At 44.6% G+C, this 71,600-nt stretch overlaps 2 protein-coding genes across 3 annotated transcripts; one reads left to right on the top strand and one right to left on the bottom strand.

Annotated features, from left to right (window-relative positions):
- Positions 1-47,031: 47,031 nt before the first annotated feature.
- Rgr (retinal G protein coupled receptor) lies at positions 47,032-59,403 on the bottom strand. Of its 2 annotated transcripts, none has more exons than XM_028883022.2 (7): positions 59,308-59,403; positions 57,366-57,522; positions 56,338-56,459; positions 53,034-53,187; positions 51,367-51,484; positions 48,278-48,391; positions 47,032-47,804 (listed from the first exon to the last, which is right to left on the bottom strand). In XM_028883022.2, exons 1-7 carry the CDS (start codon positions 59,384-59,386, stop codon positions 47,682-47,684), a joined length of 867 nt encoding a protein of 288 aa, XP_028738855.2. In that variant the 5' UTR covers positions 59,387-59,403; the 3' UTR covers positions 47,032-47,681. The 2 variants fall into 2 exon arrangements, with proteins under 2 accessions (XP_028738855.2, XP_037064592.1); XM_037208697.1 differs by having other exon boundaries at positions 48,308-48,391.
- A 3,222-nt stretch (positions 59,404-62,625) lies between these two features.
- Lrit1 (leucine rich repeat, Ig-like and transmembrane domains 1) lies at positions 62,626-70,798 on the top strand. The gene is made up of 4 exons (XM_028883019.1): positions 62,626-62,837; positions 64,802-65,268; positions 67,097-67,402; positions 68,965-70,798. Exons 1-4 carry the CDS (start codon positions 62,716-62,718, stop codon positions 69,936-69,938), a joined length of 1,869 nt encoding a protein of 622 aa, XP_028738852.1. The 5' UTR covers positions 62,626-62,715; the 3' UTR covers positions 69,939-70,798.
- The last annotated feature ends 802 nt before the right edge of the window (positions 70,799-71,600 follow it).

Here is a 71,600-nt window from a genome sequence, read left to right as displayed (position 1 = left end):
GTAGAACCTGAACTAATAAAAGTTATAAAAGCAGAGTATAGATTTATGGTTGCCCAGGGCTTTAGGGATGAGGAAATGGAGAGGTGATGGCAAAGGATAAAAGTTTAAATTGTGCTAAATAAGTAAGGCTAAAAAGCTATGTGGTACAGTGTCTAGAGCTAACAGTACTGTGTCGAATACTTACATTTTATTTGGAAAGGTGACTCTCACTATAAATATTCCTTACACACGCACAGATAACACTAAAAGTCACAGGAGAAAGCTTCTAGAAGCAGAGGATATGTTTGTAGTCTTGATGGTGGTTTCATGGGTGTATATTTACTTCCAAATTCGTTTGGGTATTCACATTAAACATGTAGTTTGTTTCATACCTGTCATTCATCAATAAAGTGATTTAAGAAAGAATTCTATTGAGTTGATTGAGCAAGGATCCCCTTAGCCTCACACTTCCCCTTGGGAATTGTTCCTCCACTGACCCAACCCTGTTCCTTGGTACTAAGTCCCCACTTGTTTGTCTATTCTGCCTCTCTCCTTAACTAAAGCCCTTTCCACTAAAGTCTTTCTTACATCTTAAACAAGGGTTAGGAATAAAACTTATAAGCACCTGCTAGTTGAGGAGCTGATACAATGTAACACCCATAGGGATGATTCTGGTTTCAGTGGTTAAACTGTTACAGGAAAATAATCACAGAGATCTCTCAGCTGGTTTATTTTCAACTGAGACTGGGCTGGGGAACCCTGTGGGAGAAAGCCTGAAAGAGAATTTCACTGCCCAGGCACACCTCTTGACATTCTTCTTCCCCGAGGAAGATCAGAGCTTTATCCAGCCCCATGTGAAAAGGTAGAAGAGACCCAAAGGAGGAAAGATATGACTTATTTTCAGTAGATTTAAATGTGCATTATGTTTAAATTCACATTATACAGGATACAAACTACAGCAAGGCTTAATATCGTTAGACCTTAAAGATAACAAGAATACTGCATACCAAACTAATGAGATAGTCGAAGGCTACATGATACAAACTTCAAATTGCTGGTATTTTATGTCTGTCAGTCTTTATGGCATTTTGTTGGTTTTTTTCTCCGATATAAGATTTTTATTGATTATTTGGGAGTTTCACATAGTGCACCCTGATCACAGTCACTTCCACAATCCTCCCAGGTCCACCTCCCACTCCCTTGTGACCTCCCCCAAAGAAAAGAACAAAAGTGAAAGAAAGAAAAAAGTCCAATCTATGTTGCCCATAGACTCACTGGAGCATGGTCAGTGGCCAGCCTCTTAAAGGAAACTGAGTCCTTCCCTCTCCCCACCCCTGCCAGAAGCCATCAACTATGAAGAGCTACACTTCAGGATCCCTGTAACAAATCTTTTCATTTTTCTTTATTAAGAAATTTTTTACTCACTCCACATACTATCCACAGATACCCCCTCCTCCTTCCTCCCATCCCCAGCCCTCTTTCCCAAGCCACCCCGCATCCCCACATCCCCCAAATCAAGGTCTCCCATGGGGAGTCAGCAGAGCCCAGCACACTGAGCCTAGGCAGGTCCAAGCCCCTTCCCACTGCACCAAGGCTGTGCAAGGCGTCACACCACAGGCACCGGATTCCCAGAAGCCTGCCCATAGACCAGGGACAGATCCCGATCCCCCTGTCTGGGTGCCCCCCCCAAACAGTTCGAGCCAAACAATCCCTGTAACAATTTTTAAGACTTCTTTTTAATGGCTTCCTGTTTCTTTGAGGGGGGAGTGTCACAGAAGCCTTCTACGCCTCTCATTCTCAACTGTGAGTCTGCAGTCACGGATACCACTGCAAAGGTAGCTTCCTTGCCCTTTACAGTCAGCAGCAGCACAGATCATGGACTTTCACGTGGTTTCTGGTGGCAGTACAGACCACGGACATCTACATGGCCTTCGGTGACAAAATGGACCACTGACATCCTGCAGGAGCACAGACCATGGACATTCATACATCCTCCCATGGCAGCATGGACCATGGACCTCAACGTGCTCTCCAGTGGCTGCACAGACCATGGACAACCAACAAAGCCATCCAGTGGCAACATGAGACATGGACACCAGTATGACTTCAGGCAGCAGCACAGGTCACGGGCATCTGTAAGGACTTCAGTGGTAACATGGACAGCAACGTGGCCTCTAGCTGGAGCCCAGGCCATTGCCATCCACGCGGCCTCCAGCTGCAGCAGGAACCTTGGTTGCTTTTTGTTTGTTGGTTTGTTCTTTGAGATAAGGTCTTATGTAGTCTACGCTGGCTTCAATCTTGCTATGCAGAGAAGGATGGCCTTGAACTTCTGCTCCTCCTGCCTCTTCCCATCTCTGCAAGTGCTGGGATTACAGGCACATGTCACCATACCTTGCTGGGGATCTAACCAAGAGTTTCATGCATTGCAGACAAGCACTCTACCAAGGAGTTACATTCCAAACCTGAAGACATTTTATTGTACAGTGAAGAGGGGAAAGGTGGTGCTAGTATAAATGAATACACAAGCTGGGAGGAGTTCAGAGGGACCTCACAATTAAAGTACCAGCACATACAGTATGAGCCCACATATATCCATTCACACTCTTCAGCTTGAATGTGAAATAAATCAATAAAACATTCCATTTAAGATGCTAGCAAAAAGTGTGATGGAATATATTTGTAACTCCATGACTGTAGAGGCTGAGGCAGAAAGCTTTTGAGGTTGAGGCCCACACGCCAAAAAACAAAAACAAATAAAACATCATAAAGATGAAAAAAAAGTCTGAAAAAGAAAATAATCTAAAAGTGATGAACATATTGGCAGGAGGCCAGAACACGCCAGAGTAGGTCCACTCTGGAAAAAGAATTATTTTGAGATAATCTGTGGAAAGCAGAGTCTGTGACACCTTTTGTAAGGGCAATTCAATTCATAAAGGAACTTGGCATTTGTAACAATGTCGCCTCGGTACCAGAAAAAGGAGAGCCCTAAGTCTCAAGAGAACCTCATCCCTGGAGGAGAACCACCTCTTCATGAGGCTCTTCTCCTGGTCACCATTTCCAAATGTGTCTCATTCACATTGTTCTTCTTTTGTATCCACCAATGAAGGAAGTTCAAGTTCAAGCCATTTCTTTTAGTTACTCATCCTGTAGTAACACTCTGGAGTGTTGGGGTAGTTTGAATGTAATTGACATGGCCGCCATAAGTTCATGGGGAGTGGCACTATTAGGAAGTGCAACACAAATCTTAAAAGGTCTCATTAATAAAAAAAAACAAAGCGAAACCCGGAGCCAGATATTGGGGTGAAAGCTGAAAGATCAGAGGGATAAAACAAGCCAGCCACAATTTCTTACCACTAGGAAATCCTCAGCCCAAGAGAGAGATACTTCCTGTATGCTCACGCATTATACACCTTTCTGTGCCCTGGCATCTTACTTCCTCTCTCCACCCAGCTACATCACTTCCTCTTTCTGCCCAGCTCTATCACTTCCTGTATGTCTGTACAGACCTCCAGACCTCTATGGTTAACTAGTGCTAGGATTAAAAGCGTGTGCCACACCACTCCTAGATCTGTTACGAGTGTGGCTTTGAACTCACAGAGATCCAGATTAATCTCTGCCTCCTGAATGCTAGGATTAAAGGCATGTGCTGTTACTACCTGACCTCTATATTTAATATAGTGGCTGGCTTTTTCCTCTGATCCTCAGGCAAGCTTTATTTATTAAAACACAAATAAAATATCTCCACAAGAAGTGTGGCCTTGGTGGAGTAGGTGTGGCATTATTGGAGGAACTGTGTCACAGTTCACTTCCTATTGCCTTCGGAACAAGATGTAGACCCCTCAGCTCCCTCCAGCACCACACTACCATATCCCACCATGATGATAACAGACTAAACCTCTGAAACTGTAAACTAGCCCCCAATTAAATGTTTTCCTTTTTAAGAGTTTCCGTGGTCATAGTGTCTCTTCACAGCAATAGAATCCCTAACCAAGACAAGTGTATATGAGGCATATTTGTCAATAAACTTCTGTTTAATAACCTGTTATTTGTTTCAAAGAGCCCACATGAAACCTAGAAGTATAGAAGATTTTTTTTCTCCAGGACTGGATGGATGCTCAAATTTGGTTTTTCAGCATACACGTGGCAGTTCACAACCATGTGTAACTCTGGGGTAGCTGATGCCCTTTTCTAGCCTCTGTGGGCACTGGACACACATGTGGTGCACAGACAAGACATTCATACAAATAAAATAAATATAAAACTTTAAAAAACATATTATCCTTTCCCTACATATTGAAAATAACCAAATTATTGAACCTGAAATCAGAAAAGAGTAGAATTAATAAAGCACAAACAGACAAACATAATAAAAATGAAATGAAAAAAACACAATTACTATGTGTTGCTGATATCATTTGTAAAACATTACACTATATATTTTAACAACATACTTTTAATATTCCTAAATTATGGTCTTCAGCAGACACTTGGCAAAGATAGCCAAATATCCACTAGAAAATGGAAACATTAAGAATGGAGAGCCGGGCGGTAGTGGCGCACGCCTTTAATCCCAGCACTCGGGAGGCAGAGCCAGGCGGATCTCTGTGAGTTCGAGGCCAGCCTGGGCTACCAAGTGAGTTCCAGGAAAGGCGCAAAGCTACACAGAGAAACCCTGTCTCGAAAAACCAAAAAAAAAAAAAAAAAAAGAGAGAGAATGGAGAAGTGGGACTGGATAGCTGGCTCAGCAGTTAAGAGCCCTGGCAGCTCTTTCAGAGGACCGGGGCCTAGTTCCCAGCATCCACATGGTAGCCTACAAACATCTGTAACTCCAGTCCCAGGGCACCCAATGCCTGCCCTCTTCTGGTTGCATTGGGCATAAGGCACACATATGGTGCACATACATATATGCAGGCAAAACACTCATGAACAAAATAATAAAGAGACAACCACATGTGGAATACAGAGAGCCTTTCTGGTCTGGGAGGAAGAGAAGAGAGGAGAGCAGCAGTGCCTAGGATGTGCGATGTCAGAACCTTTGTGTTATGCTCTCTCCTCAGCTGGTGTTTAGTGTTAAAATGGAAAAAGACAATGGAGACAAATACTCCTTCAAATCTGAAGCCTGGAGGATGGGACCTTGTGTTCTCTTCTCTGGGGCTTTGGAAGGTCTGTGCCTGGATGCAGAATGGGATGGTTACCTTTTCACAAGGAGGTAGACTACAGGAGCACTCTTCCCACACATTGTAGTCCCACTCTGTGGAACTTGGGGCCCTAGAAGGTTTCAGAAGCTCCAGTGATGCCTACAGTAACCAGTGAGCCAGTCACAGTATCTCATGGTGAGAACAAAGTGACCCCAAGGCCAAGCTGCAGCAGATACTCAAGTGTGGCCTTTGAACCTCCTCACCTACATTTTGTAGGAAGTGCAAAGTTTCAGCTCCCCTTTATCTCAGGGTGTGGCCTGGAGGCTCTTCTGACATAGCCTTGGAGTTGAGTTCATGCTTGCTGGAGTCTGAAGAACACTGGTGCAGGCACCCTGGTGAGGAGGCTGACTACAGCCAGGACAGAGAGCTCCTAGGAGATGTTGGGGCATTCTCTGCTTCATGCTGGCCAGATGTGACAGGTTACACAGCTGGGGCCTGTCTAAGGACCTGCCTACCTCCACTCCCGCATACATTTGTATTCCCACCCACCCAGACCCCAGCTTCAGAACTAGGAGACAGAATATGGACAGAATATTTTTCTCAGATAAAATACTTAGCCAGAAGAGGTCTGAACTTTCAAATAGCAGATCTAAATTTTTCTCATTGTTTCATTATGATAGAGACTTTCAAGTGACCATTACAGAGGAATCTGAAAGCTGTGTTCTTTAGTTCTCCAGTAGAAAGCATAGTTCTTAGACCTACCTTACACAAAATTTAGAATAAAAAGATGTTGAGTTTCTGGGGTTTTTTTTGTTTGTTTTGTTTTGTTTTGAGACAAGATATCAATTGTAGCCAGGTTGGCCTTGAACCCCTGAGGATCCTCCTGCCTCAGCCTCCCAAATGCAGGGATAAAATGCTGTGTTTTGCTTTTGTTTTTTAATTTAAAGATAAGTCTTCATTTTAATTATGTGCATGCATGGGTGTCTACATGTGGGTATGTCTATGTGAGTTAGAGCCTGTGGGATACCCTGGAGCCAGAGTTACCAGCAGTTGTAAGCAACCTGACATGGGTGCTGGGAACCAAACTTGTGTCCTCTGTGTAGTAAGAACTCTTAACTGCTGAGCCATCTCTCTGTCATTGAAATGTTGGGGCGGGGGGTATTTGTTAATTTCAGTACTAGGCCTTGAATTCAGTTTTTGTGCATGTTAGGGGAAGTGTTCTACTGCTGAGCTGAAACCCCAGCCCTCAAATTGCTTTGTGGATCAGCAAGATGGCTTAATGAGTGTGGGCACCTGCTGACAAACCTGACGACCTGAGTTCAGTCCTTAGGTTTCACATGCTGGAGAGAAAGAAAGAGAACTGACTCCTGCAGGTTATACTCTGATCTCTACAAGCCTGCTGAGGGACACACACATACACACACACACACACACACACACACACACACACACACACACACACACACACACGAGGGAGAGAGAGAGAGAAAGAGAGAGAGAGAGCAAGCAAATAAATAAATAAATAAATACTAAAATTGCTAACAAAGAAGGATATAAGCATAAAAGAGAACAGTAAATAGGCAATAAAAAATCTTAATTATTTTCCTGACAAATGTTAATAGATTATTAACTGATCAAAAGAAAATTAGATTATCCCAAAATTCATTTTTGTAGAGTTTCTGTTTTTATGCTTATGTTTATATGTATAATTGTGTGTGTGTGAAAAAGATTTTAAATACATATTCCAGATATATTTATCTTTGTATAAACATTTAAACTATTTTTCTTTTATTTTCTATGCATTATTATCTAATGAAAATGAATTATCTATGTGTGATGGCTTGAATAAGAATAGCCCCCACAGGTTCATATGTTTGAATGTTTTATATATCCGAAGTAGTACCATTCTTCCATCAGATAGTGGCACTGCTTGAGAAGGATTAGCAGGTGTGGTCTTGATGAAGTGAGTGTAGCCTCATTGGAGGAAGTATGTCACTGGGGGTGGGAATTGAGGTTTCAAAAGCCCAATCCAGGCCAAGTGTCTCTCTCTTCCTGCGGTCTGAGGATCTGGATGTAGAACTCTCAGCTACTTCTCCAGTGCCATTGTGCCACCATGTTTCCTGCTGTGATGATGATGGACTAAACCTCTGAACCTGTAAACTAGCCCCAATTCAATGCTTTTTTTCTAAGAGCTGTCATGGTCACAGTGCTCTTTTGCAGCGATGGAACAGTGACTGAAACACTATATAATTAAATGCAGGTTTTGATGCTAAAAATTGAACCCACATGCTGGAGATGTGCTCTGTCCCTGAGATATGCCTGTATGGTGTATAATTAAATTCTGGAAAATTATACACAATATTACCCAGTTTATAAACATGAATTTTTGAAAAAGGAAGTCCTATATTTAAAGGAAGGATGGGTTAATTTAAAAGAAAAAGCAGTAGTAACTAGGATTTACTGAGTGCTTACTAAGTGTAAGACCTTGTTCTAAGCACTTTGCATGTATTCATTTCCTTAGGTGGCACAGGTACTTCAGTTGTCTCATTTTCAGAGTTAGAAACTGCAGCTGTGCACCTCAGTGTCAAAGGTGGACCGTGGCAGGGCCAGGACTCCAGCCCAGAAGAGAGGACTAGTGCTGCACTCTGAACCAACATAGTATCTGCATGTAGGTTTGCCACTAATGTCACAGTCACATGAGACCAGGTGTCATGAAGAGCAAATTTTCAAGATATATATTGTGTAGAAAATGTCCATAGGATGGTATTATCTGGAAAGGTCATAGACCATGTACAGAACTGTGTGGCTCCTTGTCTTCCCCAGTCAGAACCAGCTTCCTCAAACATACGGCAGTAGAGAAAGGCTAGGTTTTTTAAAATTCAAGAAAACTGTAGTGTGTATGTGCATGTGGCATATATGTGTGAGTATATGCAGCCATGCTGACACATGGAGACCACAGAAGGATGGTCACGTTCTATCACTCTCTGTCATATGCCCTTGAGATAGATTCTTTCACTTAGCCTGGAGCAGGATTGGTGGCCAGCAAAACCTGTCAATCCCTCTGTTTCCTCCAACAGTACTGGGGTTGTAGGTGTGTGATTAGGACTGTACCTGACTTTCTGTAGGTTCTGGGGATCTGAACTCAGTTCTCCATGTTTGTGCAACAAATTCACTAATTGGTGAGCCTTCTCTCAAGCTGCTTTGAGGATTCTGATCAATGTCTCAGAAAAGTTGCTCATTATCAAACATCTTCCATGGCCAAGACTTCCTAGACCATTGGCTATGTCAAGTAACCAGGGTCTGGGCTGCTTCTCACCCTCCAATGCAGCACATGAGTAGTAGGCAGCTCAGGAGCCCTTATCTTTCAACCTCCTGTAACCCCAGGGCACGATGTCTCTAAAACAGCCATCTAGCAAGGCCCACTTCTATTTTTTAAATGGCTGGGGTGGTTATGCTTCATTGATTATAAAAATTTTAGTGATGGATCTATATATACACAATGAAGAGAAACAGGAGAACATATAGTGAGATGATAAAGCATATCATGTGCCACCTCTGAGCACACCTCATCTCTCCCAAGCTGTCACTTGTAGTTGATGAGCTCTACATATTATCACTTCACAGTCACTGTGATGTAGACATGATTTGTTTCTACCAAAGCTGGCACTGAAACTGAACTGCCAGTGGAATGGTGTTGAGAAATGATGGGCCCTTCAGAAAGTTACTAAGTCACAGGGCAAAGGTCAGTGGACACGAGTGAGTTCTTGTACTTGTGGGTCTAGGTCAGTTGTTTTGAGAATGACTGGCCGCAGAGTGAGGGCATTTGACCTCTTAGGATTTGACCCTCATACATGCCTGCTTGCTCTTCCTCTCTCCTCTATGAGTTGAATCATTATTATCTGATTTGGGGCTTTCCAGCCAGCAGGAACAGGAGCCAAAATAAATTATTTTCCTTCATAAATTGCCCACTCTTAGGTATTTTGTTATGGCAACAGAAAATGGACAAACTCCCTATGGCTGATGATCTGGTTCTTACATCACCCTTCTTTCCCTTTGCCTTTTCCCATTATAGCTCCATTACTGTTGTTTAAAATCAATCAATAGAGGCTATCTTATTATGTCTACATCAACAATGTTCTTTGTAGAGCTAGGGATTTGCTGTGACTTTCACCCTCTGCTTCTACAGCTCTGTGTCTCTCTCCTAGAGTGAGTTATGTTTTTTCTCTTCTTTCATTAAACAGAGCCCACAAAAGCAGTCTTTCTAGCACCCAGTTTGGAATTAACCACCTTTTCTCCCTTCCAGTGGCATTTATCTTCCTATTCTGACTTGGGTCTGCTACCCAGGGGCTTTGGTTAAGTCAAAGAAGGAGGGCTTGCCTTGTAGAAGACTATCCCAGCCCCCAATCCCCAGTAACAAAGACCACAGTGCAACAGGGGGCTGGAAGGGCTTTGATGGTTAGATGGAAATTAGCACTGGGTCAAACTCCGTGTGTGTGTGTGTGTGTGTGTGTGTGTGTGTGTGTGTGTGTGTGTCCATACCCATGCATGTGTATGCATGCATGTGTAGGCCAGAATTCAACCTCAGGTATTGTTCTTCAGCTACTATCTACATCTCCCTGGGTTTTTGAAACAGTGTCATTCTCTAGCCAGCAAGCTTCAAAGATATTCATCATATTTCCACTCACAACACAGGGATTTCAAGTGCATACTCACCACACGACGTTTTTACTTGACGTTGATTCTGGAGTTCAAACTCAAGTCCCCATGCTTCCATGGCAATCATTTTGCTGACTGAGCTATCTCCCAGCCCCTGGGTAAGATTTTCTTTTCGATATTCCCACCTATATGAGCCTCAATTCTTCTTCCTTGGTTATATACGTCAAAACTTACATCTCCCCAAAACAGGCAATAACACTAATTGTCAGGTCCAGAGCCCCAAGTCTCAGGAAGCAAATAGCTCTTTCCTCGATGGCCATGCAATTAGTCTCTACCTCCCTTTTTCCTGGAGTCGGTTTCTGCATTGCTGAGCTGTGTTGTGTTTGCTTTGTTTCCTGAGGCTCTTAATAAAGCAGCCACTTCATGCTTCCATGGAGGCTCCCTTGGTTACCCTGGAGGGGCTACAAAGCGACCCTTAGAAAAAGGCTTCATTTCATTCTTAGCCAAGAGCCTTTGTTCCCATAAGAACTTAGAAAGGAAAGGATGATAGGAACAATTCTTCCTATTGAAAGGATGTGGTATGTCTCCAAGTTTTCATGTATTAGAGAAAAAAGAAATCAGAAAGAAATTTTCAGTATGTTAGCAGTTATATTTCTGGACATGGATGTAAAAATGATAATTTTATTAGTTTTCATTCTTCTCTTTATTTGATTATTTTTGGAACCTTGTCTCCTATGAGATACTTTTTAAAAGATGTCTTAAAGTACTTAAACATATGGGACAAAAAAGGCCACCCTGAAGTGGAATCAGATATCTCTAAACACATCTGGCCATGGGGATGAGAGGACAGAGGGTCCTTTTGCAAGAATAAGTATCCTAGGACTGTCACAGCTGCATTCTCAGCTCCTACCCTCACATCTGGTATGTAACAAGCACTGGGAATGTGTCCTTAAATATATTTGGTAGTGAATGAATGAGTGGGCAGGAATTCCTGAGAACTGAGTCTGATCCAATCAGGAACTTAGTTATCAGGGAGATGCCAGACCAGGCATCTTTCAGCTTTGACTTTCAGCACAACATTCAACGTTTGAGTCCTGGGAGAACAGGATGTTGTAAGAAAAAACGGAAAGAACTGTCGACCTAACAACAAACAACTTTGCTTTAGAAATGCACAGGGAAAGTGTATCAAAGAAAGAAGGGAAACAGCCATTCTTCTGCTTCTTTGTGGACCAGCCGCACTCCTTGGCAAGGGTGTGGGTACAGGAAACAGAAGTCAAAGCTTCCCCTGGCTTGGCCAAGCACCAGCACAGCCAGCACTCCACTTAATCCTCACTTCATGGGCTAAGGTTACTACCAGTCATCTAGGCAGAAGATGCTCTCTTAAAAATGGCCCGGTGGGAGGGGAGGACTGTTGGCCATTTCTCTCTATGTCATATCCCTGTCCAGTCCAAAGCTTGTCCCTGAGGTTCAGAAACATGCTGGGAGATAGAAGTTCCTGTTCCAGTTATCCTTGAGAGTCAGATTTAAGAACCTCTCAAAATTAATTCTGCAATATCTGCAGTGGCATTATCAAGAAAGTTTGCCACTTTCCAGCTTCTCTGGAAATGCCTAAATCTTTGCTGTTCATCAGTCAGAGACCCAGGCATGCAGGCTTTGTAGTCAGTGAACCTCTGGATACAGCTTCTTTAGGTGAGGCATGCTCTACTTCATTTTTCACCTCTGTATTATAAATTAGTACTGGGAGGGGACTTCGAGGGTCCTGATCAAAGGAAGCCACATAGGCATCTCTTAGTTTCTTTTTTTTTTTTTTTCAAATGTACATACTTTTCTCAGACCCTTTGAGAGTTAATTTTATGTGCCAGCATGCCCAAGATGTGTTAGCCAGTTGTATGGCCAAACACTAGATATTTCTGGGAAGCTATTTTGTAGATATGGTTAATATCTACTTAAAATGGAGCAAAGAATCCTCCAGGAGGTGGGTGGGCCAGATCCAGATCTGATCACTTGAAGGCCTTAAGAGCTACCACTGAGGATTTTTAGAACAGAATGCATTCTGTTTCAAAACTTTAACAGAAATTCAATCTTGGGGCTGGGAAGATGGCTCATTGGGTACAGCTCTTGCCTTGCAGGCATTAGGATTCATAGCACATATAAATACCAGGTGGGTATGGGAGCCTACCCATAACTGCAAGGGTGGAGATGGGTGCTCATTGTCTGAGTACTGAGAGACATTTGGTGAACTCTGGGTTCAGTTGAGAGCCCCTGATTCAATGAATAAAAAGGGAAGCAATGGAGAAAGATCCTTGGCACCAGCCAGCCTCAGGCCTCCATATACATTTAAAGATATGTGTATGTATGACACACACATAGATACATGAAAAAAAGGGAGGAAGAAAAAGAAATTGAGACTGAGTTTCTGGCTTGCTAGCCTGCCTGGAAGGTTTTCAGAATCTTGTCTGACTTTTCAAAATTAGTACAAATTGACCTGCCCTGTATATGACAGACTTGCTAGCACCCCTACTCTTTCCTACTACACCACATACATACACAAACACACACACACCACATACATATACACCATATACATACATACTACACACTTACTATATACATGCATACCACATATATACATACTACAACCATTCTATATTCACATGCATACACACATATGTATAAACATACACATCACACATATACAAAGTACACACACTGTACACATGCCCCTATGCACACACTGCAAATATACACATACACATACCACACACACTACACATATACATCATACACACACACACACACATACACACACACACACACACACACACACACACTGTTGACTGTTTTCTCTAGGTAACCCTGATGCTACTAACACTGACCACCTTCTGGATCAAGCTTCAGTCACTGCACACACACACACCACATAAACCCTGTTGCTTCTCTGGAGAGCTCTGACTGGTCACTAATAGTGACCACCTTTTCCTCCTGGATCAAGCTTCAGTCTAGCTCTTATAAAACCCTCCTCCCAATGAGGCCTCTTGCTGAACCTGCTAAGCTCAATTATAGAGAAAGTTCTGTGGAGCTAGTTTCTTGACACCCTTCCCACCATATGATCAGGGTTCTCTGCCTGCCTCTAACCAATTCTTAGCAGCTTACTGTTTCACCTTCATCACAGTGGCTGGGCTTTAAACTGCTAGTGGCCTAGCCTCGAAGGCCATAGCCTGGGGGAATTCTACCCCAAACAATGGCTCTGTTACTGCTGCTAAAGGTAGTTCTAACTAAATCTCTATTATTCTAATAAAAGTGGAGATTCAAAGACTAGAGTTAGAGTAACAACTGGCTAACTTTCTCTCTTTGTCAGCAACTCCCAAAGCCACTCCCTTCCACATACCCCCAACTGAAAAAAACAACAAACAAAACAAAACAAACAAAGAAACAAACAAACAAAAAACCACGCTAAGCTCCTCCCTGCTACTTCCTGTCAGTTAGTTGCTAACCTTGCCTCTCTGAGCCTGGGTTAATTTTATTTAACTAAGGCAAATGCAACACATCTTTACATAGTTAACAAATGCAGCACAAACAAATGTAACACATCTCTACATCATTAACAAAGGCAGCAGAAACAAATGTAACACACTTTCACATAGTTAAAGTAATATTCCACAGCAGAAACAAATGTAACACATCTTTGCCCAGCTAAAATAATGTTCCACAGCAGCAGCTCCCTGTCTGTTTCCTGGGTATAGGTCTCCACTTCTCTCTCCCTGCCTTAGTCTAGCTGTGATGCTGTAACAGGATATCATCAGCTGGGAGGCTTATCTGGGTGGCATGGAAATATCTCTGAGAAGCCCAAGAACAAGATAACAGTGTCCAAGAAGGACCACATTTCTGGTTCATGGACAGCCCTGTCTAGGTGTGTGGAAGGGGTAAAGAAGCTCACAGGCCTCTTGAATCTCCCAGAAATATATTGTAACGAGGACTCTGTCATGTGACCTAATCACTTACCACAAGCTCAGCTCTTAATATTACATTTTGAGAATTAGGTTTCAACATGTGAAAGCAGGGAGGATAACATTCACACTGTATCCTTCCTTACTACAGTAGTCTAGAATAAAGTTTGTCTTGTGATTCATTTTATTTATTTTGAGGTAAGGTGTCATGTATCCCAAGCTGGCCTCAAGTTCCTGTGTAGCTGAAGATGACCTTGAACTTATAAATTGCCTGTTTCTTCTCAGTGCTGGGATCACGGATGTGTGCCACCATGTCTGGTTTATATTGTGCTAAGAATTGCACCCAGGGATTCATACAGGCTAGGCAATCACTCTGCCAACTGATTTACATTCCCAATTTCCTGTCCTGCCATTTTTAATAGGTATCCAAAATTCATTATCTTTAGCCATACACACCCTAAATTTTAAAGCAATATTTATAAGTATTTAATAAGTTCACAGCTGCTGTTTCCCACGTTCATACAGTAATTAGAAGCATTGAGCTGGAAGCCAGCACACAGGTTTGCCTCGGTTATGGGAGGGAAGTGGCTGCATTTGTGTTTCGCTGAAAGTGAGGAAGAGAAACAGGCACCATTAATGGAAGAAATACTTCTGTGTTCCTTTGGCCTGAGTAGAGAGGCCAAGGAGCAGGCAGCAGTTTGAGGTGGGGCCCAGGGGAGGAGGCACAGGATAGTTTCATTATTGCAAGCTTATTTGGGAGTAGGATGTCCTTGGCAAGTTCATCTGCAAGACCCACAGGGACCCCTGCACTGCCAAATGATGGGGTAGGTTTGCGAAGCCAGATTAAGTCATTAGGGAGCCAGAGCATCTCTTGAAGAAGCAGCTGGCTCTCTACAGGAAGCGACAAGTGCTCATCTGGGTGAGGGAGTCACAGTGACAACTGGTCCACCAGACAGACTGTGCCATTCTCTCGGCTGTCATCACAGAACACGGGAGCAGTTTCCTCTCACTCCTGAGCAAAAGTCCACAAGGAGGTTCAGGTGGAGGGGGGGCACTATCCTTAGCAAAGAGCAGCCAGGGAGGAAGATTAGCAATCAGGGTAAGGGACAGGGATGACTGGGGAGAGAAGAGAAGCTCCAGGACTTGGTACGCAACCGGCAACCAGCCTGACTGTGATGTACCTGGTAACCTGAGGCTGAGGTGTCTCCTGCACTGATTAGGAAAGGAGCAGGGCTCAGATGGAACTGCTGTTGCAGAGGATGGTTCCTGTGTCTCAGCAGGGAGAGCCTGAGTCACTGAGGCCCAATCTAGCCTGTCTTTCCTGCTCTCCCCCAGAGACGATGAAGGCTTAGGAAACAGTGTCTCTCTTTTACTGGGGGAGAGGTGTGTGAACTCAAATCCACAGCCATGTGCCTGCTAAGTAGGTGTTCTACCATAGGACTGTTTCCCCATCCTCTTCTTTTTAATGTTGAGAGCTGAGCCATTTCCTTCCACGACCTGCATCGATGCACAATAATAATAGTGGTGGTAATAAATGAAGCTATGTTTATTGAATAGTCTCCCAGCCTAAGCACATGACATACATAATTGCATACAACCAACCCTGTCATTCACATTTTAAAGATGGGAACACTGAGGTATATAGAATTAAGTGAGTGCCCCCAATTATCCGGAGAGGAGATTTAATTTAGGTGCAGTCTGTGTTGACACTTAATTGCCATGCTATTATCTTAGCATAACAATTTATCCCAAAGTATGGTTATCACAGACCTGACCACATCTGAGGTATGACCTAGTCTTAGGGTGAGTGGTCCCTTCTATTCACTAGGGACCTTCACACATCAGAGAATCTTCAAATTACTCCCAAGTTTTGGTGCTCTTTGGTCCCAGGGCACTGACAGCCCAGGAGGGACTGTTTTATTCTCTTATATTGGGCAGGACTTAGCATAAACACCCTCTCCAGCATCAGTAGAGGCTCTCCAGGAACTGAAGGGAGGATCCCAGAGGAATCTGTCCTCCCCCAGGTTCTAAGTTATCAGCAACATTTCTTGCCTATCCCAAACGTTCTTTAGTTTGTAGATAAGTTGAGCATCTATGGTAGTGTTCAAATTGCAATGAGCCGGTTGTCTTTGGACAGAGATCTGGGAGGAGAGTCTTTCCCCACCTTAGATGAGCTGGGTCACCCCACCTGGGAGAATGAATTCTGTTATGTTAAGTTACCCCTCAGCAGGGGAAATGCCATACAGGGTTTTAAGGACCAAAAAACATTTATAAAGCTGTTAGCCCAGGGATTATTACCAATAATCCAAGGCTAGTCTGGGTGCTTTCAAATTCTTGCCCTCTTATCCAGAAAATTGAAAAAAAGACTCACCCAGATTTGCAATTGGCAAAATAAAATTATTCATAGCTAAGTAGTAATACATATTATAGAAGGACAGACTGTCCAATAGGACAGTGTGCCTCATGGGTAAGAGTACTTGGGGCTCCAGGCTGTAGCCTAGGGTTTCTCTCATGAGTTCCAAAGAAAGAATTGGCTGGCTTCTAAGGGGCCTAGTTTGGGTAGTTCTGTAGTTAGATTTATAGATTAAATAATATGTTAGTACTTCATAATATTTTAGTATTTCCTGCTGCTCATGTTCCTTCCTATAATGCATCTGATTTATGTATTGGCATAAGATGGTAAATGGGTGTGTCTCTGACAGTTTACTCAAAGACACAGTTTTGCTTTATTGTGCATGCACTCCAAACTAGTTCTGGTTTGATCAGCCTCTCCTTTTCTTATGGGGATATATTTGTATAGAATCTGCCTAAATGATTACTGATAGGAGCAGGGAGAATTATGCTATTGTTCAGAGTTGGAGTTACATGAACCCTTGGCGGGGGGTGGGTGGGTGGGGGATGGGGGGTGGGGGTGGGGTGTCTGTGTTTGCTTATGTGCACTGTTTGAAGAGGGATGTTTATGCACCGTACTCTCGGATAAGGCAGCCAGGTCGCCAAGTGCATTATTAGAAGAGGTTGGTATGCCTAACCCAATCAAACAGAGCCCCAGGTTGCTAGGCTGTTCCCTGTGTTTGTCTGCCTCAGATGAGCATAGAGCATACATTCTGCTAATGTGTATTCTTGTCTTCTTCCACTGCTAAAAAGGAACATGGCTGTGGCGACAGCCCCATCAAGCCAGAAAACCTGGAATGATTCTGGTTTTTGTGACTTTTTTCAGAGACGTCTTGTTTCTAGGGAGTCCTTGCTTGAGCTGGGCAGCATTCCTTATGTTGCCATAGGAGGCTGAGACCTGATGCTTGGTGGGCCGAGTCAGACGCCGTTTAGGAAGAATTCAGCACTGAGCAGAAGGACAGCACCTCACTCTGATTCGGGGACCTCACTTCTGGCCACGGTGCTGAAGGACATTTAGCAGCATTCCTTCCCTACTCATTTTTGTACCCACCTCTTTGGGTCACAGGGTGGCTCTTAGGTTCGGGGAGAAGTCTGAGCACATTTTACGGTCCATCTCCACAGTTTAGTTTTACGGCACTCCATCAGAATCATTTGCCCAGTTCAGGAAGATACTGAAGCAGTTTGGATACTGGAAACAGGTCCATCCATTTCTGATTCAGTATTCACCAACTCCCCGTTCAAGGAAGTAGTAATTAAAAGAACTCTGGTAGTATCTACTTCCCCTGTCTCACTAAACTAAGTAACAATGTATAATAAGCTTGAACTCTGATCTAGTGCAGAATAACTTGCTTTTGGTATTGTTACTTTCTTTTTAATCTTTTAAAAACTCTGATAAGCAGATAATGACATTTTTATATTGTATATGAAGAATTTATAACTAATTTGTAGTTATAAATTTTTATTTTTATAAATAAACTAATTTATTTATAACTAATTGTAATGAGGCCATTAATCCAGAAAATTAGATCCTTGATCATATTGTAAAAAAGCTGTTGTCAAAAAAATGCTATTTCTTTTATGCATATGTTTATTTGTGTGTTTGTGTGTGTGTCAGCACATGTGTTAGTGTGTGTGTGTGTGTGTGTGTGTGTGTGTGTGTGTGTGTGTGTGCATGTAGGAGTTAGAGACAACCTCGAGTGGCATTTACCTGGTGCTTTCCACTTTTTAATTTTTGAGATAGGTTCTCTCACTGGCCTGTGACTGACCAGCCAGTGAGCCTTGGAACTGCTTGTCTATGCCTTCTTAGCTCTGGAAATGCAAGCACATTCCACCACAACTGCCTTTTTTTAAATAGCAAGGGTTCTGGAGACTGATGTCTTTGTGCTTACAAGGTAAGCACTTCACTTAGTAAGCTATATCCCCAGCTCCATTGCACTAGTTCTTTCTTTTTTAACATATTTTTTTTATTCTTTGGGGATTTTACATCAAGTGCCCTAATTCTGCTCACCTCCAGGTCCCCCAATATCCTCCCCTCACCCCTGCCCTGGCTCCCCAAAAGAAAACTAAAAAAATCAAACCAAAGCAAGCACACAAACCAACAAACAAAACATGGAACAAAGCAAACAATCAAAACCCTCTTCATTCCCCTTTCTTTCCTGCCTCTGCAGCACCTCTTTATTCATCCTTGTAGCATTGGGAGCAGTGTGTCACATAGTACACCCCTTTGTCCAATCAGTCTTACAAGCAAACGTTCATTGTAATGAGTCACTGGCCTGGTTCAAGGCCTCTGGTTTCTGGTACACCATCATCACTGGATCCTCATCTGAATTCCTCTAGGATATCCTGCTGCAACCCAAGTCATGGAGATCCCGCTGGTGTTGTTCCATGGGACCGGTACCTTCATGAGCTCCAGCAGGTCCTACAGGTGGTGGATGTTAAGGTGGGTCAGCCCAAGGCCCAGCTGTGGGCCTGGGTCGTAGCTGAGCTGGTCATTCCAGGCCCCTGGTGCCACCTGCCTCAGGTGAGGGGGCAGAGTTAGCTGCCCTACTCCCATGCCACCAGGGTTGGTTCTCCCTCTCCTGTGGTGAGGGGAGGGACCACCTCTCCAGAATACAAGGGCCAGCTCTCCCGTGAGAGTCTTGAAGGTCTGGGCCAACTCTCTTGCTGCAGTGTCCAGTGAGAGGCAGGGCAAGCTTTCCCTGGGCCAGCAAAGGGTGGGGCCAGCTCAAGATGGACCTCTGAATTCACCTTACATGGTTCCTATGGGGCCCCTGAGGTGATGCAGGCCACACTACAGACATCTACACAGACCCCAGTCACAGCTGGACCATGGACCCAGACATGGCCCTAAGCGACAGCTTGGACCCTGATGACGTCCTGACTCTGGGTGGAAGTATTGACCACTCAGACTGGGTTCTGGTGGCAGCGTGGCCACTGGACTCCATCAAGGCCCCAACGCCGAGGTTCTGTGTGACCTTTGGTGGCAACATAAGAGTTGGGCTTCAGCACAGACTCAAGCTGTGGTAGGATCATGTGAACCCAGACATGGTCCTCAGCAATAGCCAGGTCTGGATATCACCATGGCCCCAAGTGGCAATACATGCCACTCAGATTGGCATGACCCCAGTGCATTGTGTTATTTAAGATGCTTCTAGCCACATGAGTAGAAGCACAAAATGTGACTGTATGATCCATCTGTTTCTTCTGAGTGCAAACTAGCAGTACTCAGGAGATGACAGTTATGGGTTGAAAGAGCTAATTGTATGCCTCCCTTCTCAACTTTGTGCTGTGACGTCACACTTGTAGCATGAGATTTCTTAATGAGAGACTATTTACACCATATGACTAGGTAAATATGACAAATCAAGGCTAAATATTTCCAGAGATATGGCTGACTGGAACATCACTGGCCAAGATTATTGGAGTAAGATATGGGCAATGTCAAGTATTATTACTTACTCCTGTGACTTTTTACAGCATGGATTTCTAACTACATTTGTGATATATATATATCAGACTTTAAAGGGGAGAACTTAAGTAGGCCTAAAAAGAAGAAAGAAAAGAATAAAGAAAAGGAAAATAAAGAAAATAAGCCAGAGAAGGAAGAAAATTCAGAGAAGAAAGGGAACCCTGTGTATATATATATCACAAAAAGCAAATGCAAACTGGCATTATTTTTGTATCAATTATGTGGTGTTGCACATAAAATTACCTTGAAATTTAGTGACCTAAAATAATAAATACATATTATATCTTACAGATTATTGAGTCATGATTTGGAGTGAAACTTAACTAAGTCGATCTGACTTGAATCTCTTATGAAGGTGGGCATTAGGGCACATTCCTGTAATCCCAACTCATGGCAGGCAGAAAGGAAGAGAGAGAGAATCACTAGTTAAAGGCCAACCTAGTAGGGTATATAGCAAGGCTCTGACTAAAAGAACAAATACAAACAAAAATGTGTTTAGGAAACTATAGGTAAGACAGCAGATGATTCCAGTTATCCAAGGAGTTAGCTCATGTACAGGGACTGCAAATTTGTGTTAGCTTGGGACACACCAGATCCTCGTAATTTGGACTTCAGCTAAGGGCTGCCACACTGGGTTTCACTCTGGTCAGTGATCAAGGTAAAAGCTACAATGTCTGCCAGAATCGGCTTCAAAGTCAGATTCTGCTGTTTGCACAATATCTGTTGGTTACACATCACCCTGTCCACTGAAGGGGAAGACTACACCTGGTTATGGATCCCAGGAGATGAGGATCCCTGGGGAGATTGTGAAGGCGGGTACCATGAATGTATCAGGATATTGTGGTCTGTTATCCCCTGGGTATGTTAGCAAATCCTATAGCCACCTGCTCAGCGTCTATAGCAAACAGTTTTTCTAAGCAATAAAGGAGGTTGGCTGTTTGCAAGACAAACAAATGATCGTGTCTGCTACAACATTATACACTCCCAGACAAGAAGCTCTTCTTGTTCTCAGCAGACAATTGGCCTCTACATGTTTTCTCCCATCTTATTAGCGAGAATAAATCACCCTTGTGTCTTCTCTGCCTGGTTGGCACAAGGCAACTTTGTGTTTCTGATTGAATAGGCAGCCTTTTCATGGGGTAGGGCTGGAGCCCAGAATGCATCTCTGGGCAGTGAGTGAGAGGAAAACAGAACCTGACATGGAAAACAGGATTAGCTTCTCTGGCTCTGAGGAGCAAGGACAGCAGATGCCTCCAGCATACTTGGTCTGATCCCAGGTGTGTGACCCTGAAACTTCTGCTTCTGAGCCAGGACTGAAGGAGAATGCATTTGCCTGATCCTGAGAGAGTCCTTTTTAGAAGTGTTTGAAACTTTTCCAGTGAAGAAAGAGAGGAGAGCAGAGTTTTTATAATAAATCATTTCTTTCTGATTATTAGTATCTGATGTCTTCAAAATATAAACAGCACAGGTGAGTTCCAAGGAAGACATTGTTTTGACATTACAGATTGCTCACCATTCCAAACTTTAACATAAAGGCTTAAAGTAAGCAGGTGATAAATCTTTACCTCACACAAAAAAGTGTTAGATAAAACAGATATTACACATTCCCCTTTACTTCCTCCAGCCCCCAAATTAAATGTTTAAATACAAGGAAGTCAGAGGTGAACCATACACTCCCCTCCTAACTGAGGTAGCTGACTATCAGACAAAACACTGTGAGTACAGATTTCCTTATTAATATAATCAGTTGTCCTGTGCACTTGCAGTATGTGTTCTGTGTAGAAAACCACACCAGCACAAGGTGTGCCAGGCACAGCAGCTATTTGTGGTGGGGTTACTAATCAGCCAGGTTAAAGAACTCTTTATACAGAGATGTTTGGCTTTCAACAAGGTACACAGTAGAACATTTTCTTATTACCGTGAGGACAGAAGTCAGGGATGGGGGATGGATGGCAGTGTTGTGGGGGGAATCATACTTGTTTTTTGAAAGAGTATCACATGACTGTCTCTATCCACCTAAAGCAAGGTTCCCCCTTTAGGATCTCTAAAGTGTACTCTTGTAAGACATTCCACTTGCACTAACCAGGGTTCACTGAGAGAATAAGAACTCTGGGATCTTGTATTTATTACAAGAATTTGACTTTGCATTGGATGCTTAACCATCCTTGCAAACTGGCTAAATAGTCTCTATCTATGAAGCTGTCGTGTTTGTTGTTGGGACTGAAACTGGAAGTCATTTTAAGGGAAGAGAGGAAGAGAAGGGAACAGGAGGGGAGAAAAGAGGAGGACAGAGAAGACAGATGAAAATGTGAGCAAATGTGACAAGCTGAGTCCAGAAGTGAGCTGGAAGGTACCCAGTACTGGTGTAGCACTGCCTCCCACTGTGAAAATATTGTGTTCTGTAGGAAAACCTGAACCCTTCTTTGTGGAGCTAAAGACACACCTGCCCCACACATTGATGCTAAAGTACAATTCTGGGGAGGACGGACTAGCTGCAGGGTGATTGGTATCCCACACCAGTAACATGGACCTGTAGGTAAATGACAGAGTGTACAAACTTTTTGGTGGTATTATTTCATTTCTCCCTTCCAGATGCCTCACATATATTCTATTTTGCCAAACCTACTGTAAGCAAACAAAGATTCTAAGAAACGTTTTATTTATGCCAAGTCAACCAGTGATAAGGCTGCTATACTATGTCACAGACTAGAGTGCTAGGTTCCTCATCCACAGTCTTGTTCTTCATCTTCCTAATTGTCTGCTCATAAATTTGGTTATTTCAGCATTGTTGTAGAATATGATTTTAAGGTATGTTACTTTTGTTTATGTTGCATTTGTTTAACTCTGTGAAGCTGTGTTACTTTGCCTGTCTAAAACACCTGATGGTCTAATAAAGAACTGAATGGCCAATAGCAAGGCAGGAGAAAGGATAGGCAGGGCTGGAAGGCAGAGAATATATAGGAGAAATCTAGGGGGAAAGAAAGGAAGAAGCAGCCAGAGAAGGAGGAGGACATCAGCGGCCAGCCACCCAGCTACACAACCAGCAAGCCACAGAGTAAGGGTGAGATTTACAGAAGAGAACAGGAAAAGCCCAGAGGCAAAGGTAGACAGGATAATTTAAGTTAAGGAAAGCTGAGAAGAAAAAAGCCAAGCTAAGGCCAGGCATTTATAATTAAGAATAAGTCTCCATATTGATTTATTTGGGAGCTGGGTAGTGGGCCCACCAAAAAAGAGCCAAAAAAAAAAAAAAAAAAAAAAAAACAACAAACAAATCCAATATGTAGGACTCATATTTCCTTGATCAATGAACTTCTTAACCACAGCACCTTGTCATGATTTCCCCTATGGTCCATCTGCACGGTCTAGTTAAAATGCCCTGTCTGATGTGCCCTTCAATTTTGCTTGTAACTATAAATGTATGCTACACATATGCCTGGTGCCTGCAGAGTCCAAGAGAAGTGGTCAGATTCCATAGATCTGGAGTTTCAAATGGTTGTGTACTACCATCTGGGTATAGGGAACCAAATCCTAATCCTCTGTTATATAGCTATAAACCATCTCTATAAAACACCTCACTGGTTTACATAGATACATAGATAAAATGATAGATTCACACACAATCTTGTGAACTCTGACCAATTTTCTTAATTGGTAATGTTTTGTTGTATCACAGTTTCTCAACACTGACAGAATTCACTGATTTTATCAGATTCCTACTGTACTTGTCCTGATTTGCATGTTAGGTTCTATACAACTCATCACTGTGCAGATTCCTAAGTTCTCCAACATCACAAAGATTCCTTTTGTCTTTTTACAGATTCATCCTCCTCTTTTCTATTCCCTGTCTCCATCCCTAACTCTGAACAAATGCCACACTGTCCTGCATGTCTAAAATATTGTCAGTTGAGGGATTGTTGCATAGATGGGAGCATAAAGCATGTAACATTTTCTGACAGAGGTTTTCCACTTAGCTTAGTTCTCCAAAGAGTCATCCATGTGGCTGTGTATATCTACAGTTTATTCTTTTCTCTGTTGTTTGTGGGTGGGTGGGTGTAATGTGTTGTGTGTGTGCATTTCTATATGTAGATGCATATACACATATGAGTTCTGCACACACACACACACACACACACACACACACACACACACACACGCGCGCGCGCACGCACATGCGCACGTACACATGCATGTGAAGCCAGAGTGTGTGCAAGTGTTTTCTTCTGTCATTGTTCACTTTATTTTTGAGACGAGGTGTTCACTAAACCTTTATCTCATGGATTTGACCAACCTGATTGGCTGTCGTATGCCAGGGATCTGTCTGGCTCTGCCCCTTAGTGTTGGGGTTACAGATGTGCTCACGCCCTACTGGGAATCTGAACTCAGGTCCTCATGCTTGACTGGAAAACACTTTATTGACTGAGATTTCTCCAAGCCCCCATTTCTCTGTTATTGAAAAGTCTACTGTGTATGTATATGTCACAGTCTGTTTACTTACTCCCTCAGTAAAAGACTGCTGTGGTGATTATAGTCTGGGGCTATTACAAGAAGAGTCTACTGTGTGTGTGTGTGTGTGTGTGTGTGTGTGTGTGTGTGTGTGTGTGTGTGTGTGTGTGTGTGTGTAGAGAGAACTCTCCAGCCCTCTGGGATAAATACCAAGGAGTGTGGTTACTAGGTGGGATGATAGTTGCATATTACATTTTCAGTGCAGTTGTTTTGTCTTTATTTAGGCACAATTAAAATGTGTGCACGAGCCACCTACTCCTTTCCTTCACTGTGAAGCCTGGCATTGGAATCAGTGATTGATACCCAGCAGTGCTGCTCTTTCCAGGGTGGCTCTGTGGCTCTTGAAGGAAGCATTGTGAATGACCTCAGAACTGTAAGATCTGCTGCACATCAGGAGCACTTATAGTTCCTTGGCATTGAGGACTGGAAGTTCTGAAAGCCACCAAGCAGCATGTCCCTTGCTATCCCTGCTGCTCATAACCAGTAGTAGCATCAGTATCCAGTCCCTGGATCTTCTCTAAGCCTTGTTCTCCATACCTCTGGGTTTCAGCTATACTCAGTTGACTTTGATGTTATCAGTCTGACTGGTGCCCGATAACCTTCTTGATCCCTTTTTTGACATCCTTGGCTGTTTCCACTCAGGGCAAACATGATGTTGAGCAGGAGATGGCAACCAGCTTGTAGGCAGCACAGAGGAAGGAGGAAGAGTTGCTTTTTCTGTTTTTTAAAAATGTATTATTTTTTAAAAGATTTTGTTCATACAATATATTTTTATTGTGTTCTTTCCTCTCCCCCAACTTCTCCCAGATACTCCCCACCCCCTACTTAACCAATTTCACTTTTTTCTCATTCTCAAACAAACAAACAAACATGAACAATAAACAAAAACAAATCTCTTACCACCAAGCGAAACCTCCAGTGCCAGGAATGGTTACATCTAATTGAGTTTTTGGCCAAAGGGGCCCCATGGAAAACCCCAAACAACTCGGGCTATTGCCAAGGCTATTGGTTGCTTTCTACAAATTGATGGTAAGGCCTTATAGCTAAAGACAGCACCCATATATATCACTGAACATAGAAAAGACAGTCTGATGCCTAACTAACTAGAGCCTTCACCTCTGCTGATAGTGTTCATGATACCGGGAGGTGCTCTGCATGCAACCAGAGCAGAAAGATAAACACCAAGCCTTCTATCTACAGTGAACCTGCCTGCATGATGCACTGATGCAGTAGTGGTACAAATGTTGTGGGAGTAACTAACCACTATCTGATTGAAATTAAAGCCTGCCCCATGATATGAAACCCACCCCTGACACTGCTCAGGTGGCCAAGAATGTGAGACTAGATAGGCTATAGACCTAGAGGAAAACAGAATACCACTATTCTGCTAGAGGAACATAGCAATAAAATGACTCCTAATGACATTCTGCTCTACCCGTAGCTCAGCCATCATTAGAGACACTTCCTCCTGTGGTAGATGGGAACTAACACAGAGACCCATGACTGGACAATGTTAAGAGAATGAGAGACCTTGGAACACTCAGTCCTAAATGGGATGTCTTTATTAAATTTCTCCCCTCAGGGCTCAGTGAACTATGCTGAAGAAAATGTGGAAAGATTTTTAAGAGCCAGAGGGGATGATTGATGCTAAGGAAACAATGTCTTCTGGACACAACAGGAATGATTCACACATGAATTTACAGAGACTGTGGCAGCATGTACAGGGCCAGCACACCAGATGGGGTCCCAGCACTGAGAGGGGAAGTAAATACAAGCTCTCATGCTCAACTGAAAAGCTATCACCAATGAACAACACTTACAAAGGAAACATTAGTTTCCCCAAGGGAGTCCCACTGAGGATTCAAACCCCACTTAAGGGCAGGCCCCATGGCCAGGAGTGGATGCCCAACACAAAATGAATTCAAAAATGTTCTTGGAAATTTTTGTCTCAAATTGCCATGTTTGGGCTTTTTTTTCAGTTGGTATTTTGTTTGTATAGTATGGTTTTCAATATTTAGTTTTTATGAGTTGTGTGTATGCATTGTATATGTTTCTCATGCTTTTCCTTAGTTTCCTTTTTCCCTTATTTTTCTTTGTTAATTTGGGGTTTTTTTATCCTTGTTTTTGTCTTTTCTATTTGTCTGCTTGTTTTCTTAAGAGAAAAAGAAGGCTTGGAGTTGGAAGAGTGGGAAGAGGAAAGGGTCTGGGGGGAGATGAGCATGGGGAAAGCATGGTGGTAACATATTGTATGAAAATAACTTGATTTTCAATAAACATTAAAACAAAATCAAGACAAAAACATTAAAAAATGAAAAACAAATAAACAAAAAAAGCACACAAAGTTCATGGAGTCCATTTTGTGTTGACTAACTACTTCTGAGCATGAGGCCTGCCAAGGGGTGTGGTTGATGGTCCCAGTGACATTCCATTGGAGAACACTATTTTTTTCGTCTCCAAGCAGGTATCAGGTACAAATAGCTTCTTGATTGGGAGTGGGACTTCATTTCACTTCTCCTTTTCAGTGCTGAGATTTTTATCTGGTTTGAACCTGTACAGGCCATGTGTGTGCTGTCACAGTTTTTGTGAGTTCGTATGTGCACCCACCCTGTTGTGTCTGGAAGACACTGTTCCCTTGGAGTCATCCACCACGTCTGGCCTTTATGATCCTTCTGCTTCCTCTCCGTCATAGATCCCTGAGTCTTGAGGGGTGAGTTTTGAAAAAGATCCCATAAATATCTGGTATTGTCTTTATTTTTCCATTTTAGTCATTTAGCAGCTATATCGGATGATCCCATTGTGAACTGATTAATTGGTTGATTGATTGATTCATTTTGAGGCAAGGTTTTGCTTGTATAGATCAGGCTGGACTCAAACTTGTGATTGCCTTACCTTAGCCTCCTAGTACTGGGAGCCACTGTTCAGATGTGTGCCACCGTTATCAGCTTCATTTGGCATCTTAATTAGCATATTCTTTTTAAAATATTTAGTTTATTTTGTGGTGTGTGTGTGTGTGTGTGTGTGTGTGTGTGTGTGTGTGTTTGAGAATAAGAATATGTTAGGTTGGGGATTTAGCTCGGTGGTAGAGCGCTTGCCTAGCAAGTGCAAGGCCCTGAGTTCGATCCTCAGCTCCCCCCCACCCAAAAAAAAAGAATAAGAATATGCACCATGTGTGTGCAGGAGCCTACTAAAGTCAGAAGAAGCATTGGATACCCTGGACCTGGAGTTACAGAGGGTCAAGAGCTGCCATGTGGGTGCTGGAAACAGAACCCGGGGCCTTGGGAAAGTAAGTTCTCTTAGGCAGTGAGCCATGTCTCTGGCCCAGTTAGCATATTCTTAATGGCTAAAAAGTTGGACATCATTTCCCCAGGGTATCTGCCCTCTCACATTTCCCTACGCTCTGGAGTTTGTTTTCCTGTTTGTTCCCAGCTGAGGGCGTGTTCATTTTTTCCTCCTCTCAATAAGATGTTTTGCAGAAGAACAGTTTAACTGAATGAAGCTCTCTCTGCCTTTCCTTTCTGCCAGCTGGCATTCACTTGGCATCAGGTCTAAAGACAGTTTACCTGACTGCATACCCCACACATTTCTCTCCAAAGGTTTGATTTTCTCAGGACTTTTTAGTCTGTTTCATATTTATATTTGTGTCATATTTTGGGTTATCTTTTCTGTAACATATGAGAATTGGGTCATAGTTTTCTTTCTATTTATTTATTTTGCCTATGGTCATCCAAATACACTATTTATTAAAAGAAAATTACTCTTCCTCCAGTGAATTGCTTCTAAGCATGTAGAAAGAGTGGACAACTGGGCAAGGCTTGTTTCTGGTCCTCTGATATTCATGACACTCTTCCCCCCATGATACAAACCCCGATCCCTGTAAGCCTTAAATTCAAGTGGACAAATTCTTTATGCGTTATTTTTGTCCTTACTTCAATTGAGTATGTTTATGTGATCACGTATATTCATGTATGTGTGCTGTGTAAGTAAAAGCAACTGCATGCTGGACATGACACCTGTGTGGAGGTCAGAGAACAATTTTCAGGAGCTGGTGTTCTTTCCACATTGTTGAGGAGGTTCTTTCTTGTTTCTGCCACTCTGTGTGCCAGGCAAACTGGCCTGAAAGCTTCCAGGTGATTCATCTGTTTCCACTTCCCAGTTTACCTTATGAATGCTGGGATTATATGATATCTGACTTTTTGAGGCTTCTGGGGACTGAATTTGAGTCACCTGGCTTATGCAGGGAATGCTTTTACCTACTGAGCCATCTTGCCAATCACCAAGTCCTATTCAGCAGGATGCTGAGCATTCCAGACAGTACAAGTATGGAAAAGGAATGAAATGAAAGCTGTGGAGACTGGAATGGAAGAGGCAAGGTGCTTCTATTTACAGACAGCAGGATTGTCTACATAGAAACCCCAAGTAATCCAGAAACAGATACCCATAAACAATGAGTTCAGCATCAATGGAAAAATACAAGACAAATGTTGAAGAGGAGATTGTGTTTCTGTGTATTGGCAAATAGCATGTGGAGCTGAAATTGAAATAAACATCATTTACAACTGCTCAGAGAAAGTAAAATAGGAACAAGTGGAAAGAAAGCAAACCAAAGCCGCCATATGGAGGGTGTGGTATGCTGACCAGAGAAATCAAAGCCCTTAAGAAATAGACTTATTGTGTTTATGAACTGGCAGACCAACACAGTTAACAAAAAGTTAATCTTTAAATGGATAAACAAGGGTAAAGCAATTACTCCAGAAACCTTAGCAAAGTTACACCATTGTAAGTTCTATAAAGAAAGGCAATGGAGCACAAACATCTTAATACTGTTTTAATTTATTATCATCACCATCGTTATTAAAAATTTAGATTCATTTGTTTTATTTTATGTGTATGAATGCTTTGTCAGCCTGTGTGCATGTGTACCACATGCATGCCTGGTGTCCTTGGAGGTCAGAAGAGGGCATCAGATCCCATGAAACTGGGCTACAGATGGTTGTGAGCTCTGGTGTGGGTTCTGGAAACTGAACTCAGGTTTTCTTCAAAACCAACAAGTGCTCTTAACCACTGAACCATCTCTCCAGTCAAAATATTACTTGTTATTAGTAGCAGCAGCAGCAGTAGTGTGTGCACTTAAGAGTGTCTAAGGGGATGAAGAATAACCTTCAAGAGTTAGTTCCCCCCTTCCACTGTGGGTTCTGGGGACTGAACTCAGATTTGAAGGGTTTCACAGTCACTTAGGTTTCTGTGATGAAAAGCAACTTGGGGAGTTGTTCATCACTGGAAGAAATCAGGACAGTAACCCAAACAGATTAAGAACTTGGAAGCCAGAGCTGATGCAGAGGCCATGGAGGGGTGCTGCTTGCTGGCTTGCTCCTCATGGCTCCCTCTGCCTGCTTTCTTATAGAACCCAGGACGACCTGCTCAGGGATGGCAATGAATTGTGCCCTCCCACATTAATCACTAATTAAAAAAAAATCCTGACAGGCTCCCTTAGAGTCCAATCTTTTCTTTTCAAAATAAAATATAATAAGTTAAAGCAAAAACCCTTATATGGAAGTTGGACAAGGCAACCTGTCATATTTTTCAGTTTCAGTTCCATGGGCTATTTGCCAATACGCAGGAATACAATCCCCTCTTCAACATTTGTCTTGTATTTTCCATTGATACTGAACTTATTATTTATGGGTAGCTGTTTCTGGACTACTTGTGGTTTCTATGCAGACAATAGAAGCATCGTGCTTCTTCCTTTCCAATCTGCACAGCTTTTATTTCATTTCTTTTCCATACTTGTACTATCTGGAATGTTCAGCATTGTGCTGAATAGCACTGGTGACCATAGACGTTCCAACCTTGCTTCCAATCCTAGGAGGAAAAGATTAGTTTTCATTAAATAGTCAGGATTTTTTGTTAAATCTTTTGAGAATTTGTGTGTGTGTGTGTGTGTGTGTGTGTGTGTGTGTGTGTGTGCGCGTGCGCGCGCACATACACGCATACACATACCACAGCATAGGTCAAAGAACAGCTGTGTGGACTCGGTTCTCTCCTTCCACCTTTATGTGAATTCCAGGGATCAGGCTCATGTCATTGGCATTATTAATCAAGTGCCTTTACCAGTGGAGCCAAGTCCCCAGCTCTTATGTTGTTTTAAACTGTTTTAAAAATCAACTGGGAGTGGTGGGGTGTATGGTGTATGCTTACAATTCCTATACAAGGAAGGCTGAGACAAAAGGATTGCTATGAGTTTGAGGTGGTCTTGGGATTCTAGAGAGTGAGACCCTGCCTCAATTTAAAACAAATCATAGGTACTTTAGAATCTTCATCGGAAAATTCATCTTTTTTTCTTCCCTTGGCATTGGCCACTATTGATTGTAGTTTTTCATTGAACTTGAGGTCTTTGGAGTTCATCACAAAATATGTAATTTTCAACTGAGTCCTGGATATTTTTACATATGTCCCTGAGTCTCCCTTACATCTCCTGTCTCAGTTGTCTCTCTTTTTCATTGCTCTGACAAGGAACATAGACCCTCACTGTCTCATTGCTTCCAGGTAGAAGTTCTGTTGATGCCCGGAGCGAGGGAAAGTTCCTCAGTACTGCCAGATAGAAATGGAAGGCAAGGCTTCTTTCATGGCATCTGCTGACAATCTGAGGTGAGCTCATTATTGATTGTTAAGAATGAACTCAGTTCCTGCTTGAATTTGCCAGGCACCATCTCATCGGGGCTCTCAGTGCCTTGGTACAGCCTTGAGAGTAGAAGTCTGGGCCCCCTATCTGGTCTCTACTAGTGTGAGTGGGGTTGCAAGCCACAGTCTTTTCTATGATGTTTGGCTGAAGTAGGGAAAATTCCCTTCCTTTTTTGAGACAGGATCTCAAGTACCCAAGCAAACCTCAAACTTCCTAGGTAGCTGAGGATGACCTTGAACTTGAATTAATGATCCTTCTGCCTCTATTTCCCAGTGCTGGGATTACAGGCCTGCACCACGATGTCTCGTTTGTGCAGTGCTGAGCTTGAACCCAGGGCATTGTGCATGCCAGGCAAGCACTTTAGTAAGAAATTGGTCTACGTGCCCAGCCCCATGGGGAGCTTTAATCTAAAAGTTTCCTGCCTTAGGAGGCTGCTTTCTTTCTGTTTCTTTAATTCAAGACACCAGGCTCTTACTGAGACTCACTTCGTTTTTTTCTGATCTGTATCGAGTATCTTGAGTAGAATAGTGGAGTTTTGTTTTCTTTCCCAATTTAGAGCCCATGAGGTGAAAAGAAATCTCAAGGCAGCCACAACTATACCACTCCTCAGTGCTGAGGCCTCTAAGCAGCCTACCTCCTCTCTGGCTTCCAGTCTCCCTATGTTTATACAGAAAAAGCTCTAGGTTTATCCGTTGTGCTTAGGATGAGCAACAGAAAACAGAACATCTATTTCCATTTTCCTGGAAGTGGCTTTCACTGTGGTTTTAGATTGCATTTCTCTGATGCTAAGAACATCTCAAGTATTCACATGCCATCTGCAATTCTCTTCATTAAAATTCTACTAGTGTATCAAATCTCCATTTTTTCTTCTCAACTTTCTGGTCATCTTACAACTTTGGATCAGCACAGTTGCTTCTTGATATCCAGAGATCTCTTCCAGTGTTTGCCACTGACCCCACACACTCCTCTATGTCTGCCCGTCCTACCCATCTGTCCTGCATGGGGGTCTGTTTCCTCCTCTCAGATGCTGCAATGTTAATCATTGGTGTCTTTCTCACTTATTCAACTGTTAAACTTGCCTCTGTCACCGGTTAAACATAAGCACAGATAACTCCCCACTCCTCTTCATATTACCTTATTTCTTTCTTCCTGAAGACAGTTTTCACTATTTTGTTTCAAATCTGGCTTCTGTACTTTCTCCTCACTGACACAGCTCTTCCTTTGGGTAACTAATGACCACCCACTAAGTCAGCCAACCCAATGGTCATTTTTCAACCTTTGTCTTTCTTGACTTTGCTCTTCTTGGAATATCTCTTCCCTTCACACCTAAGCAACCCCCTTCTAGGCTTTCCTCACTCTGCTCTGAATACTCAATCTTTGTCTCCCTGGGAGTCCCCCTCCACAGGCTGGTGAGTACATTGCGGTTTCCCAAGGCTCAGCCCAGTCTCCAGGTTCTTCTGTAACATCTCTTTTTAAAAGCTGGGCACAGGGCACTCTGGACACTATGTATCCTTCTCATCTAGGCTTCTCTGAGCTCCAGACTTTCTTATTCCATTGCTTTCTCAGCACTACACTTCACTGTCACCAAATCAGGACTGCACCAAATCAGGACTGAGGCCATGGTCCTCCCCTGTAAGCCTCCGACTTGTCTCACTGTACCACTCTGCCTGCCAAAGACTGTACTTTGGGCCAGAATGACAAAATGCTCTTGGATTACAGCAGTTTCTATGCTATCCAAATGCACTTAGTACTACGAGCCAGATCCTTACCTGGCCTACAAGGTGTCTATGGTTGGGGTCCTACTTCTGTCCCTATCAGGACAAAACACTCCCTCTCTTTCATGTATTCCTTAAGCCCTCGGGACTTTCAACCATAGTCTTTACTGTCATCTCAAAAACTCTAGAACTAAAGGGATTTGGGTTTCTCCAAGCTCAGCAATACAGAGCACAGAGAACAAGAGGAAAGGCCACCTCCTATTTTGGAGATAACTGCTCTGGTCCTCACACTTCCCAGCACAGCTCATTTTCAATGCTATCCTTGGATGATTCCTCCACTGCTCTTCTGTCCCATCACCTATTCAGATCAGTGGGAAACATAAGGAATCTTGGTGTTGGGCCACGACTTCCCCTTCAGCATTGCTGGGCAGTACATCACACAGAAGCACAGTGCAGAGTGAAGCTACGCCGTGGGTCACAAGCACATGTCCATTGCAGCTGACCTTCAACTCCCAGACTCCCTACTTCCCTTCCTTCCCAAGGGTCAATAGTAATGTTACCCCTTTTCGTTCTTGCCTTTAGTGATTCGACTCTGGTCTCTTTTTTATCCTTGGCCCATCTAGGCAAAGTTATATACATTTTGCTATATTTCCAAATAACTAAACTTTGGTTTCACAGTTGCTGTTTTTCTATTACTTTTCATTATTAGTTTTGTCTATTTTCTCTGTAGCCTTTAATTGTTAACATTTCCTCTTTCTTCTTATTCAGAGTTTCTTTTGTTTATTCTTTTCCTTTGCATTTCCCCCCTCCAGGGGTTGGGCTGAATGTCTTCCCTGCTCCCTGAATTAATATGTCTAATCTATAATCCCTAATGTAATTATATTAGAAGGAAAAACTTTCAGGAGGTAATTAAAGTGGGATCAAACTTTGAAGTCTAAATTTGTTAGAATTGGTAGCATTATAAGAAGATGAAAGAGAGAGAGAATGAGAATTCTCTCTTGTTATTGTCAAGTACACTTGTAGCCAATAATAGAGACCTCCCTGAAAACCAAACCAAGCTACCTGGGAACATGACTGAAACCTTCCAGCTTTCAGAAACATGGGAGATACACATTGTTACTGCTTCAGCACGCAGTCTGGCGTTCTGTTAGCAGCTGAAGCCAAGTCATGATACCTGTGTTCTCATTCCTGCCTGAAGAACACCTTTCATATTCTTCGCAGGCATTGTCTGATGACAGCCAATTCTCTGATTTAATGGTGTTTTTGCTGTTCTTTGTTTCTAACTTTGGGATGTCTTAATTTTTCTTTTCAATTTTTAAGGGATTGGGTTTTTTTTTTTTCTTGTTTACAACTTGAGTATTTACAATCTATCATGGTTCAGGAAGTCACAGTGGCTGGTCATGTTGCATCCACATTCAGGAATCAATGAATGATGAATGTTCTCTTTTAGTTTTGAAGGATAATTTTGTTAACTGCAGATATCTTGGTTGGCAGTCACATAAATTTATACATAGAATTTGTGTGTGTGCTAGTGGAAGCCCATGAACTGTAGACTAGTGGCCATGGACCCCCCATGGGACTGGACTAGGCCCTCTGGATATGGAAGACCGTTGTTTGGCTCCAACTGTTTGGGGGGCACCCAGGCAGGGGGATAGGGATTCATCCCTGGTGCATGAGCAGGCTTTTGGGAGCCTGGTACCTGTGATGTGATGCCTTGCACAGCCTTGATGCAGTGGGGAGGGGCTTGGACCTGCATAGGCTCAGTGTGCCTGGCTCTGCTGACTCCCCATAGGAGACCTTGATTTGGGGGATGTGGGGATGTGAGGTGGCTTGGGAGAGAGGGCTGGAGGGTGGGAAGAGGGAGGAGGGGGATTTGTGGGTGGTATGTAGAGTAAATAGAAAATTTCTTAATAAAGAAAAATGAAAAGAAAAAAAAAGAATTTGTGTGTGTGAATGTGTATGGAATGTCTGTGTGTGATATGTGCATATGTGTGCAGCTGTATGCTGAGGACCTCATGTGTCCTGGCCTATCACTGTCTTCCTTATTCTCAAGTTAAAGTCTCTCACTGAACCTAAAGCTAAGCTTGCAGCCAGTCTCAGTGATCCTCCTGTCTCTGTGCAGCCCTCCCCCTGCCACACACACACACACACACACACACACACATACACACACACACACACACACACACGGGACTACAGCAGTTACGGACATGACCATGCGTGACTTCTTACATCACTGCTGGGGATTTTAGCTCAAGTCATCATGATTGCACACCAAATGCTCTTTCCTGCTGAGCCATATCTCCAGACTGTCTTTGGTTTTTGTTTGTTTGTTTAACTTCTTTCATCATGTTTCAACGTCATCTCATCATGTTTTCCTCCTCTGTGGCTTCTGTTGAAGGTTAGTTGTTAACTGGATTGAAGACGTTCCACGTAATGAATTGCTTCTTTCCCTATTTGCCTGCTCTTTGGCTTTGAGACACGATTGTTCTTTGTCTAGCTGGATCTTTTGGTTTTATTCCTTCTTGGAGCTCATAGAGCTTTTCTAGATGCACACATCAATGTTTTTCCTGAAAGCTGTGGAATTATTGGTCATTATTTCTTCAAATCTTTCTTTCCTTTCTCTCTCCCCTCTCTTTCTGATGCTAATAGTGTGTATCCTGATTTGCTTGATGGTGTTACATAGGACCCAACCTTTTTAGTTTTACTCTTCATTCGAAAAAGCATCCAATGACCTATCTTTAAGTTTATCAGTTTCCTTTTTCTTGCTGTTTATATTCATAGACACAAAAATATTTTATTCAGTAAGTTTATTTTTTAACTTTAGAATTTGACTCCTTTTATAATTTCCCTTTATTGGTATTCTATACTTGATAGAACATTAATTTCACAGCTTTCTTTAGCTATTTAGATTATTTCCTTTAGTTCTTTGAGTATTTTTAAATAGCTGATCTAAAGTTTTTGTTTAGTAAGTATGTTATCTGGGATTTCTTAAAGCCCCTTTCTTGTATGTAGGACATGTATACTAATCCCTTACATGTCTCACAGGATTTTTATCTGTTTGTTTCAGGTTTTGTTTTTGTTTTTTGCTTAAATTTTGCTAATCTTCTTTAATCAGGACTTACCATATTGTTGCAAGTGTTTGGTTATTTTTCAGGGTTATAAGAATGATGATTTTGTTCTCTCTCTCTCTCTCTCTCTCTCTCTCTCTCTCTCTCTCTCTCTCTCTCTCTCTCTGTGTGTGTGTGTGTGTGTGTGTGTGTGAGAGAGAGAGAGAGGGGGGGGTATGTGGGAGCCACATATGTGGAACTTAGAAAACAGTCTTGGGTCTGTTCAAGATCCTGTTCCACCTTGTTTGAGGACAAGCTCCTATCATGTGCTGCTTCTGCACGCACCAGGCTAGCTGCTCCATAGAATTCAGGGAATTCTCCTGTCTCTGCTTTCCATCTCTCCATCTTGCCATAGGAATGCTGGGATCATAAACATACACTACTGCATCCAGCTCTCATGTGATTCTGAAGATCCAAACTCAGGCCCTTACACTTGCAGGAGAATCTTTTCCCCTGAACTATCTCCGTAGTCCAAATTTTGTTAACGTTAACAAAACTTAAACCACAATCAATCAATTAATTAATTTATATGCATATGGATGTGCATGGGCAGGCATGTGACATGGTATGCATGTAAAGATCAGATGACTTGTGAGAATCAATTCTCTCCTTCCACTTTGGAGGCTTTGGGGATTAAACTCAGGTCATCAGGCTTGGCATGTATCTTTACTGGCTTTGTATTCATTGGAATCTCTAATCCTCTGAATAATACTGGATCATGATATCATGACACTAAGTCTTATTATCTGTATTAAACACATGAGAAAACTGAGACTCTGGGTGATTATGAAAACTGCCTTAGGGTAACCTACTGTCTTAGTTAGGGTTTCTATTGCCATGAAGAGACACCATGACCATGGCAACATTTATAAAGAAAAACATGCTAGCTTGCAGTTTCAGAGGTTTAGTCCATTATCATCATGACAGGAAGCATGGTGGCATGCAGGCAGACATGATGTTGGAGGAGGAGCTAAAAGTTCTACATTTTGATCTGCAGGCAACAGGAAGTGAACTGTCTCACTGGGTATAGCCTGAGCATAGAAGATCTCAAAGCCCATTCCCACAGTGACACACTTCCTCCAACAAGGCCATAGCTACTTCAACAAGACCACACTTCCTAATAGTGTCACTCCCTTTGTGGGTCATTTTCTTTCAAACCACCACATCTACTAAGAAGTGGCACCATTGTGACAGAACCCTTCTTGCTGGTCCAAAGTTTGCTTTTGTTTTTTAATTTTTAATAGTGAGATAGAGTCTCATCTAGCCCACACTTGCCTTGAACTCACAATGCAGCCAAGGATGATCTTAGACTCCCAACCCTTCCACCTCCACTCCCAAGTGCTTGGATTCCATGTGTGGGCCACCAGGTTCTGTCAATGTAGTGCTTGGGATGGAGCCCAGGACTCTGCACGTGCTACACAAGTGCTTGACCAACTAAGCTGCATCCTTAGCCCTCTGACACTGTTAACCTGTAGAAGCATATTCTCCCTGATTTCATATAACGGAAGCCATTACTCCTTCACCTATGCTGATCCCATGGTAGTTTGAATTATCTTCTGTTACAGCACTTGCAGCCAGTGGCAGTGAATGCCTTGCCCTCTTCCCTTGCTAAGTTAAGGGTTTTCTCTCCTTATTATCCCCTTCTAGAACAAATCAATGTGCTTGGTAAATACCAGGCTATTGTTGAAGGATTAAATAATTAGATTAAATTAATAAAGGATTAAACCTTCAAGGAGGGATAAAGGAATCAGATGAAACAAAAAAGAATGTGTTGTTTGCAATGGCAGGATATTTATTTTCTCTTAAACCTAGGGAATCCTTGAAAAGTATTCTTGAGTTTGTATGTAGATGGTTCTGTGTGCTGTGGCTTCTACTAGGCTATCCCAAAGCAGTTTTCATGACCACTCAGAGCCATGATTTTCTCAGCATGTAGTACAGGATAGGACATAGCATCGTGACATTGTGGTCCACTTTTATCCAAAGGATTAATTAGGTGTATGCAAGCACACAAAGCCCATAATTACATGTCAGACACTGCTGCTTCATAATCATGTGTTTATTCTTCCCACCTTTGCAAACTTTGGGGAGTCCTTTTTAATTACTTGCTGTTTAACTTGAGCAAGGGTCTGGAAAATGCACCCATCACTGACAACTGATGAACATAATCTGTAGCTTTCCAAATGTGCGTCACCTTCTCAGGACCTTCTCAGGCACCTAAACAGTCAGGGCCCTTTATCTCTGGGGCTCATGTTCTGGTAGAGATATGGACAGAGAATACCTGCTGCCTTGGTGCTGGCCAGGTAAGGACGGTGATGTAGTTTTTGTAGCATTTGTTGCACCAGAGCAGGATGATGGGAGGCAATCCCACACTCTTATCAAGAAAAGCAGAGAGGCCCTGAGACCATCCAGGATGAGGCACAGGGAGAGGAGGCTTATCTTGTGCCTTATTTTGACAACAGTAGCTGGGTTTCAACCTCTCAAAAATGCTTCCTTTCTAATATTTAAAAACAACCTACTTAATCTAACACATTATTAGATTTAAAGAGAAAAATAAAAGCTCAGAAAATTTTGCTGACAGTCCCAAAGCCAGGAAGGGAGTAGTCATGTTAGCATTCCAGAGTAGGAATCTGTTGTGACGGGGAGTCCAAGGTTCCTGCCACCTCACCTGCCACCTCCCTGCTAAGCTGTTTCCTGGAGCACCTGAAAATGACATCTTAGCACGTATAGGCTTGAGTCATAGGTTATTCTTGTTTGTGGACATCTCGTCTCCAAGATATCTGACCACAGATGTTTGGATCTTCAGTGCCTGGGTACTAGACTTAGGACCAAGAGGGCGAGTTTCACACTTGTGCTCTGGTATCCACTGAGTCCTCTCCCTGTCCTCGCATCTGCACTAGAGGTGGCTGTAACAGAATACAGGAAGGATGTTGGTCCTTGTAATTTCCTTCAGTTTACCTGTTCACTGGATCCTCACTTGAGCCTTTATTTGGTTTAGACCATTGCAGCAGTAGCCCTCTTATCAGGAGCTCATCCTGGGCCTGACTCCTGATCTGTCAGAGAGACCAGGCCGGTGGCTGGAGGTTTGCACTCTGTCCCATGCTTGCAGGACACTCTATGGTGGATGTGGATGAGCCAGCCTAGGATACTCCCTTCATCTCTCAGTGTTTCTGGATGCTTACTAGATACAGGTCCTGACCAAACCTAATTGCCTTCATTTAGCATACGGTCCCTCTAAAACCCTGTGTGCTGTCCCATATTCTCTCATGCACTCAGACACGTGTAGTGTACATGTGGAAATTCTAATTTTCTTCTCTGAATCGGTGCCACCCTCACCCACTACTTACTACTTGGGGCATTTGGTAGGCCTGGTCAAACCCCTAGATCGAAGCAAATTGAGAAAGTCTTCAGGTTACCTCAGTTTCCAAAGTGTTCCTGCGAGCTTACCTTCACATGCAGACTCCCTATAAGTACTATGCACAGAGGTATCAAAATCAGAAATGTGGACTTGAATCCTTTCTTTCTAAAATTTGTTTTGGTTTTCTGATACATGCTTTCATGTAGCTCCCAAGCTGCTCGATAACTTGCCACTCCCAGTGATGGTGACATCATCATCCCACAGGGCTGGGGACCTAGATGAAATGGAAGAGTGAAATGATGATAGCCTGCCAGCTGCTGGAGAAGGTTCCTCTCTGTCTCTGCTTCCTGGCTGCTGAGATGTGAACTTCTGTGCTCTGCCATGACGGATTGAAACAGTGCATCCATGAGCTAAAAGAAGTCTTTCATCCCTGAAGGCTTTTCTTTTCTCATGTGCTTTGTTTCAGTGGTGAAAAACTAACAGGAACATTCAAATTGATAAATCACTCTCTTGTCACATAACAGCCTTTGAAAAGAATATAAGAAAATCTGCTCACATCTCATTGTGACCATCACCTCTGAAATCCTGACAGCGGTGCCTCTGGCCTAGCCTACAGCAATGTTCCCTGTTCTTTGGGTCAACATTCTTACCTGTGCTGCGGACCCTGCCCATGGAAGCCAAGGGATCAGACATCAGCCATTTTCTGATTAAAACCCTTTAAAGTCTTGACCCAGTTATGACATCTTGCTTGGCGGTGCATGCTATCCCAGCGCTGAGAGAGGCTGTGGCGGGAGGCTGAATTGTGTGAGGCCAAGCTGAGCTTCATAGGGAGTTTCAGGCTAACCTGGAGCTACCAAACAAAAAGAGATAAACCAGAAGCTTCATCACTCTTCTCCTCCCTTTTATCCTTCAGCGCTGGGGACAAGCATGGCCCTGTGCTCTCCATTCCTCCCTGGGGCTCTCCATTCCTCCCTGGGGCTCTCCATTCCTCCCTGGGGCTCTCCATTCCTCCCTGGGGCTCTCCGGCTCTGCTCTAGTGCCTTGAGCTGCTGTTCCTTCAGCTGGACAGTTCATCCCGCTGCTCCTCACCGCCCTCCATACTCTCGTTCTGCAAGTCGCTGCTCAAGTGTCATCTTCTAAAAAATGTCATTCCTGACCCCCTTTCCTGGTTCCTTTTGGTCCTCTGGAGTATTTCTCTCCAGCCGGAATGCTCATTCCTGTTCTTCCTCCTTGTCGTTGGACTGTGGACCAGAAGGATGCTGTTTACCTAAATTGTCTCCCTGATTTCAAGTTAGGCTCAGTAAATATTTGTTGAGTTACTAAATGCTGCAATGGGAAATCCTGTAGCAAGGTTCTCAGAAGGCCACCCAGTGCCTAAGGTATGGTCTTCAGAGCTGAGTCCGAACACAGACTCGAAATCATTGGTCCCAGGTGTTGTGTGCCACAGGAGGAGTGCTGGGATTCCACAGTACTGATGTGGCCATGATTTCAGCAGTGTCAGCTTTACCTGGGCTGCTTTGGAAATGCAGACTATGAGTTCACTCCTCTGTACTGGCTGGTTTTGTGTGTCAACTTGACACAAGTTAGAGTCATCAGAGGAAGGAGCTTCAGCTGAGGAAATGCCTCCATGAGATCCAGCTGAAAGGCATTTTCTCATTTAGTGATCAGTTGGGGAGGGCCCAGCCCATGGTGGGTGGTGCCATCCCTGGGTTGTTGGTCCTGGGTTCTATAGGGAGGTAGACTGAGCAAGCAATGGGGAGCAAGCCAGTAAGCAGCTCCCCTCCATGGCCTCTGCATTAGCTCCCACCTCTGGGATCTTGTCCTGCTTGAGTTCCTGTCCTGACTTCCTTCAGTGATGAACAACAATATGGAAGTGTAAAGCCAAATAAACTCTTTCCATCCCAACTTGCTTTTTGGTCATGGCACTTCATCACAGCAATAGAAACCCTAGCAAAGACACTCCCCCTAACATACCGAACTACCATCTGTGCTTTCAGGGACCAAGGAGATTCCTGTGCACCTTACAGTGTGAAGTGCTGCTGCCTTTGACCACGCTGGACTCCTCTGCCTGCACTGGGGTCTGCAAATCTCTGAGACAGAAGTCAGGAGTCATGTTTTTCCATTTAGAGTGCAACATGCAGCAGTATTTGTATCCTCTCATGCCTTACGGTCTCCATTACAAGACCTGGCTCATTATCTTCTAAATGATATCATAATGACAAAGCAGAATGCCTTGGACAGAGGCAGCTTCTTGTCTACAATCTTTGAAATTTGAGAAATTAGTAAGTGAAGATGGAAGTGAGCCATGGTACAAAGGGGAATGGACAAAGAGGAAATGAAGTTCTAGAGAGAAGTATATGCCTACACACACACACATACACCACAGTAAAGTATAGTCTCAGAGCTAACTCAGAGTGATCTCCCAGTGATAGCTCATACTCCATGAAGGGGGAGGGTCCCTAACATCCAGTCACAGTGGTTTTCAATCCTATTTGTATATCAGAATCCATGAATTGCTTTGAGAAGTCCCATACTAGTCCAGGCCTTCAAAACCACCGTATCTAGTTGGGTTGCCTGCACAGAACCTGTATACGATGGCACAACCTGAACATTCCATCTTGGATGAGGAAGGACTCATGATTTCCCCTTTCCTTGGGGAGCTTACAACAGGCAGTGTCTGATGGAGAAGAGAAGAGTCATTTTCTTCAGTGATACTGAAGCTACTGATGAATTGTACGTGCTCTGGTAAATAGGCCCACAGCACATGCATGCTCATGTAGGCAAGCCTTATTAAACTCAGTGAGTCAACGAACAGACCAGAGATATGAACTTATTGGAAAGAAGGAGGGGTTCAGTCAGAGTGGGAGGGGAGTGAGAGAAGATAATGAGAGTGAAAACACCCAAAATATATATATAATTACACATACATTCAATGTGTATGAAGTCACCAAAAATAAATTAATAAACAAAACTGCTATCAGATTCTCTGTGGGATGAGCCAGACATTTGTGGGCTACACAGTGCTGTGGTTCCACTCGGCTTTTAAAGCACACACCAACTCCCTAAACATGTTGTTTAAACTTCAAATCATATTTAGGAGATGGGGGTGGACCAGAGAGTCCGAGTTTCTATGCCCCAGGGGAGGTTGGCTTGCCTGGTCCAGGGACTATGTTTTTGAGTCTCCAGACCCCAAGTAATTCAAATGTGCAGACCAGGGAGAGAACTAAGCTTTGATGATTTGGCGGGAGTTAAATGGGATTCATGTTGCATGCAATCAACACTCAAATGCCATTGTCCGTCAGCCATCATAACTCTGCTGCCTGCTCTTTTCTGGAGCAACCAGTGAAATCCAGAGGGCAGCCCAAGGCCTCAGAGAAGGACCAAATGGAGAAAAGCTAGTACTCACTAAGTACCCCTGTGGCCCAAGAACTGTGAACTTATACTACTTCAAGGAGTCCATTTTTGTGCATGTAGTACAGATCCTCTCAAACTTCATCCTACATTTGTTAGAGGGAAATTATTCTGTAAACCTTCTTAAAGTGTGACTAGGGAAGATGTTATTTAGGCTCATCGCTTTGGGAATACGTACCATTTGCCAGGAGCTACAGCGGGGACAGAGAGGGAGTCAACATAAAACGGCATGGGCAAGTGGGAATTTATAATGAAGGAGACGGTCTGTGGGCAGAAAGTGACCAAGAGAAGCACCAGGGGAGGAGGCTGGCTGAGATGATTGTGTTAGCCAGACGTCTATAACTATAATGATACCTGGGGTAATCAACTTATAAAGAGGGAAGGCTTGCCATGGCTCAGAGTTATGGAGGTTTTACCCCATGGGGGCTTTGGGGCCCATGCCAGACAGCCATCATGCCAGGGGACATGTGGTAGAGTAAATCTGCAGCCTTATGGCAGTGAAAAAGAGAAAAGAGGAGGTGAGGGTTCACCTCCTCTTTAAGAGAATGCTCCCCATGGTCCAAGCTTTCCCACTCACCCCCTAATAACCACCCAGGCCTCTGACCACTCTTAAACATGTGAGTCTTTAGGCGACACTCAGGACCTAAACTGTATCACCACCTAGACAAGGACTGAAATCAGACATCACCCGGAGGCGGTGGAGGATAACTCAGTCAATCGTCAGATCTGAGGATGGGAGAAATCTTGGGAAACCAATTTAGCTAAAACTGAGTGTCATGAGGGGTTATACAGAGGAGCCTAGAAGAAACCCGGAGACCCTAAATGTTGGCGGAGCAGAGACTGTCATGTTGACGAAGTGGCAAGGCTTGGATTCCTGCCCAGGCCTTCCCGCCCCTGGATTCTAAGCGCTTTCCAAGCTGCCACACTACCTCCTACCTAGGAGGGCGAAGCTGTCGCTGGTGCCCAACAGCTGTCGGGAGAAGAGCAGCTGGGCCCAGGGAGACAACGGAGGCCATTGTAAACAGAGCCGGATGGGCAGAGGGAAGAACAGGTGTGTGGCGTTAGGGCCAGGGAACAGCTTGTGAAAGAATCGACCAGAGACCGTGACTGACAGCAGAGGGGAGATTCAGGGATTTTGCCTTTGGTTTTCATCCAGAAGTTTCCCAGCTCTTGTTTCTTTGGAAACATGGCTCATCCTTAATAATGACACATGATGCGCATGTGCACAAGCTGCTTCTCCAGGAGCTACACCCCAAGGGCCCTCCAGCCAAGCTCTCTATAGTTTACATTGTGCGTCCACCTGTAATCTCGGCATTCGGTGCTAGGACCATCACCTGCTTTTCACACGAGACTCGAAAGCCAGAGAAGTCCGGGGACTGTCCCAACTGCCCAGTTAGACCAAGACCAGACCCCGAATGGCCTGCTGACATCCCTGATCTGTCAGGGAGGACTCCGAAGTTTCACACCTGGCTAAACTTTCCGTGATGACTTCGTAGGCAGAGAAAAGGGAACTCTGTGGGAGCTGTCTGCGACCCCTCCAGCCATTGTATATAAAATTCTGTTTCTTTCAAGGAGAGAAACAGGATCTTAAGGTCACCCAATGAGAGATAGCCAGGCATCAGGCTTCGAACCCAGACTAGACAAAAAAAAAAAAAAAAAAAAAAAATGCACAGAGAAGATCCATCAGCCTGGCCTGGGAATTCACAGGCTGAAGACACCACAGGGCTGTCTAAGTCATCATTGAGAGAGCACTGCCACCTTGTGGCATTAACTAGGTACTGCACACTCTCACCTATGAGCTTTGCTAGTTTTCCTCTGTTTGATTGGCTCATAAGACAGGACTGATAGCACAGGCGTTTACTCTGATAGGAGACACGGGAATCAGGCATTTGTGCAAGGAGAGTGAGCTTATATTTTAATAAATTGACTAAGAGTCTTTTAAACTGGAAGAACCAGAAAAAACCTCTAGCGTTCATGGCAACAACAATGTATAAGAGAGCTGAGCGTGCAGCTCTGTTGGTAGAGTCCTTACCTAGGAGGCATGAATCCCTGGGTTTGATTCCCAGCACTGCATAAGCTGGGTGTGGTGATAGGAGGATCAAAAGTTCAAGGTCATCCTTAGCTGCAATGAGTGTTCAAGACCTGGGCTACATGAGACCTTCTCTCTCTCTCTCTCTCTCTCTCTCTCTCTCTCTCTCTCTCTCTCTCTCTGTAAAACTTTGGCCAAGACTCTTTTACCTTTAAGAAGAAATGTGAATGCATGTAATTGATGTTGCTTTTGCTAAGCATTTGAATGCACAAGCCCCTTTCCTGCCCTAAAAAACTCTCCCATGGAAGTTTTGTAGTCTGTTACTATGAAGACAGTCTGACACTTTGATGACAGTTTGCTGGTTTATTTGTAATGATAACTCATATCTATCTAGCAAGGTAGAGAGAGCAATGTTTCCCAGAAAGATATTCTGGGTCAGGGATAGTCTTCTACTGGACTTATATCTGTTAGTTAAAGCACACTAAGCACAATGACTCCGAATCTGAAGAGATCTTAGGAGGCAAATCTCATATCTCATATTGTAAATATGTATATTGAGGCTTGACCTAAAGACTATATACATATATGCTGGAATGAAAGGTGTGTGACACCATGGTCTGGCTCACACATTTTAAACTAAAAGGAATACAGGCTGGAATTCAGTACGAGTGGCCCTGGGCATTCCAGGGGCTTCATTCCAAGCTCTTGTTTGCCTCTGCTATTCATCTGTTTTAAATGAGCTTTGATTGAAAACTATCAGCTTGCTAAAGGCACTACACAAAATCTCATAGGCGCGGGGGCTCCTATAGCACACACACACACACACACACACACACACACACACACACACACACACATCTCTTCATGGGACCTCAGGCCAGAAATCGGAAGTCAAGTTCCAGCTAGAGGTGGTGTCTGATCAGGCCTGTGCTCTGGAGGTGCAGATGGCAGCCTTTCACTGTGTGCTCATGTGGTTTTCCTTGCTGCATGCATGGGAGAGAGACAAGTAGCCAGAGTCCTGGCTCTGTAGTACCTCCTCTCATAAAGGGACTGTTTTGTGGCATTATTCTCACTTAATTTCACTTCCTTGGAGACTTTACCAGGGTGGTTTGGTTTTTGTTGCTGTTGGTTGGTTGGTTGGTTTGGTTTAAGTTGGAAGGAGATAACTGAGCCCATACTAAACATTTTGGTTAAAGAAGAGACTTTTCATAGACTCAGAACTCTATGGCCTGATCAGAATCCATTGAGATCAAGAAGACAGAAAACTTGGGCAGAGAGTGTTGTCTGTTCCCATGGTCACCGAACAAGGGGGCAATAGAGACTCTGGTCATGCATGCCACAAGAGGGCACATATGGAGCCTTTCTCCTAACTGGACTGCTCTTGAAAGGAAAATTGAGAAATCATAGTGGCATCTAAGTTTTCTGGTTCAACTTCAGAATTTTATAAATCCAGAATGCGGCTGAAAGTGGATATGCATTTGAATCTCATTAAAATGCAGAGTTGAACTGTGTTGACTGTAAGTTGGAGTACATACTTATGTCATATGGAGTGAGAGAAATGGTTTAGTTCTGTGATAAGGACTTAAAGAGAACATGAATGAAACTGCAGAGAACATGAATTATAACCCCCATGATTGCTATGTCTAATTGCATTTGTGTGGGTGCAATTGTTCAGTAATTTCTACTTTGACTTCTGAGTCATGTGCAAGCCCAGCTTAGACCCTGGGATTTCTTTGCTCCACTCTCTATCCACATCCTAGGCCAAGCATCCTCTCTGGGTCCTGGAGTGTGGCCCAGGGTCATCTTGCCTGCACAGCACCTGGCTCAGAACATAATCCAGAAAAGGGTGCTGTGGGAAGGCTGCTCCCATTCTTCTCTGCCTCACTTGGTCCTGAAAAATGACCAAACGGGACTCTGGTTTTTGTTTTGTTGTTGTTTGTTCTATTTTGTTTTGTTTTTTCAAGACAGAGTTTCTCTGTGTTGCTCTGGCTATCCTGGAACTCTCTCTGTAGACCAGGCTGGCCTCGAACTCACAGAGCTCCATCTACCTCTGCCTCTTAAGTGTTGGAATTAAAGGCTTGCACCACCATGCCCAGCTAAGGGACTCTGTTTTCTGCAAGCTTCTTCTGGGTTGTGTATATGTGACCTAATTTTCTGCATCTGGAGAACCAGGAGGCAGACCCAAGTCTACAAGTTATTCTCATGACCAGAAACTGGCCTATTCAGGTTCTTGGATTCATAGGATGTGCTTTCTGTCTCTCACAGTGCCTGCGCCATTAGACTTCCAGTATGGCCTCCATCACCATGTCAATCTGCTTTACTTTCCTCTAGGACAGCAGGTCTCACACAGGACTATGCACCTATTATATCTTGATCCTGAATCGCTGACTCTATGGAAGGTATAGGTGTACATCTAAAGGGGACTGGGGGCCCCTTCATCAGTGTCACAAACCCAGAGGCACCTGAGCTCTGCAGGGAACATAGGAGCTGGAACAGGACCATATGTGTTCTGGGCAAAGGGCAGAGTCACACTGAGCTCTGCAAACTGTCACTGTGGAGAGGAAGACAGAGCTGTGGGTCCACATCTCCTGACATCTGGATGGTTAAATAATTGCTTTAATTTTTTAAATATTGGCAATGAGTTCCAAACCATTTGAAAGCCATCTTTAATCCAAATCTCGTATAACCAAGGGCTCATTTTGAATGCTGGTGCTGGAGGCTGACTCAGGGAGTGCATAACCTGCATGTTCTGCTTCAATCTGTATGGTCAACTCATCATTACTGTCATCTTATCTCACCATAGGGAACATGGAACAAGGGGCAGAATAAGTCATTGATGCCATTACAACTTAGTAAGTGCTATTTGAAAATTGGCAAACTCAGATGAGTTCCCAAAAACCATTCCCAGGGCTTTGTCTCCTTTTATTGTAAGACTTGGTTCATATAGCACATAGCCAAGATCCAAATCAGTAGCTCATTTCAGTAAAAATTTTATGTGCTTGGTGAGCATATGTTAGCTTGTTCAACCTTACAGCATCCTCGTTGATTCATAATGGCATCTTTACTCTGGGGTTCCGATAACAGAGGTTGGAGGGAGTTACTTTTCCAGGGCCTCTTAGTCTATGTGTAGAGGGCTGTGACCAGTACTCCTTCCATAGAACCCTGTATCTGGGTCCAGCCTAATGTTGGACCTGGGACTGTTGGGAAGTATGCTAGGGCATCTTCCTGGCCAGGGGCTCAGTCCAGACTTGCAGAGGTAGGCTTGATTGTGATCAGCCCCTTGAAGAATCTCACTGGGTTCAGTTCTGCTTGCTCTTCTGTGGAGATAGGCACTGCCAGATTCCTCTATAGACCATCTCGCTGTGCAAGGCATAGTTGATGGCGTTGATTGTGGGCATGGTTTTGGCAATGAGGGCGGGTACCTGTTGTGTTGGAAAAGCCCATGAAAGATGCTTTGAAGCCTCTACTTCTCTCCCAGTCCCACTTCATAACTCATCCCCCTTACAACTTGTCCTCAGCTTGATTCTTCAGCCTCTGAGCCTTTTCTGGTGGATGTCTATGGTTCATAGAAAGTCTCAGAACCCCCTCCCACATCCTACCAAAGGCCAACACACCTGTTCCCAACCTGGATGTCAATCACAGTCCCTAGCCCTAGAGCACATGCTCACTATAGGACTAGCTGTCCCTATCATCTCAGTATGGTCCAAGGGGTGGAGGGATGTAGAATACAAACATTTTCTGCACTTTGTGAATATTTAAAGGAAGAAAGAGGGAGGAGAAAAAAAGAGAGAACAAGTGAGTGAGTTAGTAAAAAGCCAGAAGGCATGATACAGCAAGACAGATAGATGTGAAGTTGTAGTGTAGAGAGTTCTTTGGGCTTTGGAAGGGTCTGTACCATCTGTAGTTTGGGAGAGATGAAGCTCACATCTGCAATGGCTGCATATAGGTACAGGAGGGCATAGGGGCCCCAGCCGAGCAGCAGCATCCTGCCGGGCAGAGTGGTGTTCACCTAGGAAGAAAACATCAGAAGAAGCATCCATTCACTCCAGGTGCCCATAGCCATGCAGAGGCAGGGGTGCTAGCACAGACTGGGCTCTAGGAAGGGGTGGAACCAGCAGAAAATCTTGGCACCATGTGAGCTATTTGCTTTTTGAAAGGGTATGTTGCCTTAAGCCTGTTATTTAAACTTACCTGACCTCAGTTGCCTTGTCTATAAAATGGTAAGACACAGCTGAATTGCCTGTAGGTTGTGCCTGGGGTAGGGTGGATAATCAGCTTCCTTCCAGGTCTTTGTTCTTTAGGAGGAATCTTTGACTCTCTGACAATGTACATAGGGTACCCAGGGCTGAGCTCTCCTTGGGCCTAGAATGAACTCACTATCAGTAGTAGCCTCAGTCACTTCATGAGATCATTGTGTCTGGGCTCAAAAATTTTCACAATATCAGTATAACCAGGGAGTAGAACTGAAAAACATACTGTGAGACCCAGACCTAGAAAGACAAGCATCACACATGTTTTCCACTCATATGTGGACCTTAGCATCAAATCTTTATATTTGTGTGTTGAATTTGGAGTACCTGTAGAATATAGTAAACTGGAAAGGGACATTGATGAGGTGAAGAGGAAGATCTAAGGGAGAGGGTATAATAGTGCATCGATGATATGAATAAAAGGGGAGAAATGTGGGGAGGGAGAAAAGTGGGGAGAGGTTTGTGAGTATAGCTGGGGGGGGGGGGTGGTAGCTAACAAGCCAAATGGAAATCTACTGTTTTTAAACTTCATTCAGATAAGAGACTTTAATCAACATAGGGCTATGCTCCTTCCAGAGGCCATAGCTTGCCAAATGAAAAGCCCAGTTCCAGTTGTGAGATATCCCCTTGAGTTGGTCACAGGTGTCCTGGAGATTCCCCCAAACAATACAGGCTATTGTCATTGTTCTTAGCTGCCCACAAGAACTTGATAGCAGTACTCCATTGGTGAAGATGCCATACATGTTGGTCATAGCACACAGGGATATCACTGCTGATGCTATGACACTGCTCCATGATGACTAATTTTCATAGTACTGGAAGGTGCTATGCAGGCAGGTGGGGACAAAAGTCATTAACAGTCTTACCCAGCTGTGAACCTTGTGAATTACAATAATGACTGGCATGGTAAGATATACCCATGGGTGTAACAATGGCACAACAGTTACAAGGGTAGCCAATCACTTTCTGATAGGATTTAAGGTCCATTGTACAGGAAGAAAAACATGCATCGTACTGTAAATCCAGCCAAGAACCCATTGTTGAGGAGCTCATAGGCCCCAGGGGTGAACCTACAACTATTATTCTGGAAGATGGGGTACAAATTGTTAAAGTTCAGGCTCATGGAGTGGGAGTGTCCATGAGCTCCACCTCTAAGAAGCTATGGGCAGTTGAGGGCTTTGAAGGGTGTGGACTTGTGTTAGCTTACCATTCTCCAGTAGATGGTACTGTGTGTGTGAATATATGGGTAGCACACATTGGGGCTGGTGAATTAAGTTATTAAAAAAGAGGACGTGAAACTGGGGATTCAAGAAGTAGGGGTGGACCTGAAAGGAGTTATGGGGAGGAGTAGGGGTTGAATATGATAAAACTGCATTGTATGAAATACTCAAAGAATTAATAAAAATATTTTTCTAATGTTGAGGTGATCAATGTGGAAGAGAACCTAGGAGGTGATGGTCTAGCCTTCAAAATAGGATACATGTAGCTGGAAGTTTTCCTGTGTCCCGCCTGGTCCACAGCCGCTCAGACCCAAGTAAATACACACAGGCTTATATTAATTAAAAGTGCTCGGCCATTAGCTCAGGCTGACTACTGATTAGCTCTTACCCTTAAACTCAGCCCATTTCTGTTCATCTATATGTCACCATGTGTTCCATGGCTTTACCTGTGTGCCATTACATGCTGCTCCCTGGACGGCGGACTGGTGTCTCCTGACTCAGCTCTCCTCTTCCCAGAATTCTCCTTGTCTGCTTATCCCACCTATACTTCCTGCCTGGCTACTGGCCAATCAGTGTTTTATTAAACCAGTATACAAAAGCATTATTCCACAGCAGATACAAGATTATTGTCCCAGTGCAGCCCTTAACCTTTTAGCTAGATTCACAGATGAAAGTAACTTATAATGTTGTTTTCTAATTCATAGTAATAAATTTAAGTGGCAGATTGTCTCAATAAAAAGAATATTTTTATGCGCTGAAATTTGTTGAAGAGTTCCAGGTCTGGGTTTTGATCCATCTCTGCTATTACTAAATGTGTGGCATTTGGTGAGTCTGTGCCTCAGTCCAGTTTGTGACATGGGAGTAATAAAACTTTCATTCATCAGAAAAGATTCACAAAGATAAAGTGAAAATACATATAATGTCTATAATATCAATATTTGCTTTCATTAAAAACAACCTTTGTTGCTTGTTGTGACTCATCTGTTAATTTTTTGTAGGTAGCAGAGTCAAATGAAAATCTCTGGCAAGGGAATTTTAATATAGAAATTCTGAAATGGCCAGGAGGTCTTATTTCAAAGCATCATTTTTCTTGGACAAATGTGCTTGCAGGTGTGATTTTATGTGGTGGGTAATAGCCTGTGACTGTGATTAAATTAAACATCTCAAAGCAATTTAAAAAGCAGCATTTGAAGAGTTCTGCAATTTAGTGCCAAGCCTCAAATCCCTAGGGAGACTGGAGTGTAACAGCATGCATGATGTAATGTAGGAGCCTGGATCTCAGGGTTGCAAGGCCTGGGTGAATCTGTCTTGTTCTGGCCTTTGCTGCTTAGGCTCTGGAAATCTGAGCAATGGGAGGGTGTTTTCTAGCCCTAACAACATATTCCCTGTGCAAGCTGGTTTTTCTCAGTATTTTTGCAAACACAGAAAACACAGACTTCTGCTGTGTCATGCGTGTTTCCAGAGTCTCTGAGAGGATCAAGAGACTCCTGCTGCTTCAGGAGCTGGCTTCTTACCTGCAGATGACCACTCCTGGAGAATTTGTGTTCCATGAGCTGGTATGAAGTGAGTGTGATGAAGAGGGGTACAACAAAGTTGAAAAAGGCCATGATGAAGAGGAAACTGATGATGTTTCTATGGGTAAAGGGTAGAAAAACAGGTCAACTACAGGATGCCAGCAGCCAAGGATACCAGCAGCCCAGGTCCACTGAAATCTGTGCTGGACAGTGAGAGTTGTCATCCCATCTTAGAAAGGCACTCAGAGTAGCTGCTCCTGTACCCAGCTGAACTCTCCTCAGTAGTCAGGAGTCATAGGTCTTCCTGAAGTTTGCCTTTGGGAACCAGGAGCTGAGAAGAAAGGATTTCTTCAAGCTCAAATGCTCAGCCTTGCTGTCTTGTTTGTTAGCTGAGTATAGATGGGATTCTTCAATTTAGGAAGTATGTTCACTAAATCCTGGAGGTATTGGTGGGCCAAGAGGAAAGACTATCTGAGGAAATCTCTTGCATTGCCTAAGGATTTGAAAATAACCTATGGATGACAGAGACTGGATACCATCTCTTTAAGAAATCAATAAAGGGGGCTGGAGAGATGGCTCAGAAGTTAAGAGCACTGGCTGCTATTCCAGAGGTCCTGAGTTCAATTCCCAGCAACCACATGGTGGCATACAACCATCTATAATGAGATCTGGTACTCTCTTCTGACTTAACAGGCATACATGCAAGCAGAATACTGTATACATAATAAATAAATACATCTTTAAAAAAAGAAGTCAATAAAAGGGGCTGGGTGTGGTGGCTTGCCACAAGCTCACTGCCAGCCTGGGCTCTAGAGTGAATTTCAGGCCAGTCTATGCTAATGTGAGATCGTGTCTCAAAAAATTAACAATGGCAGAGTCATTAAAGGGACCACAAAGAGGAGATGGGAGGATGACCAGAAACAAGTAAAAATCACCAGGATGCAGATCCTGACTTCATGAAGGGGGGGCTTCTCAAGAGATACATTCACTAATGGGAAGTATGAGGAATCCTTGTTGGGTGATGTTCTTCGGGACATTGGGACCATGCACTTTCATCTGAGAAGCCTATTATCAGGGGTAAATGCTTCAGGAGTCTGCATTGTCTGTAAAACGTGAATGCAGTGTGACTGTGCCAGAAACAAGAAGTGGAAAAGATGGGAGGCATGGTGCTAGAAGCCATGTGACTAGTCCCCAAATTGATCCCTGATGGATTTTCTAAGCTCTTTCTCCCCGGAGCCACCCAGATAGTGTGGTAGTAGAAGGAAATTCCATGGTTGTGGAGACTGCATACATTCAGCCCCATCTTGTCAGGGATTGGTCCGCAGTAGGTGCTGAGAGAAGATGGAGAACACATCTACATGCTGGGAGATCCCTACCAATGCAAAGCCCTTACATGGTTTGGATATGTTGATCTAAGGGCATGTGTGCCTCCCAAAATCAATGCATTCTGAGCCAAGACAACTCCATGTGCTGAAGAGGGCCAAAGAGTAGTAGGGCTCTGTGATAGTTATTTCACAGACCAACAACCCACTGTATAATCATCCTTTGGATTTTCCCAAACACTGACATTGTTCCAGTTGGGTTTTCATCTGGAACATCCTTCTCACAGAAGCTTAAAGTCAAGATCCCTGTGGAAGGGAGCCTCAAAACTGCAACTTTCATCTCACCTGTCACGTCTAGAATAGTCCAATGTACAGCATGTCCCCAAAGGCTCATAGTCATAGTGGCCCCAGCCCATCAGGGGCAGGGATGCCCAGAAGGCAGATGATAGCCACACAAACATCACCAGGGGGATGGCCGTGTTCCATGCCAACTGTCTACCTGCACGAGATAGAGGAAAGATAGGTTGTAAAGAGATAGGTTGACTACATGGAAAAGAATAGGCTTTGTAGCTTCTGAGCATCCCCAGATCCCTAGTCCAATAGTAATAGCATGGGTATCTTTGAGCCTCAGTTTTCTCCATATTGAGCAAGAAGCTCTCTGCCTTTGAGGACTATGATGAACAAAAGAGATCATGGGTAGTGATGGTCTCTTCAAATATCCTAAATCATCTTCAGAGAACAGAGAGGAGGAGGGAGAGAATGGAAACAAAATACAGATGTGTCTTCCAAAGCCAAGGTTAAGGAAGAGACATACACAGTAGTTCAGGTAAAGGCAGAGTACTTGCTGAGAGGCAAGGTGTCTGCTCCACAATGCTCTACAAAAGCTCGGGGCCCTAGGTCCTGTCTCAGTACTACTGGCAGAAGCCATTGTCCTGATGGTCTCTTAGGGTGTGGTGTGATCAGCTGTGGTCTTGCTCCCAAGCTTCTGTAACCTCATTACCGACCTGACTTCAGCACATCTGTCCCAGCTATCCTCATCTGTCTGTGGATTACTTGTTAATCCCTTTTGATCCCAGGACAGAAGACAGGGCTCCAGATAGGTTTGAACCTGCAAAGAATAACAGGTCTATAACCTCCCTCACCCCGCACCTAGCCTCTCTTGACATCACCTCAGATGGACTTTGCTTGAATGTTCCCTGTTAAAAATAGGTTGTGTCCTCAAATTTAGGTGCTGAAGCTATCCATTTCCAGTGTGACGGCATTTGAAGGCAGGACTTTGGGAAGGCATTAGTCATGAAGGGGTAGTCCCTGGTGAGTTTAGTGCTCTTTTAGTATGGATTTTTCTAGGCTGCACCGTGTGCACAACTCTCATATTGGTATAGGGAGAGACATGAGAGCAATGACCTTGTGGAGAAGTAGTTTGGTGAACATCTGCATACAGGAACTGCATTAAGCAAGACTGGACGTGCTGGCACACTGATCTCAGACTTGAGAGAAATAAAGTTCTATTGTTGAAGCCATCTGCTCTTCGATGTTTTGTCATAGCGGCCCAGGCCCACTAAGGCACTCTCTACTCCAACAGCGAGCATGGCCCACTGCTTGGCCCACATGTGGCAAAAGCCGTTTTGCATGAAAAAGGTTTCCAAGATAAAGTGTTCACTGTCACCCAGGAATGGAGCAGATGAGCCTGGCCTTCCTCCTCTCTAGTCCCTATCTTCATGCTGCTCTGCTGCACTCTCCAAGGCAGGAAGGGATCTGATGTGAAGGCCTGGTGGGACTGGAGGTCAATTACAGATCTCTCTCTCTCTCTCTCTCTCTCTCTCTCTCTCTCTCTCTCTCTCTCTCTCTCTCTCTCTCTCTTCCACCCCACCGTGTGTGCACACATGCCTGTGTGTGTGTGTGTGTGTGTGTGTGTGTGTGTGTGTGTGTTGTGATGATCCTGGGGATATTTGGAACAGGCAGTATGGAAGCAGTAAAGTGGCGGCCTCAGGGTCATGTTGACAGGAGAGGTTAACCTATCATCACTCAGAATAAAAAACAAGGCAGTTTTTCACCGAGAGAGAGGCTCCTGATGCCTGAAGGTTAGGCTGTGGTGGTCATGGACCCAACAGGAGCCTTCATGCTGAGAAAATCCACCACACAAGACTTGGACTCAGTTGAGAAGGGGAACAACTACCTCTGGAGACATCCTGGCCATACTCAATGCCAGCCCTAACTAACTCTATTTCCTGGGCACACAGGGCTACTTGCTTACCTTCTGTATGCCTCTGTTTCTTAGGCTACACACTGAAGGTTTTCTGTCTAGGTCAGTTAAACACAGTTCCTCAAAGTATGTTTATATGCCTCTCTCTGGTAATGATAATGCTCTGTGTTTTAACGTATATTGGTTATCATTTAGAAAAGACATTAAGAAGAATAAAAATTACGGGTTTTTTTTTGTTTGTTTTTAGACAATGACTTGTGTAACTCAGGTTGGCCTTTAATTCACTAAGTAGCTGAAAATGACCTTGAACTCCTGATCCTCCTGCCTCTACCCCCCATTGTCAGTATTATAGACGTGCACCACCATGCCAGGAATTTGTAGCGTTTTTTGCTAGATCCAAGGCCTGTAGATTCTAAGTAAGGACCCAACCAATTGAGCTATCTAACCAGATCCTAAACTAAGTTCTAAAGAGAAGTGGGCAGGGCATAGTAATCACACTTGTGATACCTAGTTGTTGGGAAATGGAGACTGGAGGACCAGGATTTCCAAGTCACCCTGCCTTCATATGGAGAGCAAGACCAGCCTGAGCTGCATGAGACTGTCAGAAAACAAAACTAAGGAAATAAAACAAAACACATAAAACTAAAAGAAAAGTTTGACATTTTTTAAAGTAACTCACTTATTGGGAAAAAAAAAAAACAAGCAAGTGTTAGGGACACATCTCATTAGTGCTTATCTGGCACGCAGGAGCCACTAGGTTGATTCTAGCATTGCGTGAGCCAGGCATGGAAGCCTGCAGCTGTAATCCCAGCACTCATGGGGAGTCGGAAGCCAGTCAGAGTTACCAGAGACCCTGCCTCAAAACAAAATAAAACAAACAAAAAATGACAGGCAACCACAGAGCAGGTGGCACACTGATAACACAATCTCACAGTGAGCCTTGGGGAATCTAGACCTGGATTCATCTTTGTGTGGCTCTGCCATGGACCCATGAAATGGCAGGGTGGGCACACACACACACACACACACACACACACACACACACACACACACACACACACACACACACATGTTCACCCTCCTTCTGTCCTCCAATTTTATCTGACTGCCAGGACATTTTCTATGTCCATGATCTTATCTGATTTTCAAAATGAATCTCCGAGGTCTTGCAGAGAAGAAAACTAAGGCTCAAAGCCTTGAGTCACCAAGGCTGTAGCAAGGGTAGCCTCAGTCTTTCTAACGTGCGTCTCAAAGCAGGCTTGTCCACCCTCCCTCTCACTCTTTTTCGAAAATGAATGGCCACAAGTTGTGTGCATGTACCTCCTTCCCACCCACACTCTCTTGTTTGGAAAACACTGAGCTGAAATGAATACTGACCACCCCACCCTATCTTCTATCCTCCTACACTCTGCAGTGACCCTACAGTCAGGGGGCCCAGACACATACGGGTGCAGTAGTGGTGGTAGCGGCCCCAGGCGATAGCTGCGCTGCCACAGATGCTGGCCAGTGCCGTTGCAAACCCCTGGAAACCATGAGCCTGGCAACCCTCCGAACCATATGGCCAGCGTCTGTAGGAAACAATGAGCAGAGTGACCCTTCCCTCCAGCCTTCCCACCCCACACCTGCCCGGGGGGAACCTGGAGAATCCCTGGATGTTATCCCTGCTCCTGCAAGGAGGACCTTATTATCAGTGTCTTCCCATGATGCAACTGGGGCCTTGGGGTTTAGGTCAGTGGGCCAATGAACCACCATGGGCCAAAGGGTCTTTCTGCATTCAGATGGAGACCATATGTCTCCATCACAGGTGGGTAAACGGAGGCCAAGAGAAAAAAAAATTACTTATCCAAGGTGCCACAACAGATGAAGACAAAGTCAGAGGTAAACCCCCAAATCTCTAGACTCTCATTCCCATGGCAAAGCAGAGGAAGAAGCTCTTATTCATCCTCCTTCAAAGAGGAGGAATTCTTTTTGAATCAGGCTCCAAAGACATCTTTGCAGGCCACATGCCAAGACCCTGGTTTGCACATAAGGTATTAAAGTGTGGTCTAAATCATGTTTGCTTTACCAAACACTTCTTTAGGGCCTACCAGAAAATATTAGTTCAAGTTATTTGTAAATAATTAAACCAGTACATCCAACAAAACATGAATTAGGTTGTAATATGTAATTGACAGAAGTATCCCAGGAGTGGAAATGATGGAGCAAGGACTCAAGACGAGACTACATGAATACAGGGCTCAGGTTCTGAATCCCTCCAGCCCACTGTCTCTTTGGTCAGGTCTGAGCAACCCCTGCATTCTAGACATTGGCTATATCTTCATAAATAATCAGGAATTTGAGTTTAACTTGATTCAGCCTGCCTAACCTCTGACCTTGTGACAGTTTTCTATAGGTAGAAAGAAAGACTCTGGTCTGCTTGCCCGTGATGTTCCAAGCAAGCCCCCAGAGCCTGTGGAAGGGGAAGGGGCTGGTACCGGAGGAGGCTGGATACAGCTGCAACAAGGGCATTCAGGCTGATCCCACTGTCGGCCAGGGCCAGGCTCAGTACCAGCAGGTTGCTGGGAGTCCGCAGATCTGGAGTCTTGCAGAAAGAGAAGATGGTCAGGCCATTGAGGCTGAGGCCAGAGAGCGCTGAAAGGAAGGATGAGGGCTGGTATCGAGGCTGCTATCGAGGTGAGGCCCATGTGGGTATCAGAAGCAGGGTCTGGGGCTGATGGAGTTTCAGTAACCTCACACATTCCACCTCAGCAACCCCTCAGCACAGCTTTTCAAATGCTACTCTGGTGGGATGACCCCAGGCACTAAAATCTGAGGTTCTCCCTGTTCACTGCCTACTGACAATCTAACAGGAAGATGTATGAGAAGACCGCACAGCCCAGCGTGGCTCATGCTGGACGAGTGGGCGGGGCCAGGCACCCTGGAGAGCCCGCTGCATGTGTCCTTTCCTTCAATCTTCTCTCCATGGCTCAGAGACGCCAGATAGCGAGCGTGCACTGTAAGTGCACATGGGAAGGGGCAGAGCTAGGGACAGTCTCAAGTCTTTCCGATTTCAAAACGCCTTCTTCAAGGGCTGGGGGGCAATGTCAGGGAGGGACCTAGAGAAGAGGATCCAGCTTAGATCACAGAGTGACCAGGACTCCAGGCAGCAAGCTGCAGGAAGGGTCTCTAGCAGCAGAGGCCTGACCTTCGATTTCAGCTTGGTCACGCTCTTGCTGTTCCTTGAACTTTCTTACCCTTGGCTTCTTGTTTCAAAAGAGCAAGAGAGCTGGGCAAGATACTTAAGAAGCCGAGGCAGGAGAATCACAAGTCTAATGTCAGCCTATATAACCCTACCTCAAAACTAAAAAGTAAAAAACGGACTAGGGATATAACACAGTGGTAGAGATCTTACCTAGCTTGTAGAAGGCCCTGGGTTACATCCTTAGTTATAACTTGCTCTCACTAGAAAGGGGGTGGAGATGATGGAGAGGGAAAGCTTTTCCTTTAAAATTGTGGAGGTCAGTGCATGGAAAAGGATTCCAGAGAGAGAAGCATATGTAAAGATGTAAAGTAAAATTTCCCAGCATATTAGAGGACCAGAGAGCAGGCTAAGTTCCCAGGAGGTGGGGCCTGCTCAGTGGTGTCCAGTATCTTCAGGACAGTCCTAGTGGCTGGCACCCCCTCCCCATTGTCAGTCCTCAGCATGTAAAGGAATGTACAGATTCCTCTTCTGGGTCTGGTTTGAATGACTGTACCCCATTAGCCTGGCTTCAGGAAGGACTCTATTCCTGTGCTCACTGGGGATCTTAGAGATTCTAGCTTGAGGCAGGTGTCTCTTGGGCCTAAGTAGATGCTGTTGGAGAAAAGCCTTTGGTTGTAGGACTAGACCTGGTGGACGTAGTGGCAGACTAAGGCAGAGGTGGCAGGGGGAAAATGAACTTAAGTTCCCTAGATGTCTATTTAGACCATGACTTTATACTAATGGTTCAACTTAGCCTCTGCAGACACACATTATAATGATTAGACTTTGAGGGTCAGAAAGCTGAAATGACTTGGTATCATCCCACAGAGAGCAGGTGCCTGAGCTGTCTGTCTCTGGAGACATCTGAGGGCCTGGTCTTATATGAGAATCTTAGCAAAGTTTCTGAGGAGTGAATTAAATTTTCTCTTGGCTTGGGGGATATGAAAAGTCTAGGCCTGGCCCAGTTACCTCCTGAGCAGGTATCTTCTGCCAAGTGTCTCTCTCTTTGACTCTGCCTGGCTTTTCCCCCTGGCTCCTATGCAACATGCTACATCCTGAGGGGCCTGTGAAGAGAATAAGCCCTGGATCCAGACACAGAGGAGAGGCAGCCAAGATGATATGCCCACTCCACAGCTGTGGCCTGGGTTCTGGGAACCACTGGGCCCTCGCTCCGCCCAAGGTCTTGCTTGGCTCACCTTCCATCAGCAGCACTGTTCCCACAGCCAGCACCTCGAGTTCCCCAAAGCCGGCAGGCAGGGCTCTGGGCGCTGCCATCCTTGGACTCCCTTCTTGTTAGCCGCCCAGCTCTTTCCTGGCGCTCTGAAGCCAGGCTCCTCCTTTTTAAAGGGCCACCCCACCTGCTGGCACATGGGGATTATTATGGTAGCCTTAGAACACCTTCAGTTTTTCTCACCCTTCTAAGTCTCCCTCTTGGCTCACACAGAAGGAATCCATTCAGTAGAAGGACAGTGCAGCCTTTGTGAAGCTGGAGCAAGCCCTGCCTTGTTCATTTCAGCCCACTAGGCAGGATTAAGGTCTAGGATCCAAATGGTGTGTGACTGAAAGCTGAATTGGGAAAGCGTTGCATAACCCAGGGAGGGAAGTAAAAGAAAGGATTTGAGCTGCAGCTGTCCCTGAGAATTGGAGAGTAGCCAGCCCTTCTATGTGCACAGTTGCCAACAAGCTGTGTGTGTGTGTGTGTGTGTGTGTGTGTGTGTGTGTGCATGTGTGTGCGTGCATGCGTGTGTGCGTGCCTACTCATGGAACCAGAGGCATGTGCAGGGGGAAGTGGAAGGCATTTGAAGTCATGTGCTGTCATAAAACAAATATAGACAGGGACCAGATGTTGAGCTTCTGGTTACAAATCTGCCATTACTGGCTCTATGTTCTGCACTGCAGCCACTGGGTCATTATCTTTTCAACTTGGGCATTTGTGCACCATGTCCTTTCCCAGCTAAGTGCTAGGGAATGGTTGAATCCATTGTGGATTTGGACTCTGAGGCTTTACTTCCTATTTCCCATACAGACTTTGAGCTATGCATGCATAAAATATATCAGTATGAAGGATGGTTTGCATTCTTTCAAAGTGCCTCAGTACTCACTAAGTACTTTGGCTTCTATACACAAGGTCTTAGTACAAATTGTATACTGGTTCACAGTGAAATCCACTTCAGAAAACAGTAAACTATGCCACAACTAATTTCAGATGGAGAAACCAAGTCCCAAAGGACTATTAGCAAAATAGCTCACGTCTGTTAAAGTTAGGGACTACACTAATGGATGATTATCAAAAGACTCCTAAAAATAACTCCATGAATAAACTGCCAGTTCCCCTCCATTTTAAATGAGGAAAATGGAGATAAGTTAGTTAGGAATCAGCCCAGGGTCGTGTAATGAGTGTGGGGGTGGAAAGCAATCACTCTTGCCTTCCATCGTGCAGGCCCTGGCATTTCCCATTAGCAACCTCTGATCCCCTCTAGAAGAGGTAGACCTCTGATCCCCTCTAGAATTCTATTCTGGTAACACCCAGGTCATAAACCTCCCCTCCTGTCAATACCTACTTAAGTCTGAATTTAATGACTCTTGGAGCCTGAAATCCCAGCTTCATCCTCCAGGGCCTTCCCTACTCTTTTTCTGATTTCTAACTTGCTGGTTAACACCTGCGACTGTCTTCCCATGCCCACAAGATCACCAAAGACACCAGCAAAGGAGAGAAGGGACAAGATCAGGAGTAAAATACAGAGTCAACTTGATAAAGTCGGAGTGAAAGCATTTACTCCAAACAAGAGGAAAAGGCAGCCTGGGTGTGGCAGCAGGTAGAGAAGTCTTTGATTACAGGAGGAGGGTGACAGGTACTGTCCTAGCACTGAGAAAATGCTACTGGCTGGATGTGAAGAGAAGATATGAGAAGCATCATTTTTCAGGAGTTGATACTGTCTAGACAGGCTTGGCATGGAGCTAGACACTGTATGTGTATGCACTGGGTTCTGTCTTAGGGTTACTGTTGCTACAACAAAACACCATGACCAAAGCAACTTGGAGAGGAAAGAGTTTAATTAGGCTTACACTTCAACAGTACTATTCATCATTGAAGAAAGTCAGGACAGGAACTCAAACAGGGCAGGAACTTGGAGGGAGGAGCTGACATAGAGGACATGGAGGGGAGCTGCTTACTGGTTTCCTTCCCACAACTTGCTCAACCTGCTTTCTTAGAACCCAAGACCACCAGCCTAGAAATGGCCCCACCCATAATGGACAGAGCCATCCTTGCTTAATCAATCACTAATTAAGAAAATGTCCTACAAGTACACAGTACACAATACACAGTACAGCCAGATTTTATGGAGGCATTTTCTTAATTGAGGTTCTCTCCTCACAGATGACTTCAGCTTGTGTCAAGTTGACATAAAACTATCCAGCACACTCCTCAGCATCTTCTTTGGCCAACCTCATCAGCCTAGGCTTGACTAGGCTCTTGAGCATTCCAGACTGTGGACCCTGCTGGAAAAGCCAGAGGACCAAGTGTTCTGAGACAGAAAGCAAAGCCAGTGAATGGGTGACTTACCAGGAAGTCTAATATTTACTCCTCTCTGGCATCTTGAGAAGATTTTCCAGGATGGAGTTAGAGAAGAGAAAACAAAGTCTCCAAAAACCTCTGTGAGAGCCAGCTCTAGGAACCTTCCTGCATGACCCTTGAAGAGGACTGACCTCTCTCCTCCTGCAGTGACACCCTTGCCGTCAGCATAGGTGGTAATGCCTCAAAAGGTAGCCCACTGACAGCTTTGGGTTCTGAGACTGGGTGTCCATGGGGCATTAAAGAAAGACAGATGTTTGCCCATGTTCTTGAGCATATGTAGACATCTCTAATGTCTCCCTGCAATGTCAGAATCTCCTCTGTGAGCAAGTGCCTGCAAGTTCCAGGAATTTACAGTTTGTGGGAAGGTTCTGTCCCCTGGACAGTCAAGGATGGGCAAGCCTGGGCTACTTTTCATCAGCACTCCAGGTGGAAAAGCTTTATTTTCTTTTGTAACTGATGATCCGAGGTCTGAATATAGGTGTTGTGCCCTGAAGCACAGACTCTTTCTAATGTTTGCGTGGTCTTCAGAAAGCCTTGCTTCATGTCACTCCTTTTTTCTAGAGACTATCATAGGAGACAATTTTCAAAGGCCCTTCTTAGAGACCACAGTCTGTTTTAATTTTTTTCCTTGATCCTAGCACCTCAAGGAGACAGATGTTACCCATGGCCTGGTTGAAATAGAGTTGTTTGCAAATAGACAGCCCATTCAGCTAGTCGCTAGTCGCTTGCCCCTGGGCAGCTGCCCATCTGCTTTATCTTGCTGTACCCTAGCTTCTTGTGGCCTGAGGTTGTTTCTATAGAGGGATTCTCTCCCTCCCCTCAAGACTGGGTGATTCAGGAAGCAATAAGCTGCTGAGTGCTGGGGCTGGGGCTCCCTCCCTAATCCCCAGCCTGTGTTTATCCCATGGCCTTGGGGTGGGGGTTGGAGAGTGATGAGCAAGTGGGTAGCTGCTGGACCTACTGGACAAGCAGGACGGAGCACTCCCGGGACAGGCCCCCTGCCTGGGCCCAAGAGGAGCCAGAAGCCATGTGGGTGGCTGTGGGCATGCTCTGGCTCCTTGCCCTTGGGGGACCTCACCAGGCCTGGAGCTTCTGCCCCTCTCAGTGCAGCTGCAGCCTGCACATCCTGAGTGATGGCAGCAAGGCCAGGTAAGACACCAACAGGTGTGGGATGGGTCATCAGGCCTTCATAGGTTCACCAGCTCGGCAGAGTGGGGAGGGGTTGGATGCCCGGCAACTGTCCACTTACAAAACACCTGCTCCCACCTGAGGCCATCTGATACACATAGACACGCTGGTTTGGGGGACCCTTGAAACCCAAGGTCTTGTGAAAACAGTCAGTGCTGTGTCATCTTCAGTAAGTAGGGGGTTTACTCTGCCCAGAAGTGTGTGGGCCCTGCATGGGCCAGGTTCTGGAAATTCTTCCTGAGCCTTCCTTCATGTTTCTGGTAGGGAGAAACCCTCTTTAAACATGTAGAAGTTTCTTCCTTATCTTATTCTTCCCCTCTGTTTGCTTCCTTCCATTTTTATCTTCTTCTCGGTGTCCCCCAACTCCTTCTTTCTAGGTATCCCTCATTCTCATGCCTGACCTCCACAAGATACCCAGTCACATTCAGGTGCTTTTGTCTTGTAACCCATGGTGGGACACATGCCTCCTGATGTACTTCCCCCCTACTTGGATGTCTATAAGACCAGCAGTGCCCACTGCCTTGCAGGAAGCTCCTGCCATCCCCAGCCCACTTCTTGATTTCTGCCACACTTTCTTCTCCTCTTCATGGATCTTTGAAGTCAAAGCCGCTGTGATTGGTGGACCCTGGCTTTTCTCATGGAGCTCGATTTCTTCCTTTTGTCAGCCAGCTTTAAGTCGCCATCTTTTCTCAACGTTCTTGGCTTATTCCGGAGGGAACTTATTTTCTGATGTCTCAAGGATTTCAGTCCCTCACTCAGGGCTTTTCCTACCTGCTTTCCAACCTTGTAGAATCCATCATCCTTTCTTCTTTGTCTCACATGAATACTGGAGAAACACTGATGGTTTCTGATGGTGGAAATGAACTTATTGGAACTACCTTTTTCACATGATGCTGGCAATGTTGAATTGATCGGGGATGATGGAGGCTGGGAATGGAGAGGAACCTCCAGAAAAGATGACATGTATGTTCTGGAGAAAAGAAAGCATTCCATTGTTGACGTGTTTGATGATTTCATTAATAAGGAGAGTAAATTTCCTTTCACTAAGTGAGACAGGCTGATGCTTAATGATACTTAATCAGCCTGGAAAATGGCTGATGACTCGGGACAGGGTGGTGAGGGTGCTTTTTGTCACCCTGGTCACAAAGGTGACATCATCCAAAGAGAGCAAATGCCTCAAAGTCACATGCCATTGGTGATGGAACCAGTATCAGAATCCATGGATCTAATTTTTAGGCACTGGGAATTCTGCCGTGTATGGGGAGCAGGAGATTCAGCCTTCTACATAGAGTGTCCTACAAGGTCAGTGAGGCCATGAAAGGCTGCAGGGAAGCCCAAGTCTCTAGCCACCACAGGCATAGACTGATATCAAGGCACCTTTTGTGTGTTAAATACCTTCCTCAGACCCAGTTCTAACCTTGTAGAGTAGCATCCTAGCACCCTTCCTGCTTCATGTTCAAATCCTGAACACAGTATGTATGTCTCTGGGAATAAGAGTTGGAGCCGTGTGTGTCCAGAAGTGGCTTGGCTGGGGCAATATGGGCACCTAAACAAATGTTTCCCCTTTCTCTTGGTGCACAGTTTTTTAAGGTGGTTCATGTTAGGCTCTTCCTACCCTTTAAGTCTTCCCTTGACCATTTCTTCCCCAGTTTAGGAACAATTTCCCTATCAATTCCCTTCCTTTATCTGGATCCAACCCTTCCTTATTAACATCCTACCCATACACATCGGCACTGTATGTCTATGCACTATGCATTAGGGTGTTTCTATGTATGTGTTAGGGTATCTCTTTCTCGGCTAGATTATCAACAGCAGTGGGCAGGCACTGTGACTATGATGCAATGTTGATGTCTATGTTAACAAGCAGATCTGGGGGCTCATAAGGAAAGGATGTTTGTTCAAATATCCCTCATTTCTGTGACCAGGACAGTGGTGTGCAGCGACCCTGACTTGACCTTGCCCCCAGCTTCGATTCCACCGGACACCTGCAAGCTGCGCCTGGAGCGGACGGCCATCCGTAGGGTGCCTGGAGAGGCCTTCAGGCCTCTCAGCCGCCTGGAACAGCTGTGGCTGCCTTACAATGCTCTCAGCGAGCTCAGTGCCCTCATGCTTAGGGGCCTGCGCCGCCTGCGAGAGCTGCGTCTGCCTGGGAACCGCCTGGCTGCTTTCCCCTGGGCTGCGCTCAGGGATGCTCCACAACTGCAGCTGCTCGACCTGCAGGCCAATCGCCTGTCGACCTTGCCACCTGAGGCTGCACACTTCCTGGAGAACCTTACTTTCCTGGACCTTTCCAGCAACCAGCTGATGAGGCTTCCCCTGGAGCTGCTAGACACCTGGGCTCACCTGAAGATCGGACCCTTCCATTCAGGTCACCGTGCCAGGCTAGTTCTAGGTAATCAAGATGGGTTCCTTCATCCTGAATCATCCCGGTGCATCTTGGGGTTTTAGGCAACTATTCAAGCCTCTCTGTGTCTGATTGACATCATGCTCACCTATACCTGAGGGGAGATGGAAAGATGTCGGCATTAATCTCAGGTTTAGTAGCTCTAGACCAACCGAGCCAGCTCATATTCCAGTATTAAAAATAAGAAAACTGAGACTCAAGAGGTCCCTAGTCACACAACCAGTGTGTGGCCTGGTTAAACTCAGGTTCACAGCTCAGGATAGAATGAGTCAGCACAGTATGTCAACCAGACCCTCTGCCTCTTCTATCCCTCTTTGCTCCTAATAAACCGGAGGTTTACCAAGTAAACAAGCAAGGCTTTGCTGCCCAGGGCACCTGTCTGCTCTTGGGGCTGACAGGTACAGCCATAACTGGAAAAGCCATTAAAAACAAAGCAAAGAGGCTAATGATCCCTTTGTCCCTTTTCCTACCCTAATCCCTCTCCCAAGGGCAGCTTCCAATTTTCATGTTTACTTACAAGATCCTTATCTTTTACAATATGTTTACATGTGCATACAAATACACACACACACACACACAGAGAGAGAGAGAGAGAGAGAGAGAGAGAGAGAGAGAGAGAGAGAAGCTGTGAAATGTTACAATTTTTTTAAATGTAATTGTCTGTATACATGTGTGTCTGTGCCCTTGGATGCCAGAAGAGGGTGTTATATCCCCTGTATCACTAGTTACAGATGAGTGTGAGCCTACATGTGGGTGCCAGATCCTCTGGAAGAGCAGCCAGTGCACTTAACCACAGAGTCACCTCCAGCCCCTGGTGCTAATTTTTTTTAAACCGTATTGTATATATTAACCACCACCGATTTTTTTCATTCGACATTGTATCTCAGAACTCTTTCTAGATAACTGCAAATGAGCAGGTTCATTTTCCACAGTAAAGCAGCCATCCTCACTTCAAAGGTCTTTAGATTGTTCTCACTGTCTTATTAACACCTTTGGTGCCAGAGACTATTCTCAGCCATGGATTCTTAGTATGTGTATGCCAATGCATCTGAAGGATAGAAGCTGAGAAGTGAACTTGCCAGATAATACAGTACACATCTTAAAATATTTACATTCAGTTTGATGGCTTCCAAGGAGGCTGGTACAGTTTTTAGTCTTTGTCATACTTTGTGTATGTGGCATGTGTGTATATCTATCTGCTTGCATGTGTATGGCACGTGTGTGTGTGTGTGTGTGTGTGTGTGTGTGCGTGTGTGTGTGTGTGTGTGCAGGTGCACACGCATATGAATGTACCAACCTAAAGCTGATGTCAGTTGTCTTCCATGGCCATTCTCAATTTTATTTATTGAGGCGGGGTCTCCCACTAACCCAGAGCTCACTGATTCAGCTGGCCTCACTGCAGCTTGCCCTAGGGAGTCGCTGTCTCCACCTTCCTAGGATGGGGAACACAGGCTTCCACCATGCCTGCCTGCCTTTTATGCATATTAGGAAAACCAAACTCTGGTCCTCAGACTCATCCAGCAAGGGCTGGATTCACTGGTCCAACTCCTCAGACCCAGTGAGTATTTTTGAGTGATTTCCAATTCTTGATACTAGAAGCACTTTATGAAGAGAGAAGCAGTGAGGGAAAACAATGCTGTCACAGAAAATGAAAAATCAAGTTTAGCAATTTAGCAAGATGAGGAGCTGGGATTGGAGGTCAGTTCTGTTGACTTTGAGCAGAAAAACCGCCCTCATCTTCCCAGAGGGGACATGGACTTGCTAATGGACCTGGAGATCTGGGGTTAACCCCTTGCTTACTTTCTCACATCTGCAGGGCTTCAGGACAACCCCTGGGTATGTGACTGTCGACTCTATGACCTGGTTCATCTCCTAGATGGCTGGACTTCAAACTTGGTCTTCATTGAACCTAGACTGAGGTGTGCCAGCCCACGAAGCCTGGCGGGAGTGGCCTTTAGCCAGCTGGAGCTGAGAAAGTGTCAGAGCCCAGAGCTCCGTCCAGGGGTAACCAGCATCATATCCCCTTTGGGTAGCACAGTATTGCTACGTTGTGGAGCAACTGGGATCCCAGGTCCTGAGATGAGCTGGAGGAGAGCCAATGGACAAGCACTCAATGGCACAGGTGAGTGAGCAACAAGGCCTTCTGTGTTGAGTGCTGGATTGATACACGTGGGTCAGCTTCCCAAACGGAGAGTGGACAGAATTAGCAGGGACTGGTATAAGCCAGCCTGGGCTCTGATCTGTCTGAATGCAATTGGCTAGAATCTGCTCATATGCTGGACATTGATTATGACAATGGCTGGCAACCCATTTATTTCTCATTAGTCACTTTATTATCAGAAACTCAGGGCCCATGTTGGGAGCAATACAAAGTTAATTTTTGTTTTGTTTTGTTTTTGAGTCAGGGTTTTTCTGTGTAGTCCTGGCTGTCCTGGAACATGTTCTGTAGATCAGGCTGGCCTTGAACTCAAAGATCTGCCTGCCTCTGCCTCCTGGATTTAAAGGTGTGCATTGACCCACCCAGCACAAAGTTGATTTGTAGGAAAAAATACTCAATACATTTAACATTTTAGCAGGTTTTTCTTTTTAAAATATTAATGCAGAATTATCAAGGGTAAAAAATGATGGAATTGCCATCTGTTGAGATATTCTTATGGGTCTAATGTTATATTAAGTAAATTATGTCCATAATGTCACTGAACTTTAAAAAGCAGACAAGGTTGGGCATGATGATCTGAGTCTATAGCCCTAGCATTTGGGAGGCAGGAAGATCAGACGTTCAAGGCCAATCTTAACTACATTGAGAGTTAGGGGTCAGTCAGGCCACATGGGACCTTTATCAGAACCACCCCCACCCTGAGCCAAACCAAGACAAAACTGTAAAAAGCAACAGTTTTGATTATCTTTATTCATGAAAATAAATGGAAATGCTGAGAGGCAAATGCTTGCCCCGCATCACACAGCTCCTATATGAAGAAGTCAGTCTAGCACTGGAGTCATAGTGTGTATGAAGGGTCTATTCTGGCTGAGTTGTGTGGCAGAGATGGATCATCTCTTGCGGTGGCAGCGGGGACAAGAACCACAGTCATACACAGGCAGAAAATAAGTCGAGGAGAAATAATTTCTTAGCACCCAACCAGAAAAGCTCACGTCACTCCCAGTTTTCTGCCGCCTCCCTAAACAAGGCTGACAACCATTGCTCTAGAATAGGGATTTTGGATTAGTTTGCAGAGCAGTACGAAAGGCTCCACTGTGGAAGAACACAAAGGTGAGGATGCTGGTTAGACGTGTCAGTTGGGGTGTGCAAGGGGGTATGGCACTTCCAGATTGTCCTCTCGGCCTCACACTCACCCCTGAACCTACCTACCTACCCCCAGTGCATCTGCCTGCTTCCCTGAAGGGTCACCTTTGCGTCACTCTGGAAGCTGAAGGGGAAGTTCTGGGCATATCAGACTTTGAAGGCAGTTAGTTCTTCTTTGGCAGTTTGTTCTTGAGTAATCCAGTGAGATAGACCTTGAAGGACTTGAGATTTGAGTGCATATTTTCTCGGGATGAGTGGTATTCCCTACAGTGTGTGTAGACCAGGGACTATGTGTGACCTGGGCCTTAGAAGGAAGCCTGTGAAGACCGTTCGTTCGTTCGTTCGTTCATTCGTTCATTCATATCTGCCTCTTCTCTCCCTAGTGCACCAGGAAGTCTCCAGCGATGGCTCAAGCTGGACTTTGCTGGATCTGCCTGTTGTGTCTCTCTTTGACTCTGGAGACTACATCTGCCAGGCCAAGAACTTTCTAGGAGCTTCTGAAACACTTATCTCCTTAATTGTCACCGAGCCCCAGACTTCTACAGAGTACAGCGGGGTTCCAAGGGCCCTGTGGGCAAGGACAGGGGAGGGGGCCGAAGCTGCTGCTTACAACAACAAGCTGGTGGCCAGGCATGTTCCCCACATTCCTGAGCCTGTAGCCATGGCCACCAAGCCCTCAGTGCCCAGCATAAAAGAGGAGCTGGAGCTCCAGCACTTTCAGATGGATGTCCCAGGAGAGCTCTCCAGAGAGCAAGCAGAGCCGCAGGAGGCCCAGATGGTCAGGTCTCTCAAGGTGGTAGGAGATACTTACCACAGCGTGTCACTGGTGTGGAAAGCCCCTCAGGCTGGGAACACAACTGCCTTTAGTGTCCTTTACGCCGTCTTTGGGCAGAGCGACATGCGAAGGGTGATTGTGGAGCCTGGGAAGACTAGTGTCACCATCGAGGGGCTTGCTCCAAAGACCAAGTACGTGGCATGTGTCTGTGTGCGGGGCCTAGTGCCTACGAAGGAGCAGTGTGTCATCTTCTCTACTGACGAGGTGGTAGATGCAGAGGGCACCCAGCGGCTCATCAACATGGTGGTGATCAGCGTGGCAGCCATCATCGCGCTGCCTCCCACCCTGCTCGTCTGCTGCGGGGCGCTCCGAAGACGCTGCCACAAGTGCCGCACACGGGGCTCTGCAGAGGCGACTGGTGCCTACGTTAATTTGGAAAGACTGGGCCACAGCGAGGATGGTTCAGAGCTGTCCAGGAGCAGCCTCAGCGAGGCAGATAGGCTTCTCTCAGCACGCTCCAGCCTGGACTCCCAGGTCTTGGGAGTCAGGGGTGGCAGGCGTATCAATGAGTACTTCTGCTGAGCCTGAGCCCCACTCACACGGGTCTGGCCACTCTCCCCCTTCAGTCTCACACACTTCCACACCTGATTGTGTGCTCAGCCACCCTTAAGGTCCGGGTACTTGCTCACATGTACGTTTACATCAACTGCAGCGGACACGGCGCATTAAGCACGTACTGTGTGCTAGCAAGTGTCCAAAGCACTGCATAGGTGTTAGCTCACCGGGCTCTCATAACAACCATTAGCATCAGGACTCATTTTTCTCTCTATTTTCCTGGAGAAGAAACAGGTGTGAAGTATTTTGCCTGTATCAGTCAGTTTCTGCTACATAACAAATAAAAGCAAACTCTCTGGTACGCAGCATTAAGATACTTACTTTCACACGCTGTGTCTGTAGATTGACTGTCATGGCTCCGCTGTGTGCGTCCCATCGGGGCCCAGAGGTGGAGTGTAACAGTGGCTAGCTACCTGGGGCAGACTTCTCTCAGATGACATAAGAGGAATGGTAAAATCATGCAATACCTCTCAATGTCTTAGTGTGAGATTGGTACATTGCTGCTTCTGCCCGTATTGTATCTGCCAAAGAGAGTCTCATGGCCAAACGCAACTTTAACAAGGCAAGCAAAGACACCAGTCCTCTGAAGATGATAACGGGAGACAAAACATTTGTGAAGCAAATTTACAATATGGCCCACTATCGTACTGCCACTGGGGAGTGGCAGCTCTAGCTTTGGACCTAGCAGTTGGGCAGTTGGTTCTTCTGGAAAGTCCTTACCACTCTCTCTCTACATTCCTTTATGGTTGCATTTATGTCAACTCATAAACACAGTCTTTCTATACATAGCCATGTTTTTTTAACACACACACACACACACACACACACACACACACACACACACACACCCCTCATCCATATTGTGCCCCCTTATTGAATTCTAACATTTAACCTTCAGGATGCCTGGAGATAATCTTTTTTTTCTGCAATGAATTCTCGAAAATACTGTTCTTTTGTTCTCAGCATGCCTGGAGAGAGCCAAGAATCATCTACAACAGAGAGAACTGTCATACCAATCTTGTTTCACACCCAACCCATTCCCATGGAGCAGCCCTTACAATGATTTCTGAAATTTTCTTGGTTTTGGAGAGGATCTAGGAGCTTTCTTGGTCACCCAGCAGACTCCTTCAGAGAATTCCTGCTGAGCTCTGCCAAAGGCAGAGACAGTACGGATGTCTATGCACAGGAATGAGTGAATGTTCCTAGCAGAAGACCTCCATTTATCCCTTGTCTACAGAGAAGATGGGTATCAAGTCTTTTGGTAACAACTGTAGACTTTCAGAGTCAGATGTGATCCAAGGAAATCATTTAACTAGTACCAAACAAGATAATTCACATCATGTGAATGTTGACTAGATGTAACTCTCCCTCCTATTTGCAAAAGACCTCATAAAATGTTCCTATCAGTCCATTCTGGAGGCCAGGATATTTGATTATATAAAATTAAGAGCCAAAGAACTAAATGTGTATACAAGGGAGAGATAGAGTATCTTTTGGAATCCATATCCTAATGTCTATATTCAGTATTAATCTCTGAAGTGCAGTCCACAACACGTTTACTATGAAAAATAAATATTGGCAGCCTCCAAACCCTGGAATAAGAACCACAAGAACACATGTGCACATGAC

The sequence above is a fragment of the Peromyscus leucopus genome, chromosome 9, assembly GCF_004664715.2.
Source record: "Peromyscus leucopus breed LL Stock chromosome 9, UCI_PerLeu_2.1, whole genome shotgun sequence".
NCBI lineage: Eukaryota > Metazoa > Chordata > Mammalia > Rodentia > Cricetidae > Peromyscus > Peromyscus leucopus.
This window is presented reverse-complemented; position numbering and strand designations above follow the sequence as displayed.

Excerpts from the sequence above, each read along its gene's own strand:
- Rgr (XM_028883022.2), bottom strand. The coding sequence starts at position 59,386 with ATGGCAGCGCCCAGAGCCCTGCCTGCCGGCTTTGGGGAACTCGAGGTG. Across the intron at positions 56,460-57,365 it reads GCTGTATCCAGCCTCCTCCG|ACGCTGGCCATATGGTTCGG; the intron begins GTACCAGCCCCT and ends TGTTTCCTACAG. Across the intron at positions 53,188-56,337 it reads CTACCACCACTACTGCACCC|GTAGACAGTTGGCATGGAAC; the intron begins GTATGTGTCTGG and ends TATCTCGTGCAG.
- Lrit1 (XM_028883019.1), top strand. The coding sequence starts at position 62,716 with ATGTGGGTGGCTGTGGGCATGCTCTGGCTCCTTGCCCTTGGGGGACCT. Across the intron at positions 62,838-64,801 it reads AGTGATGGCAGCAAGGCCAG|GACAGTGGTGTGCAGCGACC; the intron begins GTAAGACACCAA and ends TTCTGTGACCAG. Across the intron at positions 67,403-68,964 it reads ACAAGCACTCAATGGCACAG|TGCACCAGGAAGTCTCCAGC; the intron begins GTGAGTGAGCAA and ends TTCTCTCCCTAG.